At 36.5% G+C, this 58,997-nt stretch overlaps 1 protein-coding gene and 1 pseudogene across 1 annotated transcript; both read right to left on the reverse strand.

Moving 5' to 3' along the window:
• Nucleotides 1-9,787: 9,787 nt before the first annotated feature.
• LOC118036952 (uncharacterized) lies at nt 9,788-33,135 on the reverse strand. The gene is given in 15 exon segments (XM_035042822.2): nt 9,788-10,123; nt 10,249-10,399; nt 10,498-10,735; nt 10,893-11,103; nt 11,220-11,341; nt 11,443-11,580; nt 13,375-14,252; nt 17,153-17,448; nt 17,583-17,733; nt 25,774-26,011; nt 26,097-26,307; nt 26,485-26,675; nt 32,099-32,215; nt 32,385-32,573; nt 32,576-33,135. Coding segments are annotated over 15 exon segments (4,014 nt in total). The 5' UTR covers nt 33,123-33,135.
• Nucleotides 33,136-57,933: 24,798 nt separating this feature from the next.
• LOC118036954 (cysteine-rich receptor-like protein kinase 25) overlaps nt 57,934-58,997 on the reverse strand; it is a 2,955-nt pseudogene continuing 1,891 nt past the window's right edge.

The following is a 58,997-nucleotide window of genomic DNA, read 5'->3' on the forward strand; positions in this document are numbered from 1 at the left end:
GAACTTATACTGTCTAATAAAAGCTTCAGCTAAATCCTTCCATCCTTTAATCTTGGTATTATCCAAACGCATATACCAAGCAAGAGCAGCATCACTTAAACTATCCTGAAAGAAATGGATCAATAACTTCTCATCATGGACTACTTCAGCCATCTTATTACAGTATGCTTTAAGATGGGTGATTGGGCATTGAGTTCCAGTATATTTAAACAAATTCTGGAACTCTGAATTTTCTGGGAATAACCACATTAGGCACTAAACACATTTCAGCAGCCTTTACCGGATCATACAAATTATTCCCCTCTATTGCCTTCATTCTTTCTTCTAAAGCAGCTAGTTTTTCCTGACCATTTTCCTCTACGATCTTGTTCCTTTGAGGTTCTTCTTCTATCAACACAGTATGGGGGACTCTCATTGGATGTGCTGATTGAGTAGGTGCGAAATGAGCAGCATGTTGAGGCTCAAATAGTGGAACAACAGGAGGCGGAGGTTGAGGTGTAAATGTTTGTTGAGAAGATGTCCCTTCTCCAACTCTAGGCCTCAAAGCTTGTTCAAGCAAGCTGGTAAGCCTTGCTACATCCTCTTTCAGGCTTTCCATCTCTCTTTGGTGTTGAACCAGCTCTCTTTGGTGTTGAATTTCTAGCTGATTTCTCTCTTCATTTTCCATTTTCTTTCGTGAACGAGTATTATGAATACGTTTAGGTTGGGGACCTATATTTCACCTGTTATATGCAGAATATGACAATCTATAAGCAAATGTATGTGATGCATGAATGTGAATGCCACATATTGGATATAGATTCGCTTTTTGTTGGTGACATATGGTCGTCATTCTTTGGATATATGGGTTGAACTTGAACTTGATATCATTGTTGCGATGCCGAGAAGAAATCTGCTTAGCTTTTTGACATTTGGGCTTTCAGCTATATACACATATCTTTGCATTGAAAAATGTGGGTCTCAGCCCTCTTATTACTTATTCAGAAACTTACAGTAAAAATTAATCTAATCTATTACAGGAGAAAAAACATTGCCTCTAGTAGCTATTGCTTTCAAAAAAAGATCGGTGTTATCCATGCTTCTTCGATATTTCATTATATCTCCTCCCACCTGACGAGCTTCCACTCGTAATAAATGGGCTTCTGCAGCTGCTCAATTAATCTGATCTTGTAGTTCCCTTATCCTCTCAGTATGAATCAAGTTGTTTCTAGACAAAAAGTTATTGGCATCATCCAATGTTTGATTATGTTGCTTTATCATTTTTTGGTTTCCCATAAGTTGTACGGTCTTTAATTTTTCTTTGTCCAACTTAGATCTCAACGCTTCTGCTTCAGCCTTATGACTGTTCAACTCTGCTTTCTGCTCTTCGTGCATTTTAGTTAAAGCCTCAGCTCTTCCTAATTGGTCTTTAAACTTGACAATGTCTGCCCGACGTATTTTCAATATAGCTTGTGTCTTGATGGCTGACTCTTCCCAATGCTTAGCTTTTTCCATGTAATATGTCATGTCCTGATTAATTGTCTTTTGTGTTTCCAAGTCAGTCTTTGCCTTTATCAAGTCTTGACCACCAGAGTCCCTTTCTTCTTCAGCTATTTTCCTTAAACCCTTTTCTTTGGCTAGCTGCCGCTCTAAAGACACTCTATGTTCCTCATTTGCTTTAAGCTCAGCTTGTAACGCTTTTACTTGTTTTCTTAATTCTTCTTCACAGTTTACTCTTTTTCTTCGAATGCCCACAAACTCAGAAACTTCTGCCATATAAGAGACTCCTCCCTTACGCCATTCAGAATACTTTTCACTAACTGTAGGGTTCCTTAATCCAGTCTCCTTTTTCACAAGTACCAAAGACTTCCAATCCTGTTTAATGCTCTCCAACATCTCCATGGTAGCTCCTTTGTACACTCCAGTAAATTGAGATAAACCAACCGTTCTTGGGATGCTTTGTATGCCCCCAAACTGTCTTGCAACTAAAGCAGGCGCATAGCTAATATATCCAGTCACTCCAATCAAAGGTACCCAAGGCTTCTTCCCACAACTCATTAAGTATGTTACATTTTCTCATCCAAGGAGCTCTCCAATTAAACTTGCTTCGTGGAACTCCTTGTAATTTTACTCCCCAGTCATCTTCAGAAAATATTTTCCATTCACTTGATATCAATAACTCTAGTGGCCTTTGATCAAACCACCAAAAATTCTGGAATATTTGGTGTCTCGGATTCTATATGACTTACCACCCAAATGAACAATAATGGCACACAACATCTCAAAGAACCTTTTCCAGTCTTTTTGCAATGATTGAGGGACAAAAAAGTTTCAGCCAAAATCGCAGCAGAAGGATTAATTTTAGTCTTCTCATACTCAACAAACAAATTGGCTGCCTCTAAACTAACAATTCCAGCAGATGAAGGGCACAAAATCAACCCAAATATTCCCAAAGCCAATATTCTGTATACTTCTACTTTAGCACATGGATTAGACTTTTTAGCAATCAACAACTCTTCTAGCCGTTTCCATCTCAAACCCCCAGAATTATTTTTTTCTCTATACAAACTCATTTGCTGGATTCCCAATAGCTTAGCAAGCTCCTCTATAGTATCCTCCGTCTTTTGATGAAAGTAAACCTTATGTATATCCTCAGGAAATTCTGTCAAAACACCATACTCTTCAATGGTAGGAACCATATCGACATCCCCAAATGTAAAACATCGATAATCAGGATCCCAAAAATGAATCAGAGCTCTTATGGCCAGTGGCAGTATCGGTACATTTAAAAGATGCAAAACTCTCCCATATATCATAGTAAATTCTGTCTCATCATCCAAATATTTGGTGAGTGGAATCAAACGAATGGCATCATTTATTACACATCTCACCTCTTTTAGCAGCGGTATCCCACTGTCATCCAGTCTAGGGCAGTCTCCCTCGGTCATATGCAATGATTCAGATTCAAGCCCATACTCAATAGTGTTGACTTCTCGATTAACAGCCATTATGTCACCCGAAATAATAATCCTGTTATGAAATGATATATGTTAAGCTTTACTTTAGTGAAACTTACATAGGGAACAACCTAAAGGGTAAGTTCTAGTCATTACATGCTTAGGGTAGGTTGCTATCTAATCTTTGAAAGGTCTTTCGCATGCTCAGTGATCTTCCTCGAAAGGTTGATGTGAGGCTTACAAGTAGCGTGAAGATAGAGGCCCTGAATAATATCAGTTTAGGCATACCAACCACTATCGAGTAAACAATCAAGCGAAAGTTGAATGGTTTCACGAGTCTTACCCAGGCCAAAGCCATTGGGGTACCGCTACTCTCCCACTTAACATAAAGTTTGTTTAACAGACCTTTATTATGAAATGTGTGGTGTGTGAAGGCATAAATCTATATTCAATGTATATGATGACATGAATAAATATGGATGCTAAAGCAATAAAATAAAATAAACTAAATAAAAAAATAAATAAAAAACAACACAACAAACATTTATAGCAATTTAACAAATAAAGACAAAGCTTAGTCTGGTCCCCAGTGGAGTCGCCATTATGTCACACCCGACATCGCGGCGGCTCTAAAAATTAATTTTAAATCTTCAGAAAGAACGGATTTCTAGCATCCTGTTCTTTGATGGGAATATTCTTGTTTAAGGAGTCGCCACCTAGTATTATGGTCACTAGGAACCCTAACTGGCCAACAGAGATTCTATGGTACGTGACTGGTTACGTAAAAAGGAAAGATATTATCACCCCTTAAACGTCCTGCCTAAGGCAGGCTGCATTGCTATTATTTGTCATTTATTGCTAACATATATTTTTCATATCATGATGGTTTGCATATAATATTCCTGACTCTGGCGTCAGTGAATATTAAACTACAGATATTCCCAACTCTGGCGTTGGTAAATATTATGTAGATATCAGAGTGAATAAATTTAAATAATTACCGTTTTTTAATCCTGACTCTGGCGTTGGTGAATAAACAAATAAAAATCAATTTATATTTGTTATTTTTTACTCATGCAGATTATTTTTATTTTTACGTAGCTAAATAAGGTAAAAATACAATAAAATAAAATAAAATAAATTTTTATTAGTATTTTTTTTATTCCTGACTCTGGCGTCAGTGAATAAACCAATAACTTTATTTTATTTTATGTTATTATATTTTTTTTGCATGCAATTTTTATTTTTTAGCTAGATAAAATGCAACGAATAAAAATAATATAAATTTAAACCGGTGTTTTTTATTCCTGACTCTGGCGTCAGTGAATAAACCAATAAATTTACATTATTTTTATTCATGCATATGTATTTTTTATTTTTTATATATTTTTTTATTAATTATTTTTTGGGGCTGGGCTGGGCTAAACCCAGCCCAGCATACATATATTTTTGGGGCTGGGCTGGGCTAAACCCAGCCCAGCATACATACCTTTGGCTGGGCTCAGCTCAGCCCCACAGGGGCTGGGCTGAACCCAGCCAGTCCGACCGGGTCACTGGCCCAAGCCAGTGACCCGGTTTTAAAAAAACAAAACAGATGCACGCGTGATACAGATCACGCGTGCATCAACAGTGCGAAGGTAATTAAATTACCTTCGCACTGTTCAAACGTTATTTGAATCAACGAAGAACAGAAAAGAAAGAAAAAAAATGTATAGCGAAGGCGCACCTGTTTCTGGCGATTGAAGAAGATCGCGATGCTGGTGACTGTTACCCTCGTCCGGCTACTCTCCCCGCTGTGACCTCTCTGTTTTCCTTGCTTTTGATTTCTCGATTCTCAGTGTGAAGAAGCTGAGAGGTAATGGGTTCTTTGAGGTTTTTTTACTGATTTCGGGTTGCTTTTTCTGCAGGGATTCTCCTAATGGCGAAGATAATTCTCCTTTTTAGTCTGGTTTCTCGTTCTTGCTTTCACTCTGTTATTTTTTTTTTTGCTCTGTTTTCTCGTTGTTCTCTGTTTTTTCTGGGTTGTATTTTTTTGATCCTCCTCCTTTCTCTAGGTTGATCTCCCTTTTATAGAGACCCAGCCACTAACCAGTCCTGCCTTTGCAGGACTGTTATCTTCCACGAACGAGATCGTGGGTGAGAGCCGTGATCCACGATTGGATCAAATCCGTTGCAGATTTTCAGCCTGTTGAATCGAGATGGAGAAGACGAACACGGCTATTCCACCAGCAACGACGTCGTTTTGGCAACACTGTATTCCTACTATCAACGGCATCGTTTCGGCAACAGTGGCATTTTCATTTTGACCCCTGAACTTTGGAATTGTAACCGTTGGATCTCAATTGAATAAAAAATTCCTTTTAATTTTGCCCCTTTTTTATAAGTTTCAATTAAATCCCTCAATTGGTGCACTGTTTACAAAACAGTCCTTAATTCCTGGATTATTCAATTTGATCCTTAATTAATTCTTTCAATTTTCCCCTTTTTTTTGGATAAATTTCAATTAAGCCCCTGAATTTATTTAATTAATTAAATCAAAGTTTAATTAAGTCCACAAACTTATTAATTTTTTAATTTCATTAATTAAACTAATCCAAATTTTAAGTAAAGTTCCAAACTTATTAATTCTTTAATTTCTGACCAATTTATTCTCAAATCTGATAATTTTATCCCTAAACATCAAGATTTGTTGTCTTAACCCAATTGTCAACTATATTTAATTTTTATTATTTTGATCAAAAATTAGGTTATGACAATAATAATAAACATTTTATAAATTATTTCAAATAAAATAAGTAACAATCAAAATAATGAAGACCAAATTTGATAGATACAAAATTTCAATAAAAAAATGATAAGGAAAAAGCAAATTGCAATTATAAAAATAAGGACCAAAGTTAATATAAAAATAAAATTTTAAGAGATGAAATTAAAAAATAAATACTCAAATATATATATATATATATATATATATATATATATATAGCAATCAAAAGTTTGAGGATCAAATTTGATATAATCAACAAATAATGATATTTCTAAATTTTTCACAACTTCTGGAAAGTGTTTTCCCCTCAAATGTTTCAGGAAAACATTTTCCTGAAAACCAAGCCAAACTTTCATTTTACTGGAAAGTGTTTTCCATTTACCAACTTTCCTACTGGCAAACAAACACAAGAAAGTTTGGAAAAGTGATTTTCCGGAAATCACTTTCCGGAAAACAAACACAGCTAAAGGAAAAATATTTTTCTGAAAACCAAGTCAAATTTTTCTTTGACTGAAATTGACTGGAAAGTGTTTTCCGTTGACCAGAATGTGTTTTCCGTTGACCAACTTTCATAATGACAAACAAACACAGAAAAATTTGGAAAATAATTTTCCAGAAACTACTTTTCAAGAAACAAGAATTCTCTTAATTAAAACAGGCATAAAAAAACCCTACAAAACACATGTCATAACAGAAACATGCCGCATATTATAAAGGGACATAATAATAAATAAATAAATAAATAAATAAATAATACAGCTTTAACTCGAAATCTTTGTTGACTTGGGAAAGAAGATAGCCACAACCAAAGTCCTGTTGCCTTAAAAATGAAGGTATTGAATCTCTCGGAAGTCAAGTTCCGTTATTTTCAGGTATACTTTTCTTTGAAAAGAGTGTGGCAAACGCTAGAATTAGGAAAGGCGTTTCAAACCCGTGTTTCCAGAAAGTTTTTTTTAAAAAAAATTATTTTTATTTTATTATTATTATTTTTGTTTGGGCTTGAGGTGGGAAAGACTGGTCCTTGGAAAACTCAACACGGACAACTGAAGTGTCAGAGCAGTAAATATGGGACCAGATCGTTGGGTCTGCTGATCAACAGGTTTTACTGTTAAATTCTCCTAGATTAAAAAAAAAAATAAATATTCTGTTTATTTTTATATCTTAAATTTTTTTTAAAAAAAATTTATATTATATTTTTATATTGTTTTAATATATTGATATTAAATTTTAAAAAATAAAAAATATATTATTTTAAATATTTTTTATATAAAAAACACTTCAAAAAAAATAAATTAGTACAAATATATATATATATATATATGTGGAAAATAAAAAGGGAAAAAGTGATGTTGAAAGAGAGAAGTTTGGACTAAGAGTCATTATTATTCTTTTGTCAATACCAAAATATCAGTTCACATTTAAGGTTTTATTGTGGCAATTACTAACAACTTGCATACCCCGCTGTCGATCGATGGACTTTTTCATAGCGAGATGACCTCTTCTTAGCTCATTAACTTGGATCAAAATCATCTTTTCCTTTGACCATGGAAAGTTGACTTCTTCACTGGAATGTGATACAATTCAGCCTAATTTTTATCCCTTTCAGCCTAACACTAAATCAAGCTATCCTAACACTAAATCCTCATTTTATCCCCACCTCCGGCCATCTCTCTGCTCCTGTTTAATTATTGCTAAGGTGATTATAAGCAAAGATTATAATATTTTGAGCTTACAATGGAATTCTAAACTTTTGCAAAAGCTTATTTTTAAAAGGTTTTGATCAAACCTTTTCATTTTCTTAAAAATCCCGTTATTAAACAAAGACCACCATTTGTTGTTCTTTTATTTTATGATTACTAAAGCATATGCACTAAAGTTTGTTGTGTTTAAAGTTCATAAGCTTCTAAAAAGATTAATTGTATTTTTATTTTTCAATAAACACTAACAGAATATCTCATATGCCGTGAAACATGCATAAAGTAGCAGGTTTGTCTCTTTCGATAGAATCTCTAATTTCTATTGTTTTTCCACTGTACTGGATTGTAAGAGAACTGAATTAAAATTTATTGACAAATTCTCTTATGAAAGTAGTCTCAAGAGCATGCTTATAATTAGTTATTTTATCTCCATGTTAATATTTGCTGTCTTGTTACTGTGATAAATTAACTTTTTGAGTTTTTGAGCATGTAACCTGCTGTTAATACATAATACTTACTTTTAATTATCAGCTGATTCATATTGTTGTTTTGTTTTTTAGATGGATATTCAGAAAGATTGGACACCAGATGAAGATTGATTTTCTTGATGCTGCTGTTGCTGGATTTATTTTGTTGGAATGTTTTGCTTAACCACTAACTTGGAATGTTGATGGTTGCTTGGTTTTCTTTGGTTGGTGAATTATCATGCAAATGTTTTGTTGTTGGATGTGGTCTTTTGCTGACTTTTTGCTTGGTTTGCTCGAATTGGAATATGAAACTAAAAGCAATGCTACAATTTATTTTTGTTTAGAAAAACAAAAGGCTCAACAAAAAAAAAAAAACAAAGAAGCTAATTTGATAATGTCTAATTGGATTTTGTGAGATTTATTTATCAACGGGATTGGTTTTATTAAAAAAACCCAAAAATTGATTAAAAACCCTATAAAAAAACTAGATAAAAAATTGTTAAAGCCGAGCTAAAATAATACTAATCAATGAACCTGATATTATTTGTGGATTGTACTTCATAATTTATTTTAATTTATATTTTTTAACATTATTCAATTTCATGCATAAAATCATGATTTTTATATGTTAACTCAAATTAACTCAAGTGTTTTTTTATGAATTGTTTTTATAAAGTTATTATCCTAGTTTTATGACCCGATTCATTATTTTAGTAAGTTAATTTGTATTGATTTTTGATTATTTTTTTTATATTATTTTAATTAAATTGTTTCTCAATTTATTATTTAATATCAGTTTCATTAATTATTATTATCTTCTCCTACTTTCTAGATCTTTTTCTACGCATGATTTATACATCTACCAACTACTAAATGTATTTTAAGAATTTAAAATTCTAGATTTTTCGAGAGATTGGTGTGAGAAACCAATATAAACAAGTATAAAGGAGAGGTCATTTCCTATTTTGTAAGTTTGTGTTTTGTATTACAGTGCATTATATTTTTTAACAAATATTTTTTAATTAAAATATAATAAAATAATATTTTTTTATTTTATTTTATTTTTATCATAAATATATCAAAATCATCATAAACACATTTTAAAAGAAAATAACAATTTGATATTTTTCAAAAAATTGAGGCATGATGTGTCATCATGAAAGGGAATAAGTGTAGTGAGTTGTTAGAATTGACTAGTGTTTTGTATTATATTATTAATATAATGTATTTTTGTCACTTCCAACACATACTTCACTTAAATAAGATATTATAATATTGATGCGAATTATATAATACCATAAGTAACAAATCTCTTATGGATTCATCTATTTGAACGTTAATGTCTCTGGTTCTACAATACCATATTTGTTCATCAAAACATACATAGTTTGTTCCTAAAATACTATGTAGTTGGATGGGATCAAACGTGTCACAAACATGAAACCTAGTGAAGATCGAAGATCAAAGATCAAAACTCATCTATCAATGCAAAAATTTGAACACTTTTTTTTATGTAACATCAAAAACTTTGAACTGTAGAGTTTGATGTAAAAATTTATTACACTTTTTTTTATGTCAGAGACACACTCTTGGATGCTATCTATGAGTAAGTAACCACTTCTGAGTGTTAAACCACTAGAGAGAGCCCGCCAACTCAAGATCGACTAGAGAGTGCACACTTGTGTGTGAGTTGGGGTGCACAATTATTCCTTGGAGATTACTATCCTAATACTATTCTAGCTCAAGCACATTTAACAACTTTGGAGTTGAGGCTTATTTACAATATACATCAAGCACTAGCTAGTTTTAAGCAAACTCACTAATCATGATTGGAACTCCCAAATTCGAATTGTTTTATACTAAAAAGCTAACCTTATATATTTTCCATTGCTTATTTTGGAGACAATGCACATTCTCTCCCTATCGAGGATATACTTCAGTAATTGAACCTTCATCGCCAGAATATGGCACAGCATTGCTCTTAGATTTATCTGCAAAAAATTCCTTGCTTGGAATTGACCCTTGATCTGTTCTACTATGGAGAAAAAATGCAGGCTCTTGAGGTAATGGTAAGGTAATCGAGTAACTATTGAGCAGGAGAACAACTGTTGCCATTGGGGGCCTGGAAGCTGGATCTTCCTGAACACATAACAATCCAATGTGGATGCATCTAATTACCTCATTTCTTGAATACGTATCCGCCAGAGTTGGATCCATCACTTCCAGTGGTGTCCCATCTCTCCAATGTTTCCATGCCTGAAAAAAATTGAGGGGTTAAAAGTTTCGATAACCTTATGCTTCTTTTTTTTTTCTTTTTTTTTTCCAGGTTATATCATCCCTGGTCTGGAATTAGTGGTGTTGTGGAAGAAAACTTCACTCACATAGCTCGCAAGGTCTGCAGCACCGCCAGTTTGATAGAAAGAACTGTTCTTCTTTCCAGATATAATTTCAAGAATTAAGACACCAAAGCTATAAGCATCAGACTTGACGGAGAACTGCCCATGCATTGCATATTCTGGAGACATATAACCACTACAAAACCGAACAGATCGACATGTTTGGAAAAGAAAAGGAAAAAAGAAATGAAACTATTATGTCAACAATTCTATAGGAATTAGATCTTTACTTACTATGTTCCAACAATTCTGCTGGTACATCCTTGAGTTTGATCAACTCCGAAAATCCTAGCCATGCCGAAATCTGAAACTTTGGCGTTCATGTCTCCATCAAGCAAAATATTACTAGCTTTAAGGTCACGATGTATAATTCTTAGCCTAGAGTCCTCGTGTAGATAAAGAAGTCCTCGAGCAATTCCTCCTATTATTTTGTATCGTTTAGACCAATCCAGTAGCCCTTGCTTCTCTGGGTCTACAAATTCATGAAAATAAAAAATTTCAGTCAGAGCATAGAGGATTATGTTCAAATGCAAGTACTCCTGATTTAGAAGAACTAATGAACGAACAAGCATTTATGCATTCCCTGTATCAAAGGGAAATTGATGAGCGTTTAATTAGAAAGTCCATACCAAATAAAAAGTAGTCGAGGCTTTTGTTTGGCACAAATTCATAGACAAGAATTTTTTCATCTCCTTCCAAACAAAATCCAAACAACCTCACTAAATTCCTGTGTTGAAGCTTAGCTACCAAGACAACCTCATTCTTAAATTCCGCTGCACCTTGTCCTGAGCCTTTCGATAGCCTCTTCACAGCTATTGCTTGTCCATTAGGAAGTGTTCCCTGAGAATGCACTTGAAAAGATTGTTAAACAAGCACTACCGCAAAATTTCTTAAATTCTAATGCAAGATCTTTTGGGTTCTTCAAACTTTAAATGCATTATAAATCGCTTGCTTACCTTGTAAACCTCACCAAATCCACCTTCACCTAACTTGTTATCAGCGGAGAAATGGTTTGTGGCTTCTTGTATTGAACTCAAATCGAATTGTAATGACTCCACGTTTGTAATCTCATTTCCAACTGCACAGCCAAGCAGATATCAATTGGGTATTCTGAAACTGTGCAAAACAGAGAAAGACATTGCATTTAGAAGGGGGGGAAATGATTCTCAAAGTTTTTACCATCATTTTCCTGCGCATAATATTTATTCCTCTTCGCCCTTCTACTCAAGAAACAGAAACCCAGGCAGAAAAGCACAAGAGCAACAGTAACTGGGATCAAAATGGCTATAATTAAAACTGTTGAGACACCGCCTTTTCCTGCATAAAGAAATATATATCGTTCAAAAACGCACAGCAATTTCACACTGCTTTTAACATTCATATACAAGCATATTCAAAAAGCGACGAAGTCAGGATCAACGACATAATATGTGAAGAAATATTTTTTGAAGGAACAAAGGAGAATATATTATTTCTAAAAATCAACAGCATTTTTCTGGTCAAAAAAGCTATTTGCCTACCGCACTATGATAACCTAAAGTGAGAAGCAACTTTTAAAAAAGTAACTAAACCTTTTGTAACCCTTTGACATCCATGCATCATCAATATCTTTCCTTGTTAATTATTTCACCTTTTTTCCATTTTAAATCTGACATAAAATGTCTAGCTAATGAGTTTATAAAAGATAATTTGAAAGGGCAATGCATTTTGCTCCGTTAGAGAACCATAACTATTGATTCAGGTATTCGAAGTAATACCATTCCTTGAATGAGCCATGAATGTGGTTGAGAAGTACTCCGAGAAAGATAACAAAGATGAAGGAAGCACATGAAACCAAGCAGGAGCAGAATTTGAATGTACCAGAAGCTATGAAACCATTCCTTGTTGATTTTGAAGAGTTAAAAATAACTTGAATTAAATTCTATATAAATTATAAATTAAATCAAAATTTTAAAATAATTGAACTTCAAAATTTTGTCTTAAGATTTTAAGAATCAAATTCAACTAAATTTTAATTTAATTTTTCAAAGATAAATAATTTTGAATTTATTTAAATTTAATTTAATTAATAATTAAATCTAAATATTAGATTAAACATCAAAATACATCCTACAAAAATAAAATTGGTATGCATACAAAATAATATAAGATATTAAACTAACATGAAAACTAAAAAAATATTAAACAATTAAACAATATAAACATGCATTTTACTTCTTGTTAAACAATAAAACAAAAGAAAAATAGTAATCGCATGCATGAGTTGTACCGTTTGCCATTTAAGATAAGTTTTCCTCTCCTATTGGTTCAAAACGATAGATGAATATTTCTCCTAAGATTAAAAAATATTAATACTTAGTTTTGATGCAATTCAACATTAAGCATAAACTAACTTAAAAAAACTAATTTTTTCTTTCGTTGTGTTCAAAACTGGAATAACAGAAAAGATGAAAGTAAGGGAAAATAACTCATAAAGAATACTTTTTTATTTTATTTTAATAAACCAATAAAAAACATCTATAATATAATAGGTATTAATTGGAATTTTGTCAACTTAATCAAGAGTTTTTTTTATATTAATTTTTCATTTATCTACTATTAATTTTAAATATTTAAATATTATATGTTATAGTACTCATGTTTTGAATAAATTCTTAACCTCAAAATCTTGAAAGCATCCCACTTTTAATTATAATTAATAAGATTTCAAGTATCACCAACAACCTTGTCTGACTTTATCAATAGAAGCAATTTATGCACAGGATTAGAAATTTTAACTTTTATAAATTGAAAGAAAATAATATTTTTTTTAATTGATTATAAAATTAATTTTTTTTTTCAATTAATTAAAGTTTTAATATATGTGACATACAATAATCTTCTAGCGGTTAAAAAATGCCCCACGTTTTATGGAAAATTTTTATGGTATTTAAATTCTTATTACTAAATAGCAGTTTTCATATAAATTTTCTCTACCTTATTATCTCTCTCTCTAAGCAATTAATATGTAGCGGTTCATATATGGACACCATAAAAGTTTCTACTGTTATGATAATGACTTTGAAGCTCATATAACGACAAGACAATTGAAAAGGGCATTATCGACTTTACCTTTTCTTATTGTCTCTGGACCTGAAGCTGGAGGAGGAGATAGAGCCACAGGAGGAGGTGGCGGTGCAGCCTCAGCTGCTGCCGTTGCATTATAAAATTCATAAAGTTCATACCGAAAATAACAACTTGGAAATATGACCCTTCCTCCTTGCTTTCTATTACAGCAATTGCCTAATTTTGAAATAGCTCCCTCAAGACAACGGCTACAATCTGGAGTGGATAGATCTGGTGTACACTGCACAAGAGTGTATAATTTCTGGATCCCAGTATAGTTCATTTGTTGAACTGCAAACTTCTTAGCACCTGAAGGAGCAGATGCAGCCCGAGCAGCTATATCATTTATGGTGGTTGCTACAAGCTGGTTAAAACGATCAGGTTGGACTGTAACATTGTTTGGACTCATCATGAATAGGGTAAAGTCTTGGTCCACAGTAGAGAAGATGTTTCTATTTGAGTACCGCAATTCACACTCATCATACCATATCATAGCTACTTTCTCAATTGGGCACTTTTCGAGGACGTCTTTGGCAGCAAAATTGACACAATTTCGACAAACACTGTTGCTAACATCACCACGGCAAAGAAACATGCCATAGACTGCATCAGGATCCTGTCCTGCAGAGACGTTGTAGAATCCATTGATGTTGTTGCGGGTTGCGTTTGATGAAAGTGAAGATAGGAGGAGATTTAAATTAGCCTGGTAAGTGCTGTTCCTTGTGAAGGTGGTTGTGTTTGGGCAATTATTATATAGGAAAGTGGGATCCTGTGCTTGAGTGATAATAGCAAGGCTCAGCAAGGAGAGTAGGACTGTGGAGAATTTGAGAGAGTCCATTGTTTCGGTGATCAAGTTCTCTTGCTTGCAGATCGCATATGGGAAATATCAAAGTTATATTTTATCAGATAAGAGGTTAAGTGGACATGGAGTGGGAAAAGCTTTAGCCAAAATGCAGACTGAAGTCAATGAAAACAGTGATGGCACATTTATTGTATTGTAGAAGACGTTGAAGGGTCAAATTTCTCGAAAATTGCTGGAGAAATTGGCGATAGATACTTGGATGGCAGCAGACGTGCTAAAGGCCACACGTCTCTCCTCATACCGCGTCACGGATAATACTGGTCAACAGGGACGTCATCATCGTGGTCTCCATTGCCGTGTTGTTCTGGTTTCCTTGAAATTTCTATACCCTGTTTTTTTCTTCTACGAGAGAGAATAGACACTTGCAAGTTGCAACTATAGTTTTCAGATCGGCCCGAAGTGTGATTCAGACAACGACCCAAGTTATTTGAGTGTTGATGTTTCATTTTTCAAAACATAAAGAAATTTCTAATAATATTCTGAGTCACCCGTTTCTTAGTATCAAATCAACCCGATCCAACAAATATCCTGAACCACCGGTTTTTTTTAATAGAGTTTAATATATATACTTACAATTACCGGTCATTAATGATGGTTCATTTTGTGATGTTGGAGCACATTATGCAACGTTGATTTTTCTAATTTGAATTTTAAACTGCTTTGGCGTGGGATAAGGGTATCTATGATCATCACGTTGTGCGTATATGATTAATTATTCGTTGGGTTTATGTTTTTCACGTTGGGAAGTTGTTTGTCTTTTTGATGATGTCTAAATAGACTTCAGTAATTAGTAATTATTTAATAATTCACATCTTTTAGAGGGCGATTTTTTTTTTTTTTTCGTGGAATCTTTAGATTGGTTTTTGAATTTAGGGATTATCTTCTTCACACTGGTCTTGTTAAAGATGGACATCCAGGTTGGAAATAGAGAATCCTCAAGAATTGTTTTTATGATCATAAAGCATCTAAATTGTTGTTTGGACTCTAATCCTAATTTTTTTTTCAAACTAATTCATTATTTATTTTTTGAGTGTTGGTTTTTTGCGTTAAAATCTATGTTTTTTAAATCTTTTTTCATCTAGAAATTTTTTTTTGATATTTTTAGATATTTTTGGATGATTTTAATAAATTAATATCAAAAATAAAAATATATATATATATCCAGAGTGAATTGTCTATCGCACAATAATTTCAATAGGAGCTTCGATTTTAATGTTATTCTTCTATCAATGGGCTAGGTTAATATTCTAGATGTAGTAAGTCTACCTGAGTACCCACTAGCTTTAAGCCGAAGACCCACTAGCTTTAAGCCGAAGACCCACTAAAATGCACAACTACCGAGAGAAACACACCATGGGCATAATATTTGGGAGGTAATTTTTTTCCTTATCCTTAAACTATGACTATTATCCGTCTGCAACATATAAAGACTAGGAAGTGTCTACACAATCATTTTCATACATCCTCAATCTTTGGAAACCTAAAGGTTAGTATAAGTTTAGCTGTTCTACTTTTATCTTTGTTGCCTTTCATGGACTAGAATAGTGAGTCTAAACACATTCAAATGCTAAACTTATATATATAATAATGACATTGGGTATGACACCTCATTATACACATGCCTACTAAATAAAGTCATAAAGTCATGGAAGCAATTTGATATTAGAGATTAGTTGAGTGTAGGAATTATTGTTATTTTTGAGATTAAAGATTTCGTTAGCTTGATCACTCGTATTAATATTCAATTTCTTTCTTGAGGGGGAAAAAGCATTGAGAATTATGTAATTAAATGGCTTTATGAAGATGTATTGATGTTAATCACTGTGTTGTGTAATATTAGTTTTACTTTATTGACCATAAAATAAGTTTATGAACTCTGAAACATTTATATTGAATTAATGACACAATCCACTCACTTTGTTTTCTCGAGACTATCACTACCTTGATTTGATGTCACTTTAATGCCTTCACTATCTTTTACCCAATGAGGATTGCTTATTAGCTTCACCACCAATATTCAATCATGACAGCACCTCATCCACACTTATCAGAAACTTTGATTTACAGCACTATGAATTTTCACCTTTAAAACCATAATTGAATTTTGATTTAAAAATATTTTAAACATTTTTAAAAAATTCTAAGAAAATCAATCATTTATTTTTTCTTTTGCAAATTTTCTATGGTGCATTTGGGTGTACACTGTGAAAAGCTATCGATATAGTATGCGAAATTGAGGACAAAATTACTGGAAAGTGAATTTAGACAAAGCTTTTAGTTATAGTTTTTACAAAAAGAAAAGATAAGAAATTAAAAATAAAACTACTATTATAATTCACTGGAATATCTCTTATGTATAGTAGTTCTCTACACCATTTAGTTTTTATTATAATAATAAATAAGAAAACATATTTCATAATCCATAAAAAGAAAAAAAAAAGAAAAAAGAGGAAAAAAATTGATTTGAGGAAATAAAGCCCATGTGAAGTAAATAAACGGGCTTCATGACCATTGATTCATAGGTTTAGAGCTACAAAAATATTCGAAACTCCGACAAAAGCCCAACCCTTGAGAGAGGATTAAAAGTATCAGTTCATAGTAATGAATTTCACTGCTTTTCTGATTTTCTTTTTCCTATATCACGTGTAAGAATAACAATCCCATCGGAGCTGTAATGAAGTATCCAATTGAGAGGAGGCAATATAATTTAGGGATAAAGCAAGCTCACATAATATAAACTTAGATTCATATTATATCAAACTCTTAGAGACATATTATTTTTCCAAATACTCAAACGCTAGAATGCTATTATCTTTATCTTTATCTATATTTTTATTATTATTGTAACATATACTAACATTCACATTTACTAGGCTTTCTCCACACACTCAAAATCATAGTGGCAATCTAATTAACATTCACCACGGTGAGATGCCAGAAATTGTCATTTGATTCACTGAAGGATCTGACGATGATAACTTGTCAATGGGAATCATTTAGTCTAGAGAATAAGCAGGCTTTTTGGGTAGAGGAAGAGCTATTGGTTCACTTCCCAATGCTAAAACCACAAATGACATTGTGGGCCTGTCTGCTGGATCTTCCTGCACACATAACAGCCCAATGTGCATGAACGTCACAATTTCTATTTCTGGGCTCCTTCCCATCAAAAGAGGATCTGCAAATTACATTTCTCTCCCTTCATTCCACAATCTCCATGCCTGTCAAATTGTCAATTTGCATTAAAAAAATATTCATAACGTTAACTACTTATAGTTTTAAGGCATCAATTTTTTTATTGATAGGTTGAAAATTAATTGAAGGGAAATTTTTATTGCAGTCATGTATGATACACATATGTCAAGAGTGTCTGGCCATGTTGTGTAAGGTAAGAGCCACTACTTCGTCTCCCACTTAGGATCTCTAGCAGTATGACACCAAAGTTGAAGACATTCGATTTCGCTGAAAATAGTCCCTCCATTGCGTATTCAGGAGCCATATATCCGCTGTTTCACGAGTAAAAATTCCCATAAGTTATAGGATTTTAGGACCTAAACTGTCAACAAACATGAAAAAAACAATTGACGGTAACCACAAGAATTCATAGTTTTACCGACGGAATTATTCCGCCGGTGTGTGACTGTAAAACTGTCGGTAAATTATTTACCGACTAACTTACCGACGGAATACGTCTGTCGGCTTACCTTTCGTCAGTGATTTCCCATTCCGTCGCTATATCGGTTGGCAAAACAAAAAAACCATTTACCGACGACTTTACAGACGGAATTTGCGTGCTAAAAAAAAAAAACAATTCCCGCTTCAATAATACCGACGGATTTTTATTCCTTCGGTGATATCACAATTCACCGACGGTTAATTTCCGTCGGTAAATTAGTCGGTGAATTGTTGAAATACCGACAGAATATACCGTCTGTAAATTCATCGGTAAATTATAATACCGACGGAATAAATCCGTCTGTAAATCTGTTGGTGAGTCATGAAAACACCGACCGAATTAATCCGTCTGGAAATTTGTCGGTGCGGCTACTGTCTAATGCCGACGGATATATTCCGTCGGTAAATCCCTTTGTAATTTTTTTTATTTTTATTTTTTTTATAATTATTTAGAATACATAATATAAAATGATATAAATTAATGGTAATAAAAACCAATTATGCAAATAAAAATTATATTAAGCATCAAAAACAAAAAATGATAAAACATAATATTCATTACAAAATGAAATTGTTCAAAAAAACATTAAATGAAATTTTAAATGTAAATAATATTTATCAAAAATTAATATAAAGGAGGTTGAGGAGGATCAGGAGGAGGGGTAGGCTGACTGTTATGCGGCCAACTTGGATTGGGTGCACATGTTCCACCTTGTGACATGTTTATGACCATTTGACGAAGCTCTTCATAGGCCACTCTTTGTTGTGCAGATTCTGCTATGTATTGTTCCTTGAGTTGTGTGTACGCCTCTGATATCTGGTCGCACCTTTGCTGCAAGGCCACAAACTCCTTAGATTGGGAGCTCGATACTGATTGGGAGCTCCCGACGGTTGAAGCAGTACGGGTCGTCCGCAAGGTGTCGGCCCTAATGTTGGAGAGGGCGTAAACCCAATTCTTATCGGGTCCACCTGATGATCCAGCCTCCATCCACAAATCCGGATCGAATTTCGGATGGGTCGAAGGGTCGTCCCCGTATGTCTCCCTCAACCGATTATTATAGGTCTCCTGAAAATAAAAAAAGTAATCATCATATTCAATTCAATAAACATAATAATAACTTACAAAATAAAATGGATGAATAAACATACCACAAAATATTGAGCGCGGCTGTCAACAAACTGTTGCATCCCTTTTTGGCGGTCTTGACTCTGTACGTGCGTCTCCACAAACAGCTCCATAGGGCTCGACTCACGTCCAAGAGACGTAGCCTATAATGAAAAAAATTTACTAACAAAAAATTAATTGAACGATATATTTCATTTAAATTAATCTTACCATCTGTTTCGTATGAGCAGCAAACGGAACGGAGCCGCCCGTGTGTGTTGTCACCAAGCCATGAATTGGCCGATTCCGGTTGCCAGCACCGGACTGTGAGCGTCATGTGAACCGCTCAGACGTCATGTGCTCAAGATATTGCAGCCATATATCATCCGGGATGTATATCGGTTTGAAATCCCTCCAAACCGCAACATCGTTCCAGCCTTGGAACCCCTTATCCCTCGCATTTTTTTTTGCCTTTTTTTGGGCTTCGTACCAAAAATCACGCAACCTACTTAACGCAATCAAAAATTACATTTCGAAACATAAATTTCTTTGTAAAAAAAGTTGTATTGTTTTCGATGTTACCTAGTTGCCGCGTGATTTTCCCACACCCTCCTCACAACATTGTTATGTTCCTCATCCCAGCAGAATCGATGTTGTGTATAAAAAATAATTTTTAAAAATGTTAATAATTTATTTACAATTATATTAAGAATTTATTAGAAATAAGCTGAAAATTATATATTAACACGAACCTCAAATCTGTAAAATCATGCATTGATTTGAGGCATCGATTCAGGATGCCTGGATATCTGACTCCATTGAAACAATGGAATCTCCATCGACGCTTTAAACGCAGATTATATTACTCGGGCGGCCTCAATGTTTGTGAACCTGAAAAGAATTGAAATTAATTAAATATTGACTTCATAAATTTGTTTTAAATTTGTTTGTGAACCTCAAATTTATTTTTTTTTTTAAAAAAAAAAAAACCTTAACAAACTTACATTGAAAGGTCGTCCTTTCATTGTGCCTCGTACTTGCGGTTGCATCGATTTCGCTGCGAAGGCATGCCGCTTCTACGACGTGAAGCATCGTTGGAAGAGGCAACATTAGCTGACGGAGCAAGTGGTGTAGGTGCCTCTTCTTGAGAGGCACCTAAGGAAATGTCTTCGTCGCTGCTAGACGAAGTAGATGCGCCCGTACGTGAAGATCTGGTTTTTATTCTGTACATCTAACCAATTTTATATAAATAATTATATAATTCAATTGAAATGTTAAAAAAATTTCGGCAGCACCTCCCCTATACTTGGATACTACCTAAATCCACAAACCTGCAAATATTAACAATATCCACAACCAATTGACCCAATCTATACTAATTATTCCAACATATAGAATTACTAATCCTAAAGTAAATTCTACATTAACAATTACAATTCAACAAATTATTCAATAATTATGTCAATACAACAATAAATTATTCTAAGGTAAATTCAACATTTACAATATTAATTCAACAAATTAATCAACAATTATATATGGAAATATAACAATAAATTATATTCAATAAATTAAAAAAAATATAGAATAACAATTAAAATCAATGGAAATAATTAAATAAAAATCATGCAATAATAGAGTAAAATTACTAATTATTCTAACATAGTCAATTATTAATTCTAAGTTAGATTCAACATTAACAACAAACATCCAACAAATTAACTAATACCAATTATAACAACACAACAATAAAAAATATTCAAAAAATTCAAAAAAAAAAACCTACATTAAGAAAAGGAACGAAATATACATACCTTAATAATATGTCCAATTCAAAACTTTATCTACATTACAAAAAAATACAACAAAACAACAAAAATAAAAACAACTACAACTAAAATAAAATAAAATAAAATAAAACAACCACATACCTTTATTTTCAAATCTTGCAAGAGATTCAAGGTGCAAGCCTTGAAATATTGAGAGCAAAAAACTGGAAATCACAGCGCAGAGGAGGAGAAGAAAAAATGAGGGGAAGCGGCGGGCACTGAAACTTATAGGTCATTTGGCAGATTTACCGACGGATTTACCAACAGATATTAAAAAATATTATTAATTTTTTAAATCCGTCGGTAAAAGGCAAACAATCCGTCGGTAATTTTTGAATTTCGATCCGAATTTTTTAATTGCGCTCCAAATTTTTCGCGGTCCGTCGGTGATTCCGTCAGTAATCTGACACGGTCAAATTTAATTCACACCTTTTGGAATTCGCGCATCCCGTCGGTATTTTTGTCGGTAAAATTTGCCACCGACAACTTACCGACGGATAAATTCCGTTGGTATAAAGGTCAATAAATTCGTCGGTATGGACGTCGGTGATTGTGGCATTTTGGTGTAATTATTTTCGAACTCTCTGTGAGATGCCGACGGACTGAGGTCCGTCGGTACGAACGTCGGTGATTGTGGCATTTCGGTGTAATTATTTTCGAACTCTCTGTGAGATGCCGACGGACATAGGTTCGTCGGTGATTGTGGCATTTCAGTGTAATTATTTTTGAACTCTCTGTGAGATGCCGACGGACGTAGGTCCGTCGGTAATTGTGGCATTTCGGTGTAATTATTTTCAAACTCTCTATGAGATGCTGACGGACGGAGGTCCGTCGGTGATTGTGCAATGTACAAAGGTTTTGTGTTTGTATTTTCTATTTACCTTCCTGCAAAAAATTCAATAATAAACTATCCATCGCACAAAATAATAGCAACAGTGCTTAAACAATAAATATATATTTCATGTTACAAAATATATCATCTATAATGTAAATTACATGAAGAAAAGGGTTTTACACAGGGCTTCGTTTTGATAGTTAGTCAGAATTATCTTCTTCTTCGTCATCAATTGAATAGTCATCACCTTCATCACAATCTTCAATATGGATATCTTCTTCTTCATCGACATTTGCTTGTCCGCTAGAGCTTAAAACAACGTTCAACTCATCTACGTCAACATCAACAAGACTATCATCGGAAACACGAAAATTTGAATTTTCTTCCAATTCAATCGAAGGAGCAACTCGATATGGTTCAACCAACTCACTAACTTGAAAGACTTCATCCCGCACACTTGTTTCTTCGTTCTCATCTTGAACAACCTTGACACGACCCCGTGGTTTCGTTTTCAAAACGGACAACCAATCAACTCTTGATCGATGGTTTCTAAATGAAGGGGTGTATGTGTAATAAACTTGTTGACATTGCTTTGCGAAAACAAAGACATCATTTATGTTGCGGAGTCTAGCTTTTGAGTTGATTTCGACCAGACCATGGTGCATATCAACTCTGATTCCTCTGTCCGTCGTGTCATACCAATAGCATTTGAATAAAAATACTGTATTATGCTCGATATGATATTGTAGTTCGACGACCTCTTCTAATCTACCATAGTAGTCAACTTCTAACTCACTACTTGTGGATCCTTTAACACAAACACCGCAGTTGTATGTCTTTCTTCCTTGCCCGTATTCTTCAGTATGGAAAACAAATCCATTGACAAAATACCCGTTGTAGCACTTAACTTTTCTTTCAGGCCTGAGGCTTAGTGAAGACAATGACTTAGACGCACTTCTTCCCATTTGATAAACCTTGTATACATGTAATGTACATCAATAAACGGTAAATGAACGAGAATCTCGTAATGGCATGCATACGTACAGTAATTTTGCAAGTTAGAATGAGTTTGTGATAGTGCTTACATGTGTTCTGAACCATGTGGAAAATTGTTCATCTTGTAATTGAAAGATCTGAGAGTCGGTTAGCTGCGAGTTATTGGAGAGCAAATATTGTCGATGTTGCCTGCAAGTGATAATGAGTGTATGATTTCACAATATATAATTACCAATATTTTACTGACAAAACACATATATAAACAAACTTACTGAATAAATGGTCTTAGCTCATCACAGTTAAATAGAACATAGTTGTGTGCTTGTTTGAATTCTATTTCCGATAAAATCTTCCTCGTACGGCATTTTTAGGTGTGGGTCATCCAGTTTTGGAGAATATTGACAAGTTCCCACTGGAAGGCACTTCACCACCATCGTCATGCCGTGAAACGCGATTGATTCTTGTTCTCATATGAGGTTCGAAATAATACGAGATAAATGTTGATATCTTTTCAACAATATAGGCCTCACATATCGAAGCCTCAACATGCGCCTTGTTCTTAACCTTTTTCTTGAGATTAAACAAGTACCTGCATTGAATTACAATTCAAGTATTTCCAATTAAGAAAAACATAGAAAAAACTTTTAGATATGAATTCTATTGCAACTGTAATATCTCACCGTTTGAATGGGTACATCCATCTATACTGGACCGATCCTCTAGCTTTTACCTCGAACGGTAGATGTATAGGGAGATGCTCCATTGAGTCAAAAAATGAAGGAGGGAATATCATCTCAAGTTTGCATAGTGTCTCGATGATATTCGTTTGAAGCCTCTCAATGTGCTCAACATTCAACTTGCTAGAGCATATATCTCTGAAGAAATGACTGATCTCCATCAGTGCATCCCATATTCCCTTTGGCAACAAATCACGAAAAGCTAATAGGACGAGTGTTTGCATAAACACGTGGCAGTCATGACTCTTCATTCCATACAATCTGCAGTCCTCTATGTTAACAAGCCTTGATATGTTCGATGCATGTCCATCCGGAAAACGCAGACTCTTAAGCCATTTGTAGACTAACAACTGTGCGTTTTTCTCTAACACGAAGCTTGCCCTTGGTTTTGCGACCCGTGACTCCTCATAAACCAACTCCATATTTTTACGGTTACAGTATAAAGCTATATCCAATCTAGCCTTGATGTTGTCCTTTGTCTTCCCCTTCACATCCATGACGGTGTTGAAAATATTCTCAAACACGTTCTTTTCGATGTGCATGACGTCAAGGTTATGGCAAAGAAGATTGGTCTTCCAATAATGAAGCTCCCAAAAGATACTTCGCTTTACCCAATTATGGGTCAAACCAAAACCAGGAAACTTTTGCTTACCTGATTGAAGGCCAAACACAATGTCATCATACTCTGATACAACATGATGCAATTCTTCACCAGAAAGACGCGGGGATGCAACATCTTTTTCAACTCTGCCAACAAAGAAATCTTTTCTGTTCTTTCTGAACCTGTGATTAAGTGGCAAGAAGCGACGATGAGAGTCAAAAAAAGAAGTTTTACCTCCGTTTACTAGCGTGAATTCCTTGTTGTTTTCCATGCAGTATGGACATGCGAGCTTCCCATGTGTGCTCCAACTAGAAAGCATTCCATAAGCTAGAAAATCATTGATAGTCCACATCAAAGCCGCCCTCATAAGGAAATTTTGTTTCCTCGATATATCATAAGTCAGAGCTCTGGAGGACCACAACTGTGCCAGCTCATCAATTAACGGTCGAAGACAAACATCTATATTCCGCCCCAGGCTACTTGGATCGGGTATGACAGTAGATAAAAACATGAACTCTGACCTCATACACATTCTCGGTGGCAAGTTATAAACTGTGAGTATGACCGGCCAACAAGAATAGGGAGCAGCAAATGACCCAAATGGGTTGAATCCGTCTGCACACAACCCAAGACGCACATTCCTTGATTCAGCTAAAAAGTCAGGATGCACACTGTTAAAGCGTTTCCATGCTTCGCCGTTAGAAGGATGCACCATCACACCATCAACCGCATCATGTGTTTGGTGCCATGTCATGTGCTCAGCAGTCCTTCGTGACATGAATAACCTCTGCAGTCTAGGTGTGATCGAGAAATATCTAAGTTTTTTATACGCCACTAGAGTCTTTCCCCTGCCAGTTCTGGGTTTGTAACGCGAATGCCCGCATGTCATGTACTCGGTCATCTCAGCATTTTCAAGGTAGTATAACATGCAGAAGTTAGGGCACATGTCAATTTTCTGGTATCCTAAACCGAGGGGTTTCATCATGGACTTCGCAGCATAGAAGTTCTCCTTGAGCCTGTTCCCTTTAGGTAAAATGCTTCTTGCCCAATCAATAATTTTGTCATACCCAACCTCACTCAGCTCGTGATCTGACTTGATGGTGAACACCTGTGCCACGGCCGATAATTTACTGTGGTTTGTGCAGCCATCCCATAATGGTTCGTCAGAATCTTTCAACAAATCAAAAAACCTAGCTGCCTCTGTATTATGTTCTTCTTCTACGATTGGACATTGACTGACATTACCTTAATTCATTCTCATTGCATCCATAACCATGTTTCTGTAAGGATTAGTGTTGTCATTTTCCGCTTCATGCACGTTGCTACCACTTGAAGTTGACCCAACCACAGTTTCTCTCATTCTCCTATTACTAACAAATACCTCTCCATGTGCATACCAACACTGGTAATCCTCCACAAACCCTTTGTGTAGAAGATGCATCATTACAACAACTGGATGCAGATACTTTTTATTTTGACACTTCCTGCATGGACACCTAATACCGCCTCTAGTAAAATTTCTGGGAATAGATGTTGCGAAATTAATAAAACCTTGAACCCCGTTACAATAATTCATCCTCCGCAATCCTTGGGGTGAATTCGGTCGGTAATTACTAATGGATTATAACCATCGGTAATTACCGACCGAATTACGGACGAAAATATTCCGTCGGTAATTTCGACCGAAAAATACCGACAGAAATATTCTGTCGGGGATTCCGTTGGCATTTAGCGAATTTCTGGTAGTGGGTAGGAATAGAGGGCTAACAATGTTCCTGCTACTCTTCTGGTGTTAGCATTGTTCTGGTTTTCACCAAAAATTCTGGCCATGCCAAAATCGGAAATCCTGGGAGTCATTTCATGGTCCAGTAGCACATTGCTAGTTTTCAAATCCCTGTGAATGATTCTTAGCCGGGAATCCTCATGAAGATAAAGAAGTCCTCTAGCAATGCCACTAATTATGCTGTAGCACGTCTCCCAATCAAACTGTTCTCGTCTTGCCTCGTCTGAAAGTAGAATTAGAAGAAACTTCAGCCTATTGGCAATTTAAAATTCAAGAATTTAGAGGCAAAAGAAATGAATGGAACAGACCAAAGATAAAGACATCAAGGCTTTTGTTAGGCATGAACTCATATATGAGCAGTTTTTCCTCTCCTTCTATGCCGCACCCTAATAGCTTCACAAGGTTTCGGTGTTGTAACTTTGCAGTTAGTATGATTTCATTCTTGAACTCCGCTAATCCTTGCCATGAATTTCGTGACAACCTTTTAACAACTATTTCCTTTCCATCTGTTAACACACCCTGAGAAAACATTAAAAAAAAGAAAAAGCATAAATTTTGTCCGTTGAAGCAACATTTAAGCATCGTAAAACTGAATAAAGAATGGTTTGTGTATCCTTATAGTGGAGTGGAGCTAATTGTTGGGACAGAGGGCTGAATTTCAGTAGATCATGGCGACAAGGCCACTTTACAACTTACCTTATAAACAACGCCAAACCCACCTTGTCCAAGCTTATTTGAATCGGAGAAGTTTCCTGTAGCTGCTTCTATAGTATCCAAGTCCATGAAAGGAAGGTCCTCAGAACTTACGAACTGGCCTTCTTCTGTTATTGTGACGCCTCTTGGGTTTGCCAATTCCTGTAATAATGCTAGGTGACTTCTTTCCACGTCTGCCAAAGAATAAGAGATTTAAAACCATCGTATAATAATTCTGATGTCAATTTGGCCTTTACAAAAACTGCTGATCACTATTTATGTAAAATTCCTACGTAAGGAATGAAAAGAGAGGCATGCAGATCAAGATTTAAGCAGAAGAGAATGAATTCTGAAAAGTGAATTGAGAGAATTCTCAATCAGCTGAATTCTGTATTATTAAGCAATATTGCTTTTCAATCTCTTAATACAGTACAAAGTTAATGAATGGAATATATATACACGTTTGCTAGCAAGCTCTCAACTAACTGCAACTAAATATCTCAACTAACTGCAACTAACAGTAACGGTTTATAACTAACTTTACATTCTATTAACAGTAATTTGTATATATGAAGACTGCAGAATGTGTCTTCTAGGAGGATGTGGCTGATGGTGGTGCTTCTGCATGCTGCGAGGATTTGTCTGCTTCTGTAATGTTTGTAGATTGTGGTAGATTCCAACACCCCCCGTCAAGATGAGAATGGATATTTATCATTCCCATCTTGCGAATAATTGGAGCAAGGGTGAGGCAACCTAGTGGTTTAGTGAGTGCGTCTGCAAGTTGATGTCTTGAGGGAATATGAATGATTTTAAGCAATCCCTCCTGCAATTTTTCACGGATAAGATGACAGTCAAGTTGTATATGTTTAGTGCATTCATGGTGAACTGGATTGGAAGCAATATCAGAAGCAGGTTTGCTGTCAGTGTACAGCAGAGCAGGCTAGGAGTGTGGTATGTGAAAATCAGCTAACAAATAAACAAGCCATTGAAGTTCACAAGATGTAGTTGCTAAGGCTCGATATTCAGCTTCTGCTGAGGATCGACTAACAGTTGGTTGTTTCTTCGATTTCCAGGAGATGAGAGAATCACCAAGGAACACTAAGTATCCAGTGACACTGCGTCTAGTATCAATGCAACCTCCCCAATCACTATCAGAGTATGCTTTTAAATGGAATGTAGAATCAGCTTTGAGAAGTAATCCTTGTCCTGGTGTTGCTTTGATATAGCGAAGGACTCTTTCAGCAGCTTGTAAATGTGTGATATGAGGATTGGATATGTATTGACTGAGATTTTGGATGGCATATGATATGTCTGGGCGTGTGATAGTGAGGTAGAGAAGTCTGCCAATTAAGCGACGATAGGATGCAGGGTCAGATAAAGCAGGACTGGAATCATGGGTACTGAGTTTGAGGGTGGTCTCCATAGGAAAGCTTACTGGTTTAGCCCCAGAGAATCCACTATTGGCTAGGATATCTAAGGCATATTTTCTTTGACAAAGAATGATGCCTTGTTTAGATCTGGCAACTTCAATTCCTAAAAAGTATTTAAGTTGTGCGAAGGAAATGTTTAACTTGATGAATGGCTGTAAGGGTGTTGGAAGTGATGATAACATCATCAACATAGATTAAGACAGCTGTGAAGGTTGTGTTTGTTTTTCTGATAAAGAGGCTAGAATCGGATTTAGCTTGTAGAAAGCCAAAAACCAGTAAGGAGGTAGACAGTTTAGAGAACCATTGTCTTGAAGCTTGTTTGAGGCCATATAAGCTCTTTTTGAGTTTGCAGACGCGAGGATCATGAGGAGTTGAGTAACCAGGGGGTAAATGCATATATACCTCTTCATATAAGTCACCATGTAAGAAGGCATTGTCGATGTCAAGTTGGTGTAAATGCCAATTGTTGACTGCAGCAATGGTGAGAAAAACTCTAACAGTTGTCATTTTTGCAACAGGAGAGTATGTATCAAAGAAATCAATGCCCTCTTGTTGTGTGTAGCCTTTAGCTACTAATCTGGCCTTGTAGCGTTCAATCTGCCCATTAGCTTGGAATTTAACTTTATATACCCACTTACATCCAATGACAGATTTGTTAGGAGGTAGAATTACTAAATCCCAGGTGTGGTTCTGTTCAAGGGCTGTAATTTCATTAGTCATGGCTTGTTGCCAATGAGGGATAGAGCAAGCTTGGTTGTAAGTCTTGGGTTCAAAAGTTAAAGAGACAGAAGAAGTGAAAGCTCGATGTTGGGATGATAATTGAGAAGAAGATAAGTAAGATAAGATTGAGTATGGCTTACCAGGATTGAAGCAATGGGAAAGGTGTGGGTTTTCTGAAGAGACCTGAGCCATGTTTCCACAATGATATTGTTGTAAGTAATGAGGTGGATGTTTATTTCTTGCAGACCTTCGGAGTTGGGAGACAGCATGCTGAGGTAAGTTTGTAGGGGAAGGAGCAGAGTTTTGGGAAGGCAAGTTTACTGAAGGGACAGAATGTTGAGGGGTGGACTGGGATGGTGGTGGACTGACTGAATCAAAGAATTGTGGAAACTCAGGAAAGACAAGAGGTGTATGGACTGTATTTGGTATGGATGGGAATGTGGATTCATGGAAAATGACATTGCGAGATATGAAGGTTTTGCATGTTGTTAAGTCTAGCAGTTTGTATCCTTTGGTGTGGGGGGGATATCCTAAAAAAATGCATTTGGTAGCTCGTGGGTGGAATTTACCTCTATTGTGTGTGAGTGTGCTGGCATAACATAAACAACCGAAGACTTTGAAGTAATTATAAGTGGGTGATTTGTTAAAAAGAAGCTGATATGGTGTTTGATGGTGTAAGGTCAATGAGGGAATGCGGTTGATAATATGTGTTGAAGTAAGAATGCAGTCAGTCCAGTAAGATAAAGGCAGTTTGGATTGAAACATAAGGGATCTAGCTACATTTAGTAAATGTTGATGTTTCCTTTCAACTCTTCCATTTTGTTCGGGTGTTTCAATGCAAGTTGTTTGATGGATGATGCCATGATCTTGATAGAAAGCAGGCATATTAAACTCTTGTCCATTGTCAGTTCTGATGGTCTGAATTTTGGTGTTGAATTGAGTATGAACGTATATGAGAAAGTTGCTAAGGAGACCTCTGGTTTCAGACTTGGATTTCATCAAAAATAACCAAGAAAATCTACTGTAATCATCAACGATTGTGAGGAAAAATTGATGTCCAGAATATGAAAGTAACTGAGAAGGGGCCCCAAATATCAATGTGAATTAATTGAAAAGCTTGTGTTGATGTATGCATAGATAAGGGAAAAGGCAACCGTTTTTGCTTAGCTAAGGGGCAACTATCACAAATAGACTTATCTGTGGCAGTTACTAAAGAATCAATTTTATTAAGAAGATTGAGTTTGGAAATAGGAATGTGGCCTAGACGTAAATGCCAAAAGTTAGTGGTGACATTACAGGAGGTGATGAAAGATGTAGGAGATGAGTATGCTGGAGACTGGTTAGAAGTTCTGTGAATGTGATATAGACCAGATTCAGCTTCAGCATGCCCAATCGTCCTCCATGTGTTTAGATCCTGCAAATAACACTTTGTGTGAAGGAAGAACAAGCCAATCTTGTTGTCAGCAGTTAGTCTGGAAACAGAAATAAGATTAATATTAAAGGAAGGTACATAAAGAGCATTGTGTAAAATAATAGTTGAAGAGAATTTAACCGTCCCTGTAAAGGCAATAGGCACCTTGTGGCCATTTGGCAAATGAACTTGCTTTTGTTTTGTAGGCAGGATAATGGATTCAAAAAGGATGGGATTACAGATCATGTGATCTGTTGCCCCTGTATCAAGTATCCAAGTAAATTTGTTCTGAGGTGAAAAGTTTGTATGACAAGAAAACGATATACCTGATGCAGATTCTTGTTCCTTAGCAGAGTGATGCAGCTTTGAGTTGGAAATGCTATTTGCAAGGGTAAGAAGATTTTGCGTCTGTTCTTGAGAGAAAATGATGTTGGGAGGTTCTTGTTTTTGTTCTGAAATAACAGCATTCTGTGCAATAGGTGGTGTTTGATAATTTCTGTTAATATGTGGCATTGTAGCAATTCTTTTTCCTTTCGGCCCCTTCCATCCAGGAGGATATCCAATGATCTGAAAACATTTATCAACTAGGTGTCCTGGATATCCACAGTGGGAGCAAGTTGCTTCTGGTTTTCCCTTTTGTTTTAAAAATCGTGGAACATATGTTGAGCCTGGCCTGTGATTATGATTATGGTATTGTCCAGCGGCCATGGCATGTGAGTCAACAGAAATTCCTACTGTATTTGTTAGAGACCTTTGACTTTCTTCTTGAAGAAGTAAAGAGAATACCTTTCCCATGGATGGCAGAGGTGTTTGAAGTAGTAATTGGCTTCGAATTGCAGAGAAGGAATCATGAAGTCCAACCAAAAAATTTCATCACATAGTCAGATTGTTGTCGATCTGTTAGGTACTGTAGGATGTTGCAAGAACATGAATCAAGATTTCCACATTTGCAGTTTGGTATTGGACGAAAACTGATATATTCATCCCATAAGCTTTTTGAATTCGCTGAAGTAATCTGTGATTGTTTTTTTGAGTTCTGAGAAATAGAACTTAAGGATTTCTCTAGGCTGAAGACTCTTGGTCCATCACTTCTCAAATATCTAACTCTCAATTCTTCCCAAATATCAAAAGCTGATGTGAAATATAGAAGACTGCTGCGAATGTCTTTGGCAATGGAGTTCATCAGCCATGACAGTACCAGATTGTTTGATCTTAGCCATGCCACACGTAGTAGTTGATTGTTGGTATTTGGCTGCTTTAAAGAACCATCAATGAAAGAAATCTTGTTCTTTACTGTTAGAGCAATAGTCATGGATCTGCTCCATGCAATGTAGTTGTCACCTGCAAAAATTTCAGAAACAAGAAGTGCCCCAGGGTTATCAGAAGGGTGCAGGTAGTAGCAGCTGGAGGAATCATCGGATAGATTCACAGTAATGGTGTTGAATGGTTCATTGTGTGCTGTAGAAGCATTTCCTTCAAATTGATCAGACATTTTGAAGTTTTTGAAGATGATCAAGAAGATGAAACAGAAAAGATTTCGTAAGACTTTAAAGAATATGAATCTTTTTGTTTTTACAATGAAGAACAGATCTTTGTAGAGAAGAATGGTTTTGAGTTTTTCAGTAATAATGCTCTGATACCATGTAAAATTCCTACGTAAGGAATGAAAAGAGAGGCATGCAGATCAAGATTTAAGCAGAAGAGAATGAATTCTGAAAAGTGAATTGAGAGAATTCTCAATCAGCTGAATTCTGTATTATTAAGCAATATTGCTTTTCAATCTCTTAATACAGTACAAAGTTAATGAATGGAATATATATACACGTTTGCTAGCAAGCTCTCAACTAACTGCAACTAAATATCTCAACTAACTGCAACTAACAGTAACGGTTTATAACTAACTTTACATTCTATTAACAGTAATTTGTATATATGAAGACTGCAGAATGTGTCTTCTAGGAGGATGTGGCTGATGGTGGTGCTTCTGCATGCTGCGAGGATTTGTCTGCTTCTGTAATGTTTGTAGATTGTGGTAGATTCCAACAATTTATGTTACCTGTTTCTTTTCTTCTTTTATGTCTTAGGAAGACAATGCAAGATCCTATGACAATTGCAAGCACCGTTATAGGAATAAAGACAACACATGCAACCTTCCCCGCCTTCCATTTTCTTCCTGTTTTCCAAAGATAAAAACTGTATGTAGTTCCAATTGCCCTCAAACGACATTTAATCTTCAAAAGTACACAGTAGAAATACGATTCTCACTTACAGAAATTGATGACAGACATAATTCTCTTTTACAGTTTACTAGCTTGCTCCAAGTAAAAATTCTGTTTACTTACCTCTAGAAGTTGGGGACGACAAGTGCTTTGAGACATTGTAGAATTGGTACAACTCAAATCTCACATTACAATTCCTACTAAGAACCATTCCACCTTTCCGTGAAGAACAGCATCCTTCCAAATCAGTTATAGCAGACTTCAAGCATTTCAAACACTCGTGTGGTCTGATATCCCTACATGAGCAAATATGGTTTTGCTCCTGGAAAAGTTGATTTTCCCAGTTGCAAACATGTTGAAAGGATTGAAAGCGGCCTCATTTGACAGGTTAGTCATTAAGTACTTCGAAAATTTTAAAAAATGAACCTGATCTGATACAGATTTCTCCTTAGAATCACGGTCTAGATACTTCCCTGCATAGACAGACAAGGAAGTCATATTCTGAAATGAGTAGTGAACTTGGCAAAGTTCATACCATATGATTGCTTCTCCGCGACTTATGCAATCATTAAAGATTTGCTTGCTTGCTTTCTCCACATAAGTCCGACAAGCACTTGAGTTGACATCACCTCTGCAAAGTGCTTGGCCGTAGACTTCGGCAGAGGCTTCTCCAAAAAAGGTTTAGTTAAAGCCTGTTAATGAAGTGATGGAAGGCAATCTCTTTAGGACAATCTTGAGGTTGTTCTCAAATGCACTGTTGCGAGTGTAGCTCAATGCATTATTGGAGCAAAATGTTTTAAGATGGACGTCTGGACCAGTCTGGGTAGAGAGAACTGTAAACGACATGATAAATAAAAACATGACTAAACGTGCATCTGAGCTTGTCATCCTGAACATTTTGAGCACGTTTACGAAATTTAGCCCAAAAAAAGAGGCTGGGATTAAGACGAGTCAAAAATTGCAAGGGCATTTCATTGTCGATAGTAGCCTCTAGGCACTAGCTTTAATTTGGTTAGAGTGTTGAAAATTACAAAGAAAGTTCCGAGCAGAAGCAAAGAAATTGGCTTAAAACTATGAGCAATGGGACCGTTAAAGTTGCACTGATGATGGGAAAAGACAATAACTGGAATAATCACTCAGAATACCTTTCGCCTTATTAATTGAAAATTTGCATGCCTGACCCTTGACCAAGAATAAATTATTACACAACCAAAAACTCTTAAATATGGTCTATCTTTAATCCTGTTTAGTATGGCTTAAAATACTATTTTCTAAGTTCAAATACAGGGGGTAGTATGGCTTGTACTGCCACATTCTAAGTTCCATAGATGGGGCCTTTTCCATAGATGTATGATGTATCCCATTTTCTCCTATAGTAGGTGTGAGCAATAACATTTCAGCATTTCAGCTCATGTGCTGCTAGGACTGGATGGACTCAGAGTAAGGTTGAAAATTTGTCCAAATTGATAGAGAAAATTTCTTCTCTTTTATTCGAATTATAGATGTAAAATTTGTTGTGTTTGCATTTTTCATGTTCATTGAAGACCATTCTTTACTCAGTTCGATCCTGGCATATCCATTATGAAAATTGCACTTAATTATCGGCTAGATGCGTAGTAAAGAAATTTGATTAACAAAATACGCAATCGTGCAACACGAAATGGCTCATAAATTTGTGATTTTTCAGATTAATTTATTCAGGATTGTCGCACCCCAAAAAAATCAGCGCGCGGCATCGTGCTGGCGATTTAAATCTCGTTGTATGGTTGTGTTTGAATTGGTTCGTTGGAGTCGCCACCTAGTAATTCATTGAGGGCTACTAGGAAACCTGATGTACTGGTCTTGTCAGAGATTGCGGGTAAGGGACTGGTTGTGGTTAGGGAAGGTATTAGCACCCCTAACGCACCCTACCTGAGGTAAGCTGCTTCGCGAATTTGATGTGTTAAAGAAGTTTTAATAATTGTCTTTTCATCGGAAATTAGAAATATCACTTACGTATAAGTTAATAATTCTTAACCGAGATCCGATCAAAATATTAAATTCTTCTTTAATATATTTGCAATTTTATCATTAAAAAATATATACAAATAAATAAAAGAAAATACAAACACACACACATACACTTCCATTATTTTTGTTTCTTTTCTTCTTTTCTTTTCTTTTACATTCATATTTACAAAATACAAATAAAAACTCAATACTAAATAAATATTACATTAAACAATTCGGAAATTACAAAAATAACCCAAAAACACCCCTGAACAGTGGCAAGACGACTTCTGGAGCTGCTGGAACAGCGGTGGCGCGTGGAACGACGCGCCACCGTCACTGGCGGCGCGTGGATTCACGCGCCGCCGTGAGGAAAAAGCAGGGGATCAGCCACGGCTTCCTCTCTTCTTCTCCTCCTCACCGGCGATGATGTTGTGACCTGAAAAATAACAAAAAAAAACGCACACAACAGGCAGTTGATTTTTATTTTGTGTTCTTGGTTTTAAAATCTGCTTCGGTTTTTTCTTCTTTCCGACAGATCTGCATGTGCTTCTTCTTCTTCTCCGGTGGCAGATCGGTCGTGGAGGAGGAGCTGTCGGTGGTCGATTGAAGCAGGAGTCCGGTGGCGGTGCTGAGGAGATCAGATCTGTCCACGGTGGCTGAGAGAGAGAAGCCGGTCTGAGCTGAGGAGCTGTTGGCTTCGGTGGGTGCTGGGTTTCGTCTTCTCCTCCTCTGCTTCGGGTGGCAGATCGGGCGGTTGCCAAGGGGGGAGCGACGCTGCTGCTGTGTTACTGGCGGTGGCCTCGATGGTGTTGGAGCTACTGGTCGCACCACGGTGGGTGCTGGGTTTCCTCTTCTCCTCTGCTTCCGGTACGGACGGCGGCGCTGGAGGCCGATCTGGTTGCTGAAGATGAGGTCTGGTGACCGGCGAGAGGGGAGCTGGCTGTCGAGAGATGACTGAAAACGCCGAGGGGAAGTCTTCGGTGTTGATGGAGAGGAGGCCGGCGAGAGAAGATGAAGGAGTGGCCGAAAAAAAAATGAGAAGCAAAGCTGGGAAGGGGGAAATGGTGATGATCTGTGATTTGGGGGAACGGAGTGGCTGACCCAGCTGTTTTTTTAGAGAAAAATCCAAATCGGGGCAAAAGTAATCACCAGGCCAAGGGGGGGTTTCGGTGGTGGTGTGGTCGTTTCGGATGGCGGTTGTGGGAAGAAGAATTTCAAACTGGGGCTGTTGTTTTGGCCGGTTGAGGGAGCTTGAAAAAATGAAGGGCTGACAGCTTCTTTGGGTAGAAAGTGAGAGGGTCCGGCTGAAGGGGGTAACAGCCGGTTGAGGGAGGAAAAAAAAAATCGTCAAGGATGGGGGGGGGGGGCTGCCTTGAGAAAAAATGGGAGAAGATAGGTTTAGGGTTGCTGTATATTTTTTAGATGTTGTCAAAATTGCCCCCCCTCTTTTTTGTTTGAGTTAAAGACCAGTATTTATAGGCAAAAATGTTGCTAGGTTTTTCAACTTGGTCCTTCAACTTCTTTCTTTTTGTAAATTTTGATTTTTCTTATTTTTTTGTATTTTTTGAAACGAGCAATATCAACGTCGACTCAAACGCGAAAAATCAATGATTAAAAATGACGCGTGAAAAGTCGAACACGTTTGAAAATCTTTTAACAATTTTTTTTTTAGACGACGTTGAAAATGCTAAAATGATGAAAATATATTAAAAAAACATATTTTTTGGATTTTCATTGTTTTTCTCTATTTTTGGATTTTTTTTAAAAATATATCAAAAACATGGGTCAAAAATTGGGTAGCAACAGATGCCCCCTCTTTACAATGCTTATGAAGCAAAACTCCTCAAAATTTTGCATAGTAAGCTTTGTAAAGAAAACAAAAGGAAAATGATTTCATTATCTTGGGCGACCTGCCCACACACTCACACTGATATGTTTTCACGAGCGACCTGCCCACACGTACTCACTCAAGTCTATTTTCACGGGCGACCGACCCACACGTACTCACTCAAGTCTATTTTCACGGGCGACCGACCCACACATACTCACCCTGGTCTATTTTCACGGGCGACCGACCCACACTCTCCCAATAGTCTATTTTCACGGGCGACCTACCCACACATTGGGTTTACCTGAGATCCCATCTGGCGACCTCATTCAACTGGAACGAAAATATATGTAACTCGGTTAACCTAAAATCCCATCTGGCGATTCCCTTTAACCAAAGCTACATGAGATCCCATCTGGCGACCTCATTCAACTGGAACGAAATATGTGTAACTTGGTTAACCTGAAATCCCATCTGGCGATTCCCTTTAACCAAAGCTACATGAGATCCCATCTGGCGACCTCATTCTGGTCTCATTGTACGGGTGACTAACCCTAGTGCTGGTCTCATTGTACGGGTGACGAACCCTAGTGCTGGTCTCATTGTACGGGTGACGAACCCTAGAAAAAGCTGGTCTCATTGTACGGGTGACGAACCCTAGAAAAAGCTGGTCTCATTGTACGGGTGACGAACCCTAGAAAAAGCTGGTCTCATTGTACGGGTGACGAACCCTATGGTGGTCTCATTGTACGGGTGACGAACCCTATGTTGGTCTCATTGTACGGGTGACGAACCCTATGGTGGTCTCATTGTACGGGTGACGAACCCTAGAAAAATGCTGGTCTCATTGTACGGGTGACTAACCCTGGAAAAATGCTGGTCTCATTGTATGGGTGACCGACCCAAAAATGGAAAAAATGTGAAGAAGTGTGGTCTCATTGTAATGGGTGACCTACCCACGTGGAAAGAATATGAAAAGGTGGTCTCGTTGTGATGGGCGACCTACCCAAATAGAAAGAATGTGATGTGCGGTCTTATTATAATGGGTGACCTACCCAAAATGGAAAAAATATGATGAAGTGTGGTCTCATTGTAATGGGTGACCTACCCAGATGGAAAAAATATGATGAAGTGTGGTCTCATTGTCATGGGTGACCTACCCAGATGGAAAAAATATGATGAAGTGTGGTCTCATTGTCATGGGTGACCTACCCGAAAAATGGAAAAAATATGAAGTGGGGTCTCATTGTAATGGGTGACCTACCCAGATGGAAAAAATATGATGAACGGTCTCGTTGTGATGGGCGACCTACCCAAATAGAAAGAATAGGAAGTGCGGTCTCATTGTAATGGGTGACCTACCCAAAAAATGGAAAAAATATGAAATGTGGTCTCATTGTAATGGGTGACCAACCCAGCTGGAAAAAATATGATGAACGGTCTCGTTGTGATGGGCGACCTACCCAAATAGAAAGAATATGAAGTGCGGTCTCATTGTAATGGGTGACCTACCCAAAAATGGAAAAAATATGAAGTGTGGTCTCATTGTAATGGGTGACCAACCCAGATGGAAAAAATATGAAGAACGCGGTCTCATTGTCATGGGTGACCAACCCAGGTGGAAAGAATGTGAAAAAAAATGGTCTCATTATGATGGGTGACCTACCCAGATGGAAAGAATATGAAGTGTGGTCTCATTGTAATGGGTGACCTACCCAAGAAAAATGTTGGCGAGGGCTCAATGGCGCACTCGAAATGAGGTAGGGTTAGAAAACGCGCTCCCTGAGAAGTGAGGGCTCAACGGCGCACTCGAAATGAGGTAGGGTTAGAAAAACGCACTACCCGAGATGATAGCTCAAAGGCGCTCACAAAAAGAGGTGAGAGCTCAAAGGCGCACTCAAAATGAGGTAGGGTTAGAAAACACACTACCCAAAAGATGATGATGAAACACCGACCTGACAATGTTAAAAGCAATGCATTATGATCAATATGCATGTATACTTACCTGAGAAAAAATATAGGTCCCCCCCCTCCTTGATGCTCCATCTTCATAGGGTTCCCTTGTTTGCATCCCAAAGCTTTCTTTGTTCTTCCGAGGCATTGACTCATTCATGTACTGGCCATCCACTCAGCTGTAAACGCAGTGCCCATCCCGGGCTGTCTTTGACAATTACTGCTTGCATCGTTCATCAAGCTTGACCCTGCCCCCAAGTGTGGTACTGCTTGATTCATTATGAAGGATTTTCTCTCCTGGCTTCTTCTGAGAATTATCCTCTGATTGATTGTGTGCATCATGCCAATACCCATCAAGATTGTTAATCAATCATGAACTTGCCTCTAGTTGAAACAGTACTCTTCAAGTACATGTTATCATCAACCTTCTTGGAACTCATTCAGTCATCCAGTCATGCATCTCATAGCTTGCAGTACAAAGGCTCATGGTTGTATGCTCAGTGTTCTTCTCATAGACTCCTTTCAACTCTTCTAATCAGATTGTGAAAAGAAATGTCTTAGCCTCATCAATGATGCTGTTTTTTATCCCCCATACTCATGCGGTGAAGCGCTCATCTAGCTTCAGAATAAGTTGTCCCACAATCAGTCTTCGAGGTGGGTGCCTTTCCGACATTCATTCAGTGCAGTTGTGTGATAACATCTGTCTATAACCATGTTTCAAAGAATGACAATATGAGATTGTCCTTTAAGTACATCCTTGTTTCTCCATTGCCGACAGGGTTCACTGGAGCATGGCCATTTTGGAATGACATTGCCCCCAGGATGATCTGAATGTGCTCGTTCATTGATTATCTGTCTTTGAACATCATTGTCTTCCGTTCACTGATTCATCATTTAATCATTGCCTCATAGCTGATATGAGCACCGCTTGTTTTTCCTTTTCAAGGTCTACTGTATTGCCCCCGGTTGCTCAACTTTTCAAGGAGTGTCGAGGACTTCAATGTCATTTCTATCAACGATTTTGCATACTCAATCAATGTTCTTCTGTGTTTGATAATCTTCCTTGTTCTGGAATCAACTCTCATATTTCAAAAATCATGTCTATTCAAAGTCTAGTTTGTTGAAATGAAATCAGAGATGTCCTTTTTTGGAAATCTTTTGAAAATCAAGCTTTTTGATCAAAGACCCAACACGCGTTATTCGAAATACACAGTCCTTTGATTGTCTTGTATTTTGAAAACAGAAATCGACCCGTTGTAGGATTAAAATGGCTTTTTCCATGGTTCTTTGTATCAATTTGAATCCTTGATATTGGGTATATCATTTGATGGTCTGTGATGAGGTGACATTTTTATGAATTTCAAAAACAAGATGCTCAGGCTTTATTAAGAAAAGTTGTTTCTTTTCTTAGCATTTATTTTATCAGCATGCATAATAACTAGTAGCTTAATTTATGAAGTCACGACTCTTATAGAAAAACTCTTCAAGTTTTGAGAGCGCCATTTATCGGTTCAAATTTCTTGCTTGATTAAAAAGGGCTTTTAAAAGCACGTAATGCAGGCTATGGTTCATGGTTATGAAAGAAAGGCATTTCACAGGCTCAAATGGTGTTTGAGGGTTTCAAAGACCTAGGATCAACATCAATTATCCATCAACTCTTTTATATTGTTGTCTTTTATAGAGGAAACGACATATAACCTTGTTAACCTCAAAGTTCAGACTTTTCTTAACATAAGTTATAATGCAAATCCATCTTTCCTTGATGAATAACCAACCTTAATCATCTGATAACATCAAAAGCTTTATAATGGACACCAAAAGTCACGTTTATAGCTTAGTCTTTTCTGGTATTGACTTTTGTTGTGCATTTCCTTGATTGAAATTTCTTTTGCTCTTCATAGACTTGATAGGCGTTCTCCTTCCTTTATCTTTGACTTGTATTTAAGTGAGGGCAATTTCAACTTCCTTTTTTTTTCATTCTTTTTTTTTTTTCATAGCCTTCCTCAAAATTTTCTTATATGCCCCCAGTCTATGTGTTTTCTTTTAGCTCTCTCTCAATCATTGGACCTTTGTTCTAAGCCTTCCCCTTTATCCATTAATTATATCAATGTCTCCAAAATATCTCTCATTTGCCCCCAGTATGGGGTGTGATCCTAGTCAGGTTTCTTTTTTTGAAAGAAAATATTTTACCAGGCTCAAAATGGGACTGCAAGGGACATAATCTTTAGAAAGTGAAGGGATATCAAAGATGGCCTTTTCTCATTTCAAGCAAGGTCGGTTAAAACCGATAAATTTTGACCTCATCCAGTGTAATGATTGAGACTTGTAAGAATCATGATTCACGAGTCCATAACTACCGAATCCACTACATGTCATTATGCATACTGTTAAAACTTAGCTATATGATGTGTGGTTCAGTTTCAGGAGGTATGAGTTCAAAATTGTTTGGTCACCTCATGTCATTTTCAAGCATAGAGTCATTTCTGTAATCAAAACACTTTTAATCTTCCGGATTGATTAACCTTTATTGCATGTTGGAGTTTGATCAAAATATTTTGTCAGAATAAAATGTTAAACATCTGTTGATTTCAAAACAACAAAGAGACAAAAGCAAGGCATGTTTCGTTGAAGGATGAGATGTGATCCCAAAACAAAATGCAGAATTCCATAACAATATGATTGATTGTTCATCACCATTCTCGAATCAGCTTTTCTAGCAATATCTGTGTTTAGCAAAGCATTTTCGATCACATATGATCCTGAAGTTGTTCGGGGAACAATATAGACAGTGACACCCTTCTTCAACGACTCCACCTGTCTCTTGCTCACCAACTTTCAGACTCCATTCTTGCAATTCTTGAAACTGTTCACTTGAAATGGTTGAGGACCCCACCATGACATCACATCTCTTATCTGGATTATACCACCTAGAAATTGGTGGTTGCATGGGATTTGTCGGAGTCAAGCAAAAATTCTAGAATCTGGCAGGTGTTGGCCGACAAACATAAGTGGCAGAGGAATGTCAATCTTGGCAAAGACACTTGAGCAATTGATGCTTGAGCGAGACTTGACTAGGCAAAGTAACTGAGGTTTCTCAATCGAGAGTCATCTTCTGATGCACCTCTCATCATTGTTCTGGAATCCATGGCAGATCCTTCAATCTTTCCTCTCTTCATAGCTTGTTCAATTCTTCGACAAATCCTCACAACATCATTTCAATGTTGTTGTGGTTGGTTGAGGATTGTTAGAAAACTTTCAAATAGCTTGGTAATCTTGCAGCGCCTAGAAACTCGTAGTATCGCCGCTACCGACGTGTGGAATCACACACATTGTCTCTATTGGACGAGCACCTGGTGAATCTAAAACTCCTTTGTCCCCTCTTCAATTTCTCACTGACAGTGCAGCAAACAAACACCTATAGAGGAAGTCCTGCTCTGTTGAAGTTTCAGTCTTCTTCATGTTTTTCATTCTAGGCATGTCTCTTCTCTCTACTCTTGCATTTTAATACTGACACTGTTGGAGGAAAATCATAGCTGATCTGAAACTACTGTATTCCTTCTTGGATTTCCCATTTGCGGATCTACAAACAAATTCCTGCCGAAAGAGCTCTGCTACGTTGAAGTTTGAAATCTGCTCGTATTTTTCAGACCAGGTGTGGATCTTCAATGTACTAAGATGTCTCCGTGCTGAAACTGATGAGAGAAATATTTGTAGCATATGCAACTTATAAATTCCCTCTTGCATTCCCAATTTGCAGAGCTATAAATTGATTTTTGTAGAGAGAGTTCTGCCACATTAAAGTTCAGTGTTTAATCATTGTTTTTCAGACCATCTTGCTGCTGAAATGGAATTGAGCTCATAATTAGGGCAGCTTCCAAGAAGACTAATGCGCCATGTACAGGAGACCAGTAGTTGTTTGGTTCCATTAGATGATGTGGAGGCGATGAATATTTAACAGTGCAACTAGACAAGAACCAGAGTTGTCATTAGTTGATGACTAAAGACATTGTTGATGTTGTTCATGACTGAAAATGAGAGGTACAGCTTCAATTGGATGTGAACAAACAGTGTTCCCACAGAAGACTGTGCAGACATTCTCTTTCCATTTGATGCTCAACACTTGTTCGAGCAGATCTGAGTCTAGTTGTTTCACCTTTGATGCTCTCAACCTTAATCTGATAATGAGCCCCAATTTGACACCTTTCTTCACTTCCATCATCTTTCTTCAATCACGTGCAGCACAGCTTGCGCGGGGGACCTACCTTTCAACCCGGTACATGCATGATAAATGTATGAACATGTAATCTATATGATCAACTCACCCTTCGAGAGGTGACAATATGGTCGTAACTCTTGTATGATGGACAAGAATCGTGATTTTTGCCCAAACTCTACAATGAAAATTTTCGGAGCAACGGCCAATGTGTCACCCACAAGTCTTGAGTTCAAGATGCTTCAAGAAGGGTTTGCCCTTATGCAGAAAACGATAGCACATACAACCTAAGGACAGGTTCTATTCATTATGTGAACATGGGTAGGTTTTCTATCTGGTCTCAAAAGGGTCTCATATCTGCCCAGTGACGTTCTTCGTAAAGACAGTATGGGGACGTTGCAAGGAATGGTTAAGGCACATATACCCACCATTACCAAGCAGGCACTCAGATATGAGTTGGGTGTTTCACGCATCTGAACCCTGACCAATAGTCTTAGGGCAGATCGCTAGTTCCCCACCTAACCTAGAAGCTTGTGTGTGCTTTTAAAAATAAATACAGGTGATGCATGAGACAATTCTATAAAATGCATGGAAATAAATATTAACAAAAAGATAAAAATGCAAAAACTTAAACACATCAAATACACAAAGCTTAGTCCAATAATCGAAAAAATACCTTCCCCAGTGGAGTCGCCATTCTGTCGCACCCCAAAAAAATCAGCGCGCGGCATCGTGCTGGCGATTTAAATCTCGTTGTATGGTTGTGTTTGAATTGGTTCGTTGGAGTCGCCACCTAGTAATTCATTGAGGGCTACTAGGAAACCTGATGTACTGGTCTTGTCAGAGATTGCGGGTAAGGGACTGGTTGTGGTTAGGGAAGGTATTAGCACCCCTAACGCACCCTACCTGAGGTAAGCTGCTTCGCGAATTTGATGTGTTAAAGAAGTTTTAATAATTGTCTTTTCATCGGAAATTAGAAATATCACTTACGTATAAGTTAATAATTCTTAACCGAGATCCGATCAAAATATTAAATTCTTCTTTAATATATTTGCAATTTTATCATTAAAAAATATATACAAATAAATAAAAGAAAATACAAACACACACACATACACTTCCATTATTTTTGTTTCTTTTCTTCTTTTCTTTTCTTTTACATTCATATTTACAAAATACAAATAAAAACTCAATACTAAATAAATATTACATTAAACAATTCGGAAATTACAAAAATAACCCAAAAACACCCCTGAACAGTGGCAAGACGACTTCTGGAGCTGCTGGAACAGCGGTGGCGCGTGGAACGACGCGCCACCGTCACTGGCGGCGCGTGGATTCACGCGCCGCCGTGAGGAAAAAGCAGGGGATCAGCCACGGCTTCCTCTCTTCTTCTCCTCCTCACCGGCGATGATGTTGTGACCTGAAAAATAACAAAAAAAACGCACACAACAGGCAGTTGATTTTTATTTTGTGTTCTTGGTTTTAAAATCTGCTTCGGTTTTTTCTTCTTTCCGACAGATCTGCATGTGCTTCTTCTTCTTCTCCGGTGGCAGATCGGTCGTGGAGGAGGAGCTGTCGGTGGTCGATTGAAGCAGGAGTCCGGTGGCGGTGCTGAGGAGATCAGATCTGTCCACGGTGGCTGAGAGAGAGAAGCCGGTCTGAGCTGAGGAGCTGTTGGCTTCGGTGGGTGCTGGGTTTCGTCTTCTCCTCCTCTGCTTCGGGTGGCAGATCGGGCGGTTGCCAAGGGGGGAGCGACGCTGCTGCTGTGTTACTGGCGGTGGCCTCGATGGTGTTGGAGCTACTGGTCGCACCACGGTGGGTGCTGGGTTTCCTCTTCTCCTCTGCTTCCGGTACGGACGGCGGCGCTGTGAGGCCGATCTGGTTGCTGAAGATGAGGTCTGGTGACCGGCGAGAGGGGAGCTGGCTGTCGAGAGATGACTGAAAACGCCGAGGGGAAGTCTTCGGTGTTGATGGAGAGGAGGCCGGCGAGAGAAGATGAAGGAGTGGCCGAAAAAAAAATGAGAAGCAAAGCTGGGAAGGGGGAAATGGTGATGATCTGTGATTTGGGGGAACGGAGTGGCTGACCCAGCTGTTTTTTTAGAGAAAAATCCAAATCGGGGCAAAAGTAATCACCAGGCCAAGGGGGGTTTCGGTGGTGTGTGGTCGTTTCGGATGGCGGTTGTGGGAAGAAGAATTTCAAACTGGGGCTGTTGTTTTGGCCGGTTGAGGGAGCTTGAAAAAATGAAGGGCTGACAGCTTCTTTGGGTAGAAAGTGAGAGGGTCCGGCTGAAGGGGGTAACAGCCGGTTGAGGGAGGAAAAAAAAATCGTCAAGGATGGGGGGGGGGGCGGCTGCCTTGAGAAAAAATGGGAGAAGATAGGTTTAGGGTTGCTGTATATTTTTTTAGATGTTGTCAAAATTGCCCCCCCTCTTTTTTGTTTTGAGTTAAAGACCAGTATTTATAGGCAAAAATGTTGCTAGGTTTTTCAACTTGGTCCTTCAACTTCTTTCTTTTTGTAAATTTTGATTTTTCTTATTTTTTGTATTTTTTGAAACGAGCAATATCAACGTCGACTCAAACGCGGAAAATCAATGATTAAAAATGACGCGTGAAAAGTCGAACACGTTTGAAAATCTTTTAACAATTTTTTTTTTAGACGACGTTGAAAATGCTAAAATGATGAAAATATATTAAAAAAACATATTTTTTGGATTTTCATTGTTTTTCTCTATTTTTGGATTTTTTTAAAAAATATATCAAAAACATGGGTCAAAAATTGGGTAGCAACAAGGATCATAAGTCACTGGTTGGATTAATGAAGTTTTTCTGCAGAGGATATGTATTTTGAAAAACAATGTTAAAAATCTCAAACTAATCGGCAAGTACATAAATATAAAAAAAATAAACACAATCAATTAAATATGATTACACATAGATTTTATATAATACGGTAACTTATGCCTTCTTCACGAGCAAGATAATCAGGAAAATTTACTATAAAAAAATAGAAAATAACAAAATATCACACAAAATTGATCTCTTATCTAAAATTCTAAAATAATTCAAAACTTACATTTACTCTCTTCTCTTGCCATCAAAATGTAGAAAATAAAGATACTCAAAAAATACCTTTTACTACTAAAATATGATAATTTTAGATTTTTTATTTATGAACCAAGGACATGAGTTTTTTTTTTTTTTTTTTTCTCACTTGGGCCCATAATTTAAGACAAATCCAACAAATCTTCACCTCAGCTTCAATTGAGCCAACTTACAAAACTTAAAACTCTTTTTTTATCACCTTTATCAAGCATATCTCAACACTACACAAACTAATCAAGTCCAAGCAATGTTTGAACTTGACTACATAGTTTGATTTTGTTAACATATTTGCAGGGTTCTTAGTTGTAGCAATCTTTTTTACTTATACAACACCCTAAGATATGATATTTAGAGTAAAGTGACACATGTCATCAATATGTTTAGTCTTTTATTGGTATATCTGGTTCTTTGCTAGATGAATGACATTGTAGCTATCACAATCTATAACAATAAACTTATATGACAAACCAAGGTTACCAACCAAACCTCTTAGCCATAAAACTTATTGCACTGCTTTTATCAATGTCACATACTCAACCTTCATTTCTATAAACTTGTTGACCACACTAATAACCGTGAACTATTTGAAAGAGTGCAAACCATAACTTATATAATGTTTTCAACTACACTAGCAAATAAAACACCTAATAGATGCTTATTTTGTTCCTTAGTTTTTTTGTGACAAACTTGAAGATAACTTAAAATGGGCTACAAATGAGTTACTCATTGGCTTGTAGATTTACATACCAAAAAGCTCAAGTGCCTTCTCAAAATACTTCCTTCATAACAAGTATAACTTGCTAGCTCTACAATTTATGAATATCTTTGCACCCAAAATCTTCTTAGTTGCACCCAAATTTTTTATCTCAAACTCACCACTTAATTAATCCTTTAAATTGTTGATATCAAACATGTTTTTGTAGGCAATAAACATGTTATCAATAGATAACAAATACACATATGAATCATCTGAAAACTTTCTAAAATACACAACTATCATAGTCACTTCTAAAGTAACAATGTTCAAGCATAAAAATAACAAACATTTTATACCACTATCTCAATGACTGCTTCAACCCAAACAATTTCTTCATCAATTCAACCCTTGATTATGACATAAATTTCTCAAACTCAATTTTGCTAGTCATATTCAACTATTAGTCCAATTTCAACCCTAATTTCTCAAACTCACTTTTGTATTTTAATTTTATGAAGTCATAAAAAAAATTTAAATAGACATGAAAAAAGCACTAATAAAGTCATGAAATTAAAAGCTTTAAATAGACAATGGGCTTTTCACGGGCTACAAAATTGGGCCAAGATTTGGGTTTGTACTTGGGCTTGAGTATTCCTAAAAAATAAATCTATCGTGGAACAAAAGATTTTTCAAATACCTAACCCAGTAATTATAAAAGAAAAATAAGAAAATTATCAATTATCTTGTTCATGACTCAATTAATTTATTTATAGATTTTTATCATGTTAATCCACTTCAATATTGAATAAAAATTGATTGGTAAAAACATTCTTTATACACTCTTGAAAATAATATTTAGTCATTTTTAGTGAAATAATTAGTGAATGTTACTAATATGTCAGCTAGAAATATTCATTGAAAAACGGAGCTGACTGTATAAAAATTGATTCATGATTGGACCCTTGGCTAGAAAATTTGCAGCTTGCGTAAAAGTTTTTACTTACAAAAAAATCCATAAAAAAATATGTCATTAAACTTAGCGTGCATGGACCATTGAGACCACCGTATTCTAAGTTCTCGTAACTCAGAGAAGTATACTGAGACGTGTAAAAGAAAAATAAATGCGAGGTGCAGCCCATTTAAACTACCAGCCTAAATTGTCTGCAAAGGGCAATCTGTTTGGGCTACGAGCCGCCCAAATGAACGGCCCCTTTTTTTTTTAATGTTTTTTATTTAAAAAAAATTCCTTTTCTTTTTGTTTTTTCTTTTATCATCAAAACCCAAGTTGAATATGTCAGAAAATGTTAACGCTGCTATCTCACTAATTTGCTAATGCAATAAAACAAAATGTAATTGTAAAATAGTAACAAATTACTATATTTACATTTTCGGATGTAAAGCTGTAGGAGGGTATTGCTTCCATCTCCTTACTTGAATCAACAAAATGCTTCCATAGGATTTATGTGCCTTTTGTACCCATCTTTTTTATTTATTTATTTATTTATTATTATTATTATTACTATGGGTTTTTCGGGTTAGTTTGCGTATACTTTGACTATTCTCATGTATTTTAAAATTAATATCCATGTAACTCTTCTGGTGTTATGAGATTTATAGAATTGATAATTTATAAAAATAAAAAAAATTTAACAGTTTAACAATACTCAAAATTTCTCTCTACCAATGAGGAAATGGAGGCACAGCTCCACACATAGGTAGAGATCCATAGTTTGATATATTGTAGTGCTATTTAGCCTCTTTTTTTGGTTTTTTCGATGAAGCCAAAATACAATACAATTCACCTCTGCAATAGAAATGGGCTAAAGCCCAAAACTTAATAAAAAAAAAATAAAAAAAACTAACAAATAGTTTAATAAAAAAAACTCATAATTTTCAAACTAAATATTAAATCTCTTTTAAATTTGGTCAAGGGGTTCTAAAGATCCATTTTTACAGGGAATTGGTTCTTTGTATCCTGCCGAAGTTGGATTTTGATTGAGCTATTTTGTCTTTTTTTTTTATTTTTAGATTTATAATTTTGTTTTGGATTTTCATGTTATTTTTTATTTTTTTATTTAGAATTTCAATTTTCCTATCTTATAAAAGTCAGTAATTTTATAAATCTCTAAAAAATGTAGAATATATTATGAAATATTCAATAATAAAATATGAATTTCGGTCGTGGTTGTTAAGATCATTTTCGGCAAAATTCTCTATTTTTGTACTTGTTTTCTTTTTATCAAGTTGGACTGCATCGTTATCCTCTTGTCAATTAAGAATTGCATGCCTGAGCAGTGACCAAGAATAAATCAGCACACAAATCAAAACATGCTGAGGATGGCTTAAAATGCTATTTGCTAGGTTCAAATACATGGGGTATGGCTAATTGTACTGCTATATATTCTAAGTTAAATACATGGGGCCTTTCCCCCTGTATCCTGTTGAGTGTGGTGCTATTGCTTCTGTATCGGCCATTTGCCTATTAAGGCTGTTATATATTTTTTAGTATTTCATTTTTTTCCTATAGTATATGTGCACCATAACATTTTTATATTAGAAATTTGCTTAATATCAACAAAATATTTCTGTCAGCAAGTGAGCTCTTGTGCTCCAGGGATTGGATGCACTTAGAATAAGAATAAGGTTGAGAATTTATCTAAATTTATATAGAAAATTTCTTCTCTTTTTATTTTTTATTGTTAGCTAATAATATATATATATATATATATATATATATATATATATTATATATTCTTTTGGGAATATAATGGTTTTTTTTTTTATCATGATATCAAAGATCACGAATTTGAAACTAACACGAAATGGCTCATTGATATTTTTCAGAGTAATTTATTCCTGGTCATAAGTTAGTTGTTGGATTAATAATTTTGATTGACAAAATACATAATCGGTCTGTGTAACACTTGCGTAGGGACTGGTCATAAAATTCCAAGATAAGGATGCAGACTTTTTTTACAAATTAAAGATTTTGACCAGTCCTTACGGTAGGTACATGACATGTATTCTAGAATCGGGTTTTAAAAATGACTTGAATATAGAAACCATTATTAATTAATTATAGTAGAACCCAGTCAATAAAATTTGTTAGAAAGTAATTTTTTATTACATCCAAAAATATTATTATCCAGCTTAAAAGTTCTAGTATGGCAGTATTTAAAATATAATGGCGGTTGTTTTTTAAAATATTTTTTATTTAAAAATACATGAAAATAATATATATTTTTTAATTTTAAAAAAATAATTTTAATATTAATATATCAAAACGATCTAAAAATAATAAAATAAATTATTTTTAAGCAAAAAAAAAAAAAGAAGAGCATGGAACCTTGATTTAAATAACAAACAACCCTTACATCTCAAATAAGAACTATTTTAGAAAACAATAATTGTTTTAAACAATTTCTTTAACGTTAACCTGATCCTTAATTTAAAATAATACTTTAATTTACTTTTTATTATTTAATTTCTTTAATTATTTTTTATTTTATCTTTTAATATTAAATTTATTTTTTTATTGAGTTAACATACTCTCATGACATAGATCATAAACTTGGTAAATTTACCGGGTTAACTTGAGTTTTTTTCTTTTTTCTTAATTAAATTTTTTTTATTTCATCCTTTAATATGAGGTTGATTGAGAATTAAACTTCATGATTTGTTTTGTTTATTTTTTTATTATGTTATTTTGGTCTAATAACTTGGGAATAATGCTTAACGAGTTAACCTAATTTGACTCGAGTAGTTTTTTGTATTAATTTTTAATTGATTTTTTTTCAATTTCATTATTCAACACTAAGCCGGTGGGGAATTAAGCTTTATAATTTGTTTTTATTTGGTTTTTTTTATGAGGATATCTTGGTTTCACAATCAAGATTACGGGTTTTGACATTTGAACCGATGTTAAATCGAATTGTTTTTCTGTTTTTTTCTTAGAGATTATTTCGATTTTATGACCCAAGTCAAGGATTCTTCAACATTGGATTTTTTTTAATTGGGTTATCCCCATCTTATGATCTGGTTATGTGCTTGATAAGTTAACCAAATTGACTTAGTTTTTTTAATTGATTTTTTTTTTCCAATTTCATCATTGAGTATTGTGTTGGATTAAGAATTAGACTTCATAATTTATTTTGGTTTGCTTTTTTATTAGGTTATCTAAACCTCATGACCCAAGAATAATGCTTAATGAGCTAACCCGAGCTGACTTGGCTTCTTCTTTTTTTGTCATTTTCTTAATTAAAATTCTTATAAATTTTATTGTTCTAAATTAAATTTGATAGGGGTAACTGAAAATTAAGTTTCTTTATTTGTTTTGATTTTCTCTCCAGGTAGTTATCTTAGGTCATGATCAAAGTCATTGATTTGACAGGTTAATAGGTGTTAAATCAAGTTAATTTTTTTATGAGTTTATCTTGGTATGATGACTCAAGTCATGAGTTTGACGAATTGACTTTGGTTATTTTTATGTTATTTTTATTGATTTATTAATTTTTGTAACACCCCACCCCACTACCAAGATTTCGTCCATTTTGGGCCTCCTAGTCCACCCATTTCAACGCTTCCACCTAGGTCCCCCTCACGGGTTTGTTCTTGGTAGCCATGCATGACCCTAAAATGCGTTTTACTAGTCAAGGTGAGCATGCTCACATAAGGCCCTGGCTCTGGACATTCGCTTTTGACGTGGGATATCACAATCCCCCCACCTTAAAATGAGTCGTCCTTGGCTCTGATACCAAATGTAACACCCCACCCCACTAGCAAGATATTGTCCATTTTAAGCCTCCCAGTCCACCCATTCCAAAGCTTCCACCCGGGTCTCCCTCATGAGTTTGTTCTTGGTAGCCATGCATGGCAACACGACTTACTAGTCAAGGTGATCATGCTCATATAAGACTCTGGCTCTGGACGCTCGCTTTCGATGTGGGATATCACAATCCCCCTACCTTAAGATGAGCCATCCTCGGCTTTGATACCAAATGTAACACCTCACCCAACTAGCAAGATATTGTCCGCTTTGGACTTCCTAGTCCATCCATTCCAGGGCTTCCACCTAGGCCCCCCTCACGAGTTTGTTCTTGGTAGCCACGCATGGCCCCAAAACACGTCTTACTAGCCAAGGTGAGCATGTTCATATAAGGCCCTAGCTCTGGACGTTCGCTTCCGATGTGGGATATCATAATTTTATCCTTTAATATTGAGTTGATTGGGGATTACAAATCATAATTTTCTTTCCATAGAGTTATCTTATTCTTATGAATCAGGTCGTGGGTTTGACATGTTAATTTGAGTTATTTTTTAGATATTTTTTTACTTGATTTTTTTCAATTTTATTATTTAAGATTAGGTTGATTGAGAGTTATATTTCATAATTTATTTTGATTTTTTTTCTATGAGATTATCATAGTCTCATAATCTGAGTTGTATATTTTGACATTATAACCTGAGTTGATCCAAGTCAATCAAAATATGTAGCTATTTAATAATAATAAAGATATTATTTTGAATTGTTTTTAGACAAACTATGTTTTTAGATCTTATATGTGTTATTTTTATACCTACACAATCAAATTAGTTATATCAAGTTAACTTTGACATTATTTAATTTTTTTTATTAAAAATACATTAATAATAGCTTACTATTATTTTTATTTTGAAGAAAAATTTGACAAGCACCGTACCATAACCCGGGTACATTATCAAGTTCAAGCTAAGCCAGTGGAGGCTTCCAATGTGCAAGGTTCAGATGACATAAGTTTGTGATGCAATAGAAAGTCAAAGGCTGTTCAATTAACGAAAATCTTAACAATTGAAAAACTAGATTTAGAGGCCCATAGGTTGGGGTTCATGAAGTCGTCAGGGGTAGCCTTTTCATGATTAATACGCTATCACAGAGTATAATATTATTTTAAGAGTGTTTAATGATTGATTTTAGGGGCTGGATTAATTGGATTCTCGGCGGAGGATCTCTTTTTGGACAGCAATTCTGCACCAATAATGTATTGTTTTTTTTAAAAAAAAATTTTATATTTAAAAAAAGCTCATTGTCCCTGGTTTTTCTAACTCCAAAACCGGCATATTAATTCAATATTTGTAGAGGGAGTTATAATTAAAACATTGAAGAGTGTGCAGGCTGCCTTGCAGCAGCCTGAATGGATAATTTTGGGGTTGGTTTATTATATAGCATGAACTAGTATATGAATTATATATGGATGAAAAACTAGATGATGAGAAGCTGGATTCTAAAACAAGAACTGGCATAAGATTTCAAGTTTTCTAGAGATGGTTTTTGACTAGTTAGCTAGAATGTGCGCATTTCGATGATTGTTAGGATTATATATAGAATAATACCTTATGAGCTATTATATCTTAATGAATCTATATATGTTAGATTTATGCTTTACCTGGTAGTTCGTGTAGAGCTTTATTTATTAAGCTGTGATTAGTTTAACTCCTTCTCCTTTCAATCTTGTCCACAAATGAGATTAATAATCGTAGAGATTTTATATGGTGAGTGATAGTCCAGTACAAGAATTGCTTGAGCAAAAGGTGCATAATCACATGATAATAGGTGTCAAGTGGTAAAAATTTAGGATTAAGAGGTTTGTATTTTTGTGTTTTTAAGTTCAAGTCCTGTAGTTACTAATATGATGTCAACTAGATACTTACATGATCGTTAAATTTAGTATTTGTAAGATTAATCAAAGTACAAATAAATTGCCCGGACAACTATATTAATAAAATAAAATAAAAACAAAAACAAAAACATTGAACTTTAACTTAAAAATCAATCCATGGCACCTATCCAAGTAGGCCAAAGCCAAAAAGCCACTTTAGCAATAGCCAAAGTTGAGAATAATAGAATGTGTTGGGTTGTGCCTCAGCCAACCTTCCTATTTATATAAAGGTAGTAGAACACTGCAGTAACTGTAATGATTACAACATCCTATATTAAAATCCTATTCTATAATATGCCCCCTCAAGCTGAGGGTGGGGGATCAACCCGAAGCTTAAATCGAAAAGCAATAAAGGATGCAACAGGAAGCGGTTTAGTGAAGACATCGGCAAGTTGATCTCGAGAGGGAATAAAACGAATCTGAATTTCTTTCTTGGCAACACGGTCACGAACAAAGTGATAATCCACTTCAACATGCTTAGTACGAGCATGGAAGATAGGATTTGCTGAGAGATAGGTAGTACCAAGATTATCACACCAAATGGTAGGGGCAGAGACTGAGGGAACCTGCAAATCTGTTAACAAGTATTGAAGCCAAATGACTTCACCGGTACCATCAGCAAGGGCTTTATACTCAGCCTCAGTAGAGGAGCGAGCAACAGTGCGTTGCTTGCCGGATTTCCAAGAAATCGGCGTCTGACCAAAAAAGACAAGATAGCCGCCCGTAGACTTGCGATCATCAATACTACCAGCCCAATCTGCATCTGTAAAGCCATGTAGAGCAAAAGAAGAGCCTCGAGTGATATGGAAACCATAAGATGTCGTACCTTTAAGATAACGTAAAATACGTTTGACAGCGGCCTAATGAGAATCTGTAGGAGCATGCATAAACTGACAGACTCTGTTAACAGCAAAGCATATATATGGACGGGTGAAGGTAAGATATTGAAGAGCACCCACGATTTGACGAAATCGTGTAGGATCAGAGAATGAATGATCCGATAATAAAATGACTTTCGAAGGGGAGACTGGAGTATCAACTGGTTTGCAGGAAGTCATACCAGCTCGAGTGAGGATGTCAAGAATATATTTATGTTGACACAGCATTAAACCCATACTGGTAGACTGAACTTCAATATCCAGAAAGTAGTGAACAACACCTAAGTCACGAAGCTTGAACTCAGAGCTGAGTAACTGTATAAGGTGATGAAGCATAGCAAAGTTGCTACCCGTGAGCAGAATATCAACATACACCAGGAGATAAAAGATATTAGTACCATCAGATTAGATAAACAGGGAGGTGTCAACCTTGGAAGCTCGGAAACCAATGGAGAGCAAAAAATCACTTAGACGAGTGTACCATGCTCTTGGTGCCTGATTCAAACCATACAATGATTTGTGTAATGTACACACATGAGATGGAAGAGAAGAGTCAACGAAACCTGGAGGCTGTTTCATATAGACCTCTTCAGTAAGAACACCATTGAGGAAGGCATTATGAATATCAAGCTGATGAATCTTCCAATTTCGCGAAACCGCAATAGAGAAAACCAATCGGACAGTGGCTTGCTTAATAACTGGACTGAAGGTTTCAGAATAATCAATACCTTCCTGCTGGGTAAAACCTCTAGCAACAAGGCGCGCTTTATAACGCTCAATACTACCATCAACACGATGTTTGTTTCGATATACCCATCTACTGCCAACAACGTTCATCGAAGGATGAAATGGAACCAAAGACCAAGTGTGATTTTCGCGTAAAGCGGCGATCTCATCACACATAGCATTATGCCAAACTGCATATCAGTCAGCATCAGAGAATGCAAAAGGCTCAGAAGAGGGAGAATACAGTACCCGTGTGGAGGTAGAAGTAGCGGCAGTGGAAGCAACTAGATTAGCTGTCTTCGGCTGCCGCGGTCTAAGAGTCATAGGATGTCTGCTGTGTGCTAGTGGAGACGCAGGGGAAGATGGTTGTAGCGAGGAGACCTGTGGCAGCTGATAAGAAGACAAATCAACCATAAGTTTCAGACCAGCGGGAGAGGATGATAAAGAAGTAGCCTCAAGCATAGGAGTGTCAGTAGAGGAGGGGCTGAAGGTAGAGACTGAAGCGGCAGGAGTGCTAGCTAGGGAGGGCGAAGCAGAGGAGGGACTAGAAAGTGCCCCAAGGCCATGAGGAGAGGAGACCAATTGACGATCTGAACCTGTATCATAAGGGTTAGATATACAAACATGGGATGATGGCCAAGGGATGGGTGGAGGCTGTGGTCAGGTGGCTGTTTGGAGTGGCAAAGCGGAGTGTTGTGGCTGTTTGGGTGGCTAGTGAAAGCGGAGGTAGCGATGGTGGTTTAGCAAATTTGAGGGTGATAGTAGTGGGTGGTGGGGTTGTGGTGGAATTTGCAATCTGTTTTATCAAATGGAAACACATGTTCATGGAAGCGGACATGACGGGAAATAAAAATACGGTGAGATGCAATGTCAAACATCGATAACCAAGATGCGAGGAACTATATCCAAAAAACACACATGGAGAGGAACGAAAAAATTTATGATTATTATATGGACGCAGAAAAGGAAAACAAAGACACCCAAAGGTACCGCAAAAAATGATAATCAGGAGACCGTTGAAATAAACAATCAAACGGAGCGATGGGCAAGATAGGAGTAGGCATGCGATTTATAAGATAAACAGAGGTTTCAAAAGCATAATTCCAGAATCGAAAAGGTGCTTTACATTGCCCTAAAAGAGTAAGATCTGTTTCCACAATATGCCTATGACGACGCTCTACTGTTCCATTTTGTTCATGAGTGACAAATCAGACGATGATGAATACCAATGGTCTGAAAAATGTGGATAGTTTTCGGTATTCACCACCCCAATCAGTTTGAACAGATTTTATTTTTAAGGAAAATTGACGTTCGACAAGAGTTTTGAAATTGATGAAAAAACAGAGTAAACATCAGACTTGGCAACTAGAGGATAATACCATACATATTTAGTATAAGCATCAACGAAGATAACAAAATAACGATAGCCATCTGAAGAAAAAAGAGGAGCAGGGCCCCATACATCACTAAAAATTAATTCAAGTGGAGCAGAAGTTTTGTGACCAGTAGGTCCTAAAGACAAACGCGATGATTTTCCTTAAGGACAACTTTGACATTGAAAATTAAGACGTTTGTTGTTACAAATAATCTTATTTTTCGAGATTAACAATTGAAAGATACGTGAAGTAGGATGACCTAGTCGACGATGCCATAAATCGGCAGAGGCAGAAGTGCAGGGAGACCAATAGGCTTGAGGAACTGACGTGACAGAAGACTTGGTCAGGGCATAGAGACCATCTTTACTCTGACTTGAGAGAAGGACTTCATGGGTGTTGAGATCCTTGACATAAAACACACGAGGGTGAAATTCAAAATAAACATTATTATCAAGACAAAATTTCTGAACAGAGAGCAGAGGTTTTGTGATTGCAGGAACATGAAGAACATTAGATAAGGTGAAAGAACGATGTGGTGTATATATTTTTGTATGACCAAGATGAGATATAGGAAGGCCCTTACCATCACCAACATGTAAATTATCATTACCAAGGTACGGTTCTGAAGCGGTCAAGGTGGCAAGATCAGGTGTGACGTGTTGATTGGCACCGGTATCTGGAAACCAATCAACAGAACTGGTTGAGGAGAGATTGCGCTGCACCAGGTTGGCAGTAGGTTGTTGGCCATAACCTCGTTGCTGGAATTGAGGGCAATGGGGAGCTGTATGGCCAAAATTCTGACACAGTTGACAACGTGGATTCTGCCCCCTATTACGCTGCCAAGAGCCTTGCCTATTGTCACCGAAGGAGGAGTTTTGGAAGCTGCGGTGATCAGGTCTGGAGCCAGCAAATCGATTGCCTCTGCTATTGGACTGGTTGGGACGTCAGCACCGTTGAAGCGGCCCCTACTACGGCCAAAATTGCCAAAAGTCTGGCGCTGTGCAACAAGAGCAGAAGATGGAATGCTGGGTGTGGGCAGCAGAGGAGCATGTATGGAAGCAGAAGATTTTGAAGAAATTCATGTGTGAGGAGATGGCTGTGAAGATCTGCATATGATAAAGGTTCAGCCTTGGTAAATAAGACTGGTAACTAAGTCTTTAAACTCTCCCCGAAGACCACGAAACACATATAAATTGAAATCTTCAAGTGCAACTGACCCGACCAGCAGCGGCCAATTCATCAAATAAGGCCTTCGTTTTTGCATAAATTGAGTTACTGATTCATCACCCTGTCGAAGACCCTGAAAAGAGCCGTGAAGTTGCATAATACGAGAATTGGAGGTGGAAGCGAGGAGCTCGCTCAAGAGTGCCCCAAGCTGAACAAGAACTTTGACAACCAACAACAAGATGCAAACTTCCATAGATAGGGAGGAAAGAAGAGCACTTAGAATGAGTTGGTCATGTTGTTTCAAGGTTTGAAACAACGGCGGATTTACCTGAAGAGAGATACCATCATGGGCAAGAACATGTGTTGATGGACATGTGTTTGGAGCCATCAACAAAAACCAAAAACTCCTTGGCCTAGTAGATAAAGGTAGCATTTGCATACGCCAATATAAATAATTGGTGTTTGTTAATTTGAGGGAGATGACTTGATGAGTGTGAGAAAGAGAGATAATGCTTGCGGCAATAGAGGCAGCAAACGTGGGCTGCAAGAGGAGGCGTTCACCAGCCATGGCAGAGGAGAATCCAGGCGGTGACGTAGTAGAGGAAAGCAGAGGAGGCGCTGCAAGAGAAGAGGGCTGCACTGTCGGAGAAGAAGAAAGCTGGACTGCTGGTGCTGCAGAATTTGAAGATGTATGTGGTGGCTGTTCCATTGAAAAAGGGAGGTTGGGAGGCTATGAGAAAATTAGGTTTAATTTATTTTAGGGTTTTGTTGCTCTGATACCAAGTTGAGAATAATAGAATGTGTTGGGTTGTGCCTTAGCCAACCTTCCTATTTATATAGAGGCAGTAGAACACTGCAGTAACTGTAATGATTACAACATCCTATATTAAAATCCTATTCTATAATAGCCAAGGCCTTCATTTAACAAAAATAATTCTAAAAATAAATAAGTTATATTTATCAGTTATATTTTATAAAATGAAAATTATACTCATTTAAGATTGCTTAAGAGTTCACTTGTTAAATATACATAAGGAATAATAAAAAGATACTTTTTTTTAATATTTTAAAAGATATTATTTATAATTTTATACAATTCTCCGTTCAACTTAAACCGGCTCTGCCCCTCTTTATCACCAAGAAAAAAACATGGAAATAACCCAGCCCCACAATGTACAATCAACGGGGCGAAATACTTGAAATTGTTAAAGCATTGACAGAACAATTGCCAGCATTAGCCTCGTAGTCTGCGAATCTTCCCACCGAAAATGCTGGCCGATGAGGATGGGTAAGAATTGAACTCTCTCTTTTCAGCATTAGAACTACCGAGGACATGGTAGGCCTCTCACAAGGATCTTCTTGAACGCACAACAAACCGACATGCATGTATCGCGAAAATTCATCCGAACAGCATGAATCAGCCATCAGTGGATCTATCAACTCTAATTCTTTTCCTTCGTTCCATAATTGCCATGCCTGATCCATCATTTAGAGGTGTAAGAAATTAAACAGAGTGTCAGAATATGTGATTTAGGTGTCTTTTATGACTGATAGACTCACATAAGCTAGGAGGCTCGGAGCACGTTTCGATTTGTTGAATTCAGAATTCTTGTTTCCAGTTATGATCTCAAGCAGAAGAACTCCAAAACTAAAAACATCAGACTTGGTGGAGTATAATCCTTCCATTGCATACTCTGGTGCCATGTATCCACTATTCCACAAGAGAGAGAAAAAATGGTTAGAAAGGATGAGTGATCCTTGAAAACAATAAGAATAAATACCAAGCAAACCCCATATGTTCCCAGCAGCTATTCTGGACCCTGTCACTATACTTCTTGACATTATTGTCTACGAAAATTATGGCAGAGGTACAATTATTGAAAGTCCTTGTAAGGAGATCTTAATAATTGAAGTGGTTGTAATAATTTTGGAATTTAAAATACATTTGAGCGAAGACTTTCGCAAGTTGGACCTCACTTACTATGTTCCAACTATCCTAGCAGTATTGGCTTCGCCTTTCACTGCCTGCAAACATCCTTGCCATTCCAAAGTCTGAGATTTTTGGGTTCATATCCTTGTCCAACAAACACATTGCTAGCTTTCAGG

The sequence above is a fragment of the Populus alba genome, chromosome 11 (genome assembly GCF_005239225.2).
Source record: "Populus alba chromosome 11, ASM523922v2, whole genome shotgun sequence".
Classification (NCBI taxonomy): Eukaryota; Viridiplantae; Streptophyta; class Magnoliopsida; order Malpighiales; family Salicaceae; genus Populus; species Populus alba.